The 59,395-nt window shown below is 39.4% G+C and overlaps 1 protein-coding gene across 2 annotated transcripts; it reads right to left on the bottom strand.

Annotated features, from left to right (window-relative positions):
- Positions 1–10,874: 10,874 nt before the first annotated feature.
- Positions 10,875–44,159, bottom strand: SYNDIG1 (synapse differentiation inducing 1). Of its 2 annotated transcripts, none has more exons than XM_014058210.2 (4): positions 44,024–44,159; positions 37,580–38,138; positions 27,349–27,486; positions 10,875–12,135 (listed from the first exon to the last, which is right to left on the bottom strand). In XM_014058210.2, the coding sequence occupies exons 2-4, from the start codon at positions 38,057–38,059 to the stop codon at positions 11,977–11,979; spliced, it is 777 nt and encodes a 258-aa protein (XP_013913685.2). In that variant the 5' UTR covers positions 38,060–38,138; positions 44,024–44,159; the 3' UTR covers positions 10,875–11,976. The 2 variants fall into 2 exon arrangements, with proteins under 2 accessions (XP_013913685.2, XP_013913682.2); XM_014058207.2 differs by having other exon boundaries at positions 43,698–44,067.
- Between the last annotated feature and the right edge of the window lie 15,236 nt (positions 44,160–59,395).

The raw sequence follows: 59,395 nt of genomic DNA, 5'->3' as shown, positions 1-59,395 counted from the left end.
GTAGGCTGTGAAATATGCAAATAGCAACCATGTGTTGAAAGAAATGTCCTTCTGGGTTCGGCTCCAAGTGGGGAAAAAGACACTGGAGACATGGAGGCTGCTTGGAAAGATGGTTTATTGTTGGACAGGGCCACATGGCTTGAGCCCTGAACAGAAAAGGTGATCACATGCTTTAATGTTGGTGGAGAAGAAGAGAGAAGGACTGAGGAAGGGGCTTGCTAGGCTTTTCATACCCTGTTTAGTCCCACCTCTCTGTTTCCTGTTCCTGTTAAGAAATGTATTCTGATTGGTTGTCAGACTCCCATGGGGTCATGCAGGGGGCTACTCTCTAGGCTGTTTTGAATCCAGGTATAGATGAGTTCTCAGATGCCATGTGGAGAGTTGAGTAATATCCCTTCCCCCTGCAGCTGCAGTGGAGAAGTCTTTATTATGTAAAGTGGGCTAGCCTGGCCTTCTCAATGGCCTATTGACAAAGTGTGAATGGGCAGGAAGCTACAGGCAGCTATTCTGTCTTTTAAAGCATGTTTCTTTCTTTTCACATCCAGAGAAATATTCTGCCTTTTCCATATTTCCTAGGATATTTCATTTTTCTGGGAGAGGGCTGGATGATAACTTCCCACACATGTGACCATGGGATGCTGTGTCAGTTGTAGCTGCAAGGACTGGTCATAAAATTTCAGCACCTTTGTAATTTTTAATGGTCACTAAACAGAGCAGTCATTAAGCAAGATTGATAACTGTAAGAAGAAGGAAACAGAAGCAACAGAAAGTCAACTCTGGAATACATCAAGCAAAGTCAAATGGGAGATGTTAGGTGGATAGGGCAGGTATCTCCCACCAGGTGGTAATTCCTAATGTTATGGACAGGCAGCCAATAGGAACAGCTAGCATACATTTTGTTTAAATTACCAATTCCCTATAAATAGAGCTTTGCTTGTCGATAAGGAGTTCTAGGAATTTTGTGAAAAGAAAAAAAAACCTGCCAGGTTTTTTGGTCTGAAAAAGATTGAAAATCCCCACACAGGATTGGCTAAATCTAAATTTCCAGACAAGACTTAATCACCTCTGTGGGATGCCAGCCAGACATGAGGCAATAGCAATAGCAATAGCAGTTAGACTTATATACCGCTTCATAGGGCTTTCAGCCCTCTCTAAATGGTTTACAGAGTCAGCAACTTGCCCCCACAGTCTGGGTCCTCATTTCACCCACCTCGGAAGGATGGAAGGCTGAGTCAACCTTGAGCCGGTGAGATTAGAACCGCTGAACTGCAGATAACAGTCAGCTGAAGTGGCCTGCAGTACTGCACCCTAACCACTGCGCCACCTCAGCTCAAGGCATCCCCTTGACTAAAACAAGAGCTTGTGGCCTAGGAAATACTTCTAATGAAATCTTTACAAAACATGAAACAGAAGGAAGTTATCTAGAAATATGAACCTCAGTTAAATTCCAGACAAGGTATCAACAATAGCAGTAATTATCCAATGGGTATGAAGTCAATTTTTATCTCTTTTTATACAGTCAGTTGGACTGACGGGAATTTCTCCATTATTGAAGGATCTTTGGCTCCTACCTTTTTCCTACAAGTTATATTTTGGATTAGATGGATTTCTAACATTTCAATGTTGTTCCATTCCAAAATGACTCTGAGCAGTAACTTACCATTTTATATAACAATTACAGCATCCTAAAGTAGAGATGAGTAATGCCCCAATTTCAATGTTGAGAAAGTTGCTTCTGTAGGTGGTCCTATAATTAGCATGTACCAGATGAAATTCAAGAAAATTTAATAAAGTTTTGAATCTCTGCCATATAAAAACCAAGTCTCTTTCATGCTCAAGTCCTGCTAAGTCCAATCTCTGCCATATAAAAACCAAGTCTCTTTCATGCTCAAGTCCTGCTAATTATATACAGGTATATAATTTCCTGGGAATAAAAAAAATGACTTGCTATCAAAGTATTCTCCTATTTATCTGAAATATTTCCTAACTGAGCTTGAATTTCCCAGCTTGGAAAGTCAATCACTGTAACAACCTTCATTAGCAGCCAAACAACTACTTTGCACTCACATTGTAGTCTCCTGGCTAAAGTAACAGTGCCATACACTAAATAAATAAACTGTGATAACCTACACAAATGCCAGGCGGAAAAATATCCACTTGTAGTTTATCCTTCTTTTGAAATACTCTTCAGCGGGCAAAGCACAGAATGTTCTGGGAACCTCATTGGAATCTATCAAACTATCACATAGCTCATTTAATTTAATTTCATTTTGTTTCAGACTCACATATGTGGTATGAGTAAATAAATAAATAAATAAAATATTCTTGTGTTGTGTCTTTAACATTACATTCTCCTTAGAAGTTGTGATATTTGTGGGGTATTTGGTTTAGATGCTCCCTGTTGACTTATTCAGGATTCAGATTTGGGGAGGCAAAATATAGGGCTTTTGTGATTGTTAGAAGAGTGGGCTATGTCAATGCTAATTGTCATAACAATGCTATTTTATGTTTTATAGAGATGTTGGATTATTCATCAGCTTAATGTTATTTATCAAGCTACCCTTCATACACAAACCAGGGGTGTCAAACTGCCAGCCCACAAGCCCCATGCATCACATTCAGGCCATGCCCACCGCAGCTCTGTGAAACAGAGGTGGGTTCCTACCAGTTCGCACCTATTCGGTAGAACCGGTTCGTCAAATCTACCGAACCGGTTAGAAGAGGTTCCACCAGTGGACCCGGAAAGCAGGCCACACCTTCAGAAGAGGTTCCAAAGTTTTTTGAAACCCACCACTGGTCCTTGGATATGATTATTCTACACTATCATGCTCATATTTATAAAACTCAGTGCCTCTGTGAAAGGTAAGGATGACTACTGCGTTTGTGGTGCAATCAGAACATTGCATGTGTTGAAGTTGTTTTAATGCAAACCAAAGATGCCTTTTAAAAAACAAGTTTACATCATATTCTTATGCATGCCAGTGCTGTGTGTGAGGTGATTTAAGGTGGTTCTGACAAGTGTCGTCGGCATCTTCATATCCGGTTACATGGGCGGCAAGCCACTCCCACCCGGTCACATGGGTGACAAGCCACTCCCACAAAGGAGGCCACACCCACAGAGTAGGTTCGAACAATTTTTGAAACCCACCACTGCTGCGAAGGGAAAAAACATTGTGCGGTACGTCACATGATGACAATATGATGCCGCAAGTTTGACACCTGTGATATAGACTGATGAATTGTGTGAAGTTGTCAAACTTATAAAAAAAGTTGTTGCCAAAAAATATTCAAGGCGCACTCTGATTGTACTTGAGAGCAGATGGGGGTGATATTGCAATTGAAGCTTCCTGATATGGCTGAGGGTTTTTTCCTCACCTTTTCAAATCTTAAAAATGCTTTCAGCAATTATAGACTTTTCCTAGATGTTTCTTCCCAAGTGTTTCCTGGAATAGCCTGTGAAAGGTATCTTTAACAAAATGTTAAATTTGACCTGCTTTTGGCTTCTTAGGCAAGGCTATTTTTATTCCTTCTATTCTAAGACTGAGAGGGCTTGTCAAGAACACATACAGCATATGTTGAAATGAAGGATATGTTTAAAATAAAAATATCCTGATAAATAGGACTAGTTTCTGAAAAAAGAGTATTTATACAGAAAGCAGTGGAAAAATTAAAAAAAAATCATCAAAAGGTGTTGGAAAGAGACTTTACAGTAGTCCACTTCAGAAGCTGACTCCATTGTGTTTCACAGAAAGTCATTCCAAGTTAAATGGTTAAAGAATTATAGTTGGATAGTATTACAGTATTTAAAATGTAACTTCCAAAAAGTAATTTGAGTTATAGTATAATCCACGTGCACAATTACTCAGAAGTGAGTTTTACTACATCCCAATCAGTTTACACACAGATCACTTATTTATTGTTTTTTTTTAATTATATAGGTGACTCTGGGTGGTTTACAAAATTTTAAAAATCCACCATATAATAAGACCTATTTAAGAAATTCCCCTATCCACATGGCAGCATTAACACAATCAAATCAACCACTTGGAGGCTCTCCCTCTCCATTTGCGGTTCCTAGCCCCATTGATAAAACCATGTTTTTAGGACCTTTCAGAAAAGCAACAGGATGGGGGCCCAACCATACCTCAGAAGGAATAATGTTCCATAAAGAAGGAGCCATCATCAAGAAGGCTCTTTTTATGGTCTCACCAAGTGTCAATCCCTAATTGATACAACTGGGAATATGCCCTGCCTCCCCATCTTGGTGGATTGGATGGATGGATGTAATTGGGAAGAGGCAGTCCTTCAAATAACCTGGCTCCAAGCCATGTAACCAGCACCAGGAATTGTGTCCAGAAGCAAATTGGCAGCCAAGGCAGCTCCCACAGAAGAGGTGACACATACGCAAATCTAGGCTTGCACAAAACTGTTCTGAACTAACTGAAGCTTCTGAATACTCTTCAAGGGCAGCCCCATGTAAAGTGCATTAGAAGAGTTCAGACACCAGGGTGACTGTGAGAATAGCAATAGCAATAGCAATAGCATTTAGACTTATATACCGCTTCATAGGGCTTTCAGCCCTCTCTAAGCGGTTTACAGAGTCAGCATATCGCCCCCACAATCTGGGTCCTCATTTTACCCACCTCGGAAGGATGGTAGAGGATGGTGAGATTTGAACAGCTGAACTGCAGATAACAGTCAGCTGAAGTGGCCTGCAGTACTGCACCACCTCGGCTCTCTAACGTTAGAGAAGTAACTAACATTGTTGCCACTGTTGCCCATGATAAAGGGAAAGGAAGAACAGAAGGAATATAAAGAGGTAGGTATCCAAAAATTTTGGCTAAACAGTCAAGTCCTTTTATTAGTTCTATTATATCTAGTTAATATATGTATTCCAGTGGTGGGATTCAGCCAGTTCGCACCTATTCGGGAGAACCGGTTGGTAACTTTCTAAGCAGTTCGGAGAACCGATTGTTGGAAGAAATCTCCTTTTGTTTTTCCCCACTTTACAGGGCTAATCCTGTAAGGAAGGCAGGAAGGAAACATTCTGGTGTTGTTTCTAGTCTATTCTTTATTGCCCTGCTTACAGAAACTGCCTCTCCAGTTAACCCTTATTACATTGTAACAGCTAAGGTGAAGCGCCCATCAACGTGAGTGATGTTGAGTTGGCCATGCCCACCCAGTAACATAACCACCAAGCCCCACCTACCTTGCTGGTCATTAGGGCAGAGAACCGGTTGTTAAATTATTTGAATCCCACCACTGATGTATTCACAAATGAGGATAAATTAGTGCCAATTTTGCAACAATCATTTTTTGGAGTTCTTTATTCAGTACAGTAGCCACCAATCAGTACAAAATTAATGAATCTGCTGAATTGAAGAGTCGACAGACTTGCGTTATGGCTGTCCAGACAGGTTTGGTTTTTTTTTCTGCTTGAGCGTGGGAGTAATGTGTTTGCAACACAGAGTCTGCATACTCAAGAGCTGCAGCATGTACCTTTAAAAAAAAAACACAATACAGTATTTATTTCATCTTCCCATTTTCTTTGGCCAAGGTGGTTTTGCAGGAAAGACCAAGTAACTTTAAAAAAACGTTTCTTTAAACATGTTCAAGGGGACGAGAAATTGTGACTGTTACTCCATCCTACTAAATGGCTCGGCTTAAAATATTTCCAAAGGTGACTTTTTTTCCCCAAAGGGATAAAATTCCTATGATGCTGCTACAGAATCCGTACATGAAAGTTGAAAGAATGCCTTCTTCAGATCTAAAAGAGAAATACTCTTTTGTGTTTGGTCCTCTTAAAGCATTTCTCCACTGCCACCCCAGCCGCTTAGAGCAAAGATTTTCAAACTTCATTAATTTTATGGACTGGGGTACCTGCCAGTTAAAAATAATTGCCAGAAAAATATATCATTTTTGTTTCTGGTAGAACATTTTAAACCCTTTTTTAAAGACTAGCTCTATGTGAGAGAGCTGGTTTGATGTAGTGGTTAAGGTAGAAACCAGGAGTCCTAGTCCTGCCTTAGGTACAAAAACAGCTGGGTAACCTTGGGCCAGTCATTTTCTTTAAGCCCTAGGAAGGAGGCAATGGTTTCTAAAAAAAAAATCTTGCCAAGAAAAGATTGATTTGAAGACCACCCCCTCCCCAAATAGCTGCATTGAGTGAACCCCCCCAGAACACCTTCAAGTTCTCAGTTTGAAAAACTCTTAGAGCACTCAAACAATATCCACTGATAGAGCCTATTCCTATTACTGTTATATTGTTCCAAAAATGATTGGATGGCTAAAATATTTTGTTTGTTACTTGCAGGGATCCTACTTAGGCACTCAAAACCTGTATGTCCCATTCTCTGCAAACCTGCCTAGGAGCCCATTCTCCTGTTTCCCAAACTGCAGCATAAAGATAGTCACTAACTGTATATAGAGGACCATCAGATCATTTAAAACTGCAGAAGTTGTTTATACTTGTACTTACTTGTTCTGGTTTCAAAATATGTAGCATTTTCCATCTTCTTCCAATACAAGACTTGCTGGGTGAGCGATCTGCTGTGCTTCATTAACTATTTGGGCAATGAAACAGTGAGCGGCTGGGATATATATGCCCAGTTGCCTGGGTAATTTTGATCAAACATTATGCACTCTCCTTGCATACATTGATTTACTGGTATTCTAGACAAGAATTAGCCTTCTTTTTAAACATAATTAACAGTTTTTTGAATGTGTTAAATTGAACTTTTAAACAGGAAAGAGATTTTCATAGTCTAGCCTCCATTTCTCCAGTACAAGTTTTCTGCCGTTTCTGCTGATAAGGATGTTTTCTTGATTATATTTTCTACTGGTTTTATGACACTGGGGAAATATCATGTTGCCTATTACATAAGTCCCTGTGCCCACTTATTGGTTTGAGGATATTCAGAATCTTTGATGAAATTGACAGGCAATGCTGGATGAAATGGGCCACCAGAGGAATCCATCAGTTGGTTTTTTTGCATTAAAACTGTAAAAAGTTACCATGGGGGAACTGGGGCAAAGTAGAACTTGACTGTGGGAACAGCACAAATTGTACCAGGGATGGAAGAAATGCATGATAATGTGGGCATCAGATGTGCCAGGTACAGGTTAAAAATGCAGCTGTAAATCCCCACCAGGCAAGAGAATATTGTAGAGAATACAATTTGATTTTAAATTTAATTACTGAAAGAGGAGGGATTTGTCTGATCTATCCAAACTCATGTATGGTTCCTTTTGCCTGAATTTATAGTGAATCACTGCAGGTCCCATGTATTGTTCTGTACAGAAAGTACCTTTGTACAAGTACCTTGAATTCTTTATGTCATCATTCAAGACTACTTCTGATTTAGGACAACTTCACATCTGATTAATAGTTCTTGTACTCTGCCTAATAGACTTGCAAAGAAGCCTTCTGAATTGTCACAGGACTGGGCCTTAATACCATAAATCAGTGATGCTGGCAGCTGATTAATTCAAGGCTGGAGTTTCTTAGCCTGAAAAAAGTTAGCTTTAAAAGTGAACATTATGGAACACTTGTTTTCTGATAACACATTATATATCTTTTCCAATGTGCTTGTTATTTTATTGGTTCATAGTGCTGGTGCCCATTGTAAAGTCTTTAAAATGTATTTTTGTTTGGTTTCATTTTAAATGGAACCTTTATGTTGACCTTGGAAATTACTTTTCACATTTTGATTATGTGCCACCAAATTGGTATTGACTTTTAAAAACCACATAGGTTTTCCAGGATGATCTATCCCCAATCTGGCCTTTAGATCTTCCAATAAAGCTCCCTTCACTTCTGTACCTGAATCTACCCACCTTGCTGTTAATTGTCCTCTTCTCTTCCCTCCATTTTCCCCAGCTTTTGGGACTTAAGAGAGTTGATTTTTCACATTATGTGTCCAAAATATAACATTTGAGTTTGGTCATTTGTACCTCAAATGAGAATTCTGGATTGATTTGTTGTATGATCCAATTTTTTGTTTTGTTGTAGTGTTCTGAATAGCCTTTTCCAACACCAAATCTCAAAAGCTTCAATACCCTTTTTATCCTGCTTCCTTGAAGTCCATAGAAAGTCATAGGAAAAACAACTGCCTACACAATTACGATTTTTGTAGATATAGATATATCATGGCATCAGAATACATTTTCCAAGGCCTTCGTTGCTATCCTACTAAGTATTAGTCTACTGTTACTTTAATGTTGAAAGTTAATTCTAAAAGACAGAATCAATCCACAACTTATCAATCTTAAGATTGGTTGCTGTAACTGAGGTCTCCCCAATCTTTTTGGCTTGGGGGACTGGCAATAGTGGCTTTAGTGACACGGGTGGAAGGGTTTCACACATGCAACTTAAATCCTATGCAAGTACAAATGAAGCTTCGCACACTGACCCACTACTTCAATGGCCCCTGTGTTGTGGGCCAGTAGTGGGCCATGGCCCCAGGGTTGGGAACTCCTGCTGTAACTTGTCATTAGTTTGTTGTTCATTTTATTTAATGGTAGTCCCTTCTTTTTTACAATGGTTCTTGACTTTCCTTACTAAAGCTTGTATTTACATTTTCCACTATCAGAATAGTGCAATCAACACAGCACAGGTTATTGATGTTTCTTTAGAGAAAGAAAACATGAATTGTTTCTTTTTAAATCCAAGTGCATCTTCTTCAAATCTAGCCACCCTCAATATATATTCAGCATATAGACTAAATAAATAAGAAGAGAATATACAGCCTTTTTCCAATTCTTTGCTATTTCTTTTTCTATACCAGGAGTGTCAAACTGGTGGCACGTGGGCCGGATACATCACACGCAGGCCACCCCACCTCAGTTCAGTGAGGGGGAAAAACGTTGCAAAACATCGTGTGACAGCAATATGACACCTTAAGTTTGACACCCGGGATCTAGACAATAGCTTCCAGTCCTGTATATACAGTAGGTTTTGCTTGAGAATGGTGAGGTGTTCTGGGATTCCCATTTTCCTAAGCTTGACATGGTTGACACATTCAAAGGCCTTTATACTCAATGAAGCACATACTAGATTTTTTGGGGTATTCTAGTTTTAGTGTCTTTTAAAAATTATAATAACGCAAATCAGAAACATTTATTTTTCAAATCCTGGCTATTTTTCACTGCAAATTAATACATGTGTGCATGGATTTAAAACTAGTATATATTTATTTTTAAAGAAATAAGCATGGGTTCAGTGTCTATGAAAATGTTTTCCAGACTACATATATGTATAAGTTTCTATTTAAAATGCTTTCTTGAAAAACATGCCCTATTTCTTGGTAAAGCTGTCATAAAACTGATATATGGTAACAGGGAGAAGGCAATGTTTTTAAGAAACTCTTTGATGTTTGCGTGGAAATCCATCAAGATTCCAATTTATTTGCGGTTACCTTGTCCTCCTCACATGTATAAATGTGAAAGAAAGAAGATATATTTTTTATCATCAAGTATGTTGGATGGAAATCTTTAAACTACTGAGCATTCAGCAAAATACTTCAAGAATAAACGTATACTTTGGCCAATGAGAGGAGTGAAGTTTCTCTTCAGGAGACTTTTGTTTCAAAATTCACCTCTTCTACCTGGGTACCTACGAGACCGTCTCCTGCCACATACCTCCCTTAGACCAATAAGATCACACAGGATGGACTTTCTCCGGGTGCCTTCAGCAGGACAATGCCGGCTGGCGGTGCCTAGGAGTAGGGCCTTCTCTGTTGCCGCTCCGGCCATATGGAATGAGCTGCCCCCAGAGATCCGGGCCATCCCCACTCTCATGGCCTTTCGCAAAGCCATTAAAACCTGGCTTTTCCGGCAGGCCTTCTGATTGGTGTTTGTTGTGTTCTTTTTTAACTTTGTGTGTCCTATTGTTTCTAAGTTCTTTTAATTTCTTTTTATTCTGTAAGCCGCCCGGAGTCCTTCGGGATTGAGCGGCATAGAAACCTAATAAATTCAATTCAATTCAAATTCAATTCTATGGACTTTATATATGGCCCAGGGAAAGTCACTTTCTTTGACATCCCCATGTACAACATGGCATCTTACTTCATGGTGTTGTGGGAATAATATTATTTCATCAACTCAGTATATCCGTGAACAGCATTGTCTCCACAATAGGCTAATGTCAATTTCTAATTATACTCAGCCAACAGCTGTTAGACATTTCAAGCCACCTGTAGTATAGGAGCAACATTACTTTTAAGGTGACTATGGAAGCAATGCAGTTCTTCCTCAAGGACAGATCACTGAAGAAACATAATATAATAGATATCAGTAGCCAGTAGTGTTACTAGCATCAAAAGTTACCATCACCACTCAGAGGTCTACTATCTGCCTTTCCTTCATCTGTTTGGCCTTCCTCGGTAGGATCTGTAACTATATGAACTGACAGATCCATACAAGGTATTTCCATTAGTTGAGTTTAAGAACTGATACCAAACAATTTATGAAAGAATGGGAAAAAGCGATGATTGATTAAACCAAGCTGTTAGTAAAGCCCAGATTTTGAAAAGAATTTATATTGGTGTCTTTTGACTTGATTTGGTGTTTTAACAAGCTTTCCTTGAAACTTTAACCACTCACTTTGCTTTTCCCAATCTAAACTACAATCTAATAGCACTTTTCACTCATAGGCTTAGCTTTTACAGAAAATACATTAATCCCAAAGTAAACAAATCTTAAATATCCTCAAAGGTTAAAAAAAATACCTTGGATTAATAATGTTGATAAAAATCAAGACAGATAATACCTTATCTCATTGCAGTGAATGGTTTTATAAGATTCTGTAAAATGCCACATGAAAAGATTGCTTCGAGAGAGAAAAAGACCATTAGAAGAGATATGTTATAGCATGATTTTTAGACAATTTTTTAATATTAAATACATTCTTTACAATATGACCATTGCTTATTCATGTTTTGTACCAAGAGGCATTTTCCAACATATTCCAGCTTTACTCTGATGCGAGTCTAAAGCGAAGAAAACATTTTTGTGCCAGTAGGCTGGTTTCTCAGTGATAGATACTTCATGCCTTGCCATGACTTTTACGGATGGGCTTCTTATATTTTACTTGCTGAAAGAAAATCCTCTCTGGAAGAGAGATGCTGCCAGAAAGAATAGCATGCTTTGTAAGCGAGTTTTTTTGGCGGGAGGGATAGGAGCAGGGCCAACCAGCACAAGATGCTTTGACTTCAAAGCTGTCCAATGAAATCATTAATGAACCATCCATGTAGAAATATTCCTGTGTAAGCTACACAGAGTCAAAGAACAAGGTCGCACAAGACCCCTGTTATGTGTTGTACAGCTGCTGTGTATTCCACTGCAGTTTATGCAAAGTATGTAACACCTTTATAGTATAACTGGAACCCCCACTTTCCCATTCTCCTGTTCCTTATAACACCAAAATCTGCCACCTCAGCTACTGCATTTCATTTGGCTCAGGGGTGGCCCTTTTCTGATTATGACTGAATAAAAGAACTGACAGTCTCTTGCTATTCCTACATTACATTGATTCTGCAGCTTTGTTTGTATTTTAATCACGGATAAGCACTAAGTCAGTTACTAGTTCTTAGTCATCCAAAATCCAGAATTAGCTTTCTGGGATAGCAAAACCACTTTCAGACCCTCCACCTTTAGTTTTGTAACTTCAGATGACTCTTACTTTTTGACAGGTGATCCCCAAATTTGGAGTTGAGTCTAATTTAGACTAGAAACAAATTACAAACAAGGTCTGAAGCTACCTTTTGATACTTGGAAATGCCCATGGCTTTCTTGCAATAACACTTTTGCCAATACTAAAAATAAATCAGAAAAGTAAAAAAGAACCAGAATTTTTTTTCTTCGGAATTCAGATTGTATAAATTTATGGCAGCCCTTGTCACTCTTGAAACGATTTGTATTTGAAAGGTACGATTTTCATTCCTCTATAGCTTTCTGTAGCAGTCTAATTTGTCAAATTCATATGTGGTTGTTTTTGGATAAATAAGCTATGAGTGCTACAGCAACTCCTACATAGATGCCTGTTCCAATGGTGATGGATAGCACAGCCAAGAAGAGAGCTCTCCGTGAACTGGAGCTTGCTTGGTGGAAATTCCCTTTAGCAATGGCTTTGTTTGTCTGCAAGAATAGATAAAGTTTGCATTAGTGAGTGTGGACATGGCAGTCACTTAACAGGAAATATCATGAAGAAATTTGGGGGGGGGGAAGCATTAAAGATTTGGGGGTTTAGTGGCCATTATTTTGTCTCAAACACCCAAAGTTTTTTCTCATTTTTTTTCTGCAATTCATGGATGAAATTGTCTTTCATGTACTTCATGGAATAAAATAAGTGTTTGCTTTTAAGTCCAACATTTTCAAGGGGCATAATATCTGCGATTTGCATCCCTACCTTGGAGACCATAACAGCTGATCTTTCGTGAGTATGACCAGAAATGTGTTTCTTCCACCATTTGCTCTCCAAGATAACTCTTCATTAACTCTTTTCTTATCTATTACCCCCTCCAACACAATTACTGTTAAAATCAACTTCATTCCACATTTTCAGAATCTAAAGGCTACTATTGTTATCAAATAGCGATAGAAAAGCCCACAGAGACCACAGCATATCGGACATATGTCCACAAAATATTTTACAGTTTATCCCAACAGAATGAAATTGTACATATATTTGGATAGCACTTTATGGCTAAGTTAGAGAATTTTGTGATTAGGTTCTTTCTTTTTCCTCTAGTAGCAACTTGGTTGCAGGACTATAGAACAGAACTAACCTTTTTATCCCATAACATTTGTTCAACCACAATAATTTTTCTGAAATTGGCACTGATTTTTTTTAAAAAGTATGGTTTCAAAAGGAAATGGTCTTAAAATATAAAATATATTATAGTCACTAGAAAAGCCTTAAACTTTTTTGCATAAAAAGAAAAAAGTGAATTTATGATTCTAATTTTGATGATTTGACAGGATAAATTATAGAAAGAAAAGGGTCATGTTAAAAGGTGAATTTATAATTGCCCTTATAACTGCTGTAAAAAAGATTGGAAGCTATTTCTTTGTGTTTTTTTCTTTCTTTTCTACTTTTCTTGTATTTTTCTCCTTTCTTGCACTTTTTAGTCAGTACAACCAAATTAGTCCTTAGAAGCATATACTCAAATGCTGAATTCTTTTTTAAGTACTGGCAAGAGAGATGACCCTTCAGAAAACTCTGTATAATGCTCACCAATTGAAAAAAGCTCCATAAGAGCATGGGGGGGGGGGGAGAAGATTGGTAGAACAAATAAATTATTTGCTTCACCTAATTAGGCAGTGAAATTTGAAGGAAGGAGGGGTGGATTTTGTACAAAAAAGCTGTGAGCAAAGCAATGCTGAAACTGAAAATAAATCTAAGATTAGAATACCTCCAGCTATAAACACAAAATAAAATTAATGACTAATATGAATATTGCTTGAGATTCATGCATTCTTATGATATGGAAACGTATATGTCAATTCAATTTAACAGATAGTTTCATTCATCCTATTCCAATTTTTTTCCCCAAGGCCAAAATAAATTCATTTTTTAAAAACAAGGACAAGTAAAAGGGATTAACTCACATATAGTAGAAATGAAAATAGAGATACAATCAATTTAAAACAGATGCAGGTTACTATTACTTACAAAAATAGTAAGCATGGAACAGGGGTGGGTTTCTCGCCCCGTTCCAACCGGTTCGGTTGGAACAGGGCCGGTGGTGTCCTCGTGCACGCGCGTAGCGCACGCATGCGTACTAGCGTCTGTGCGATGCTCCAGCTGCTCCTGGAGGATCGCGCAGGTGCTGTATGCGTCCTGTGCATGCGTGGAAGCGCAGAACTCGTCAAAACCGGGTAAGGAACGCGGGCGGGCGGGTGCGCCCTTCGCCGTTCCCGGAAGTAAGTTACTTCCAGGTTCTCCGACCAACCGGTTCGCGGGGACCGCCGCGAACCGGTTGAAACCCACCCCTGGCATGGAAAGGTAAAAAGGACTTTTTATTTTGAGCTGCTGATGTCTGACAGTCATATCTTCTATTGGAGGAGCCCTGGGACAACACGTCCCTGCAGGGAACTCTAAGAATTCTTTGGGTCAATTTGTATTCAATAGCTAAGCACCAGAACATTTTAGGATTTATGCGACTGTGAAACAAATGGGTTACTCAAATTAACTAGGGAAATCAATACTGGACCTGGGAAGAGAGTGTAAAGGGCTAGAGTGACATGCCCAATATATAAGGCACTTAGGATAGAATAGAGATTGTACTTCATAGGAATGTTCTTTTGGAGGATTTCATCCATGAAGTAGAGTCAGGCACTTAAGTAAATAGAAAATATTCCAAACAAATCTGCAAAAGAGGAGAAAAAAACCGCAGAATGTATTTAAATTATGTAGTTAAAATGCTATTTGTAGCGTGCAAGCATCTTTGGGAAATAACAGAAATGGCGAATTAAACCAAAAAAAGAACAATTTGTATTTCAATACCAAAATAGGCAGTGCTACAGGATGCTCAAAATAAACAATGATTTGTTTATTTATTTATTAAATTTCTATGCCACCCTCTCTGGGCAGCTTAGTAAAAAGAAACATAATTAAAGTTTAAAAAGTGATATAAAAACTAGAACCAAGCTTGTTGTGGCTCGGTAGGAGCCTTTGAAGCTGCTATCAGTGAGTGGTTTCAGGATGCTCTCGGGATGCAGGATAATGAGCAGCTGTTGCTCCTTAGGGTCTTCTCCTGCAGATAAAAGACTGAGGGTGCCACGCCTTAGTTGCAGAAGTCAACGTTCGTTCATCGTTTGTTTGTTCGTGAGTTCAGTTCCGTTCCTGTTCGAGTTGGTGTTTATGATTCAAAGAGGCACTTGGATAAGTGATTTGCTTTCTGAAAACCTGGTTTGCTGTAAGAGTTTTGTTTTGGCATTTGCTGTGTAACTTTTTGCCAGAGACTTTATCTATGTTTATTTTGGGCTCGCAGCCAGCTTGAGCCGGGACTGATAAAGACATTCTTTTGCAAGCTTCGTGTGGCTGTAGTTTTGGAACGGGCTAAGTGGGGGCCAGAACAAAGCTGATGGACAGCATCAGTCTTCTTACCTTGTCAATCACTTCCAGTGGACAACGCCCCTTTGGGGTTTCAAGCCAAATGGCAAAACCAGATGCCAGAAGGCTAAAAGTACGGGAGCAGTTTTCACTTCCAGGAGCAGAATGTCCCACAGGGCAGTGGCCACAAGAAAAAAGGCTCTTGCCATTGACCCCATCAACTAGAATTCCTTAACAGATGGGGGCTGCAGCAGACCCCTTCCGCTGGAATGAGCGAGGCAAACTAGTCCCATTGGGGCAAGATGGCTCTTCACATACCCTAGACCTATGCCATGAAGGACCTTGCAGGTAATAGCCAATTGCACTTCTCTCACATGCTAGTAAGATAATGTACAAAATTTTGCAATCCAACTTCAACAATACATAGAACAAGAATTGCCAAGCAGGATTCAGAAGAGACCCTCACTGACCTATTCCCCTTTATTGAATATACAAGTGTGTGTACTTTGTAGACCACAGCATATTATGGATAGCCTTTAAATTTCTAATAGCCTTTCAGCTCCAGTGGTCCTTGGAGGAAACCGATTATCTAGATCCCTTCCAGTCGGGATTTAGGCCTGGCTACAGCACGGAAACCGCTTTGGTCGCATTGATCGATGATCTCTGGAGAGCCAGGGATGGAGGTTATGCCTCCGTCCTAGTGCTCCTTGACCTCTCAGCGGCTTTCGATACCATCAACCATGGTATCCTTCTGCGACGACTGCGGGAGGTGGGGGTGGGAGGCACTGTCCTACGGTGGTTCTCCTCTTACCTCTCGGACAGGTCGCAGTCGGTGTTGGTCGGAGGGCAGAGATCGACCCCTAGGCCCCTGTCTTATGGGGTACCGCAGGGTTCGGTCCTGTCCCCCCTCCTGTTTAATATCTACATGAAACCGCTGGGTGAGATCATTCGACGGCACGGGATAAAATACCACCAGTATGCGGATGATACGCAGCTGTATCTGTCCGCCCCGTGCCAACTCAATGAAGCGGTTGACGTGATGTGCCAGGGCCTCGAGGCTGTTAGGGACTGGTTGGGGGTTAACAAGCTTGTACTCAATCCAGATAAGACCGAGTGGCTGCTGTGTTTCCCTCCTACTAATTGGCTGTTCCATCTCTCAGGCTGGGGGGTCAAACAGTACGCCCCTCAGACAGGGTCCGCAATTTGGGAGTCCTCCTGGACCCACAGCTGACTTTCAAACACCACTTGTCAGCTGTGACCAGGGGGGCATTTGCCCAGGTTCGCCTGGTGCACCAGTTGCATCCCTACCTGAACCGGGAGGCCCTCACTCGCGCCCTTGTGACCTCTAGACTGGACTACTGCAACGTGCTCTACATGGGGCAGCCCTTGAAGAGCATTCGGCGACTCCAGCTTGTCCAGAATGCAGCCGCGTGAGCGATCGTGGGTGCACCTCAGTTCACCCACGCGTGACCCGTCAAAACCGCGGAGGACAAAATCCGCTCGATGAAAGCATGCATTTGACGTCATCACAGTGCGACAAAAAAATTAAAAATTGAAATAAAATTAAAATTAAAGCAAGCCGATTCACATAAAGGTAAGGGTTAGGTTTAGGGTTAGGTTAAGGGTTAGGGTTAGGTTTAGAGCGTTAGTGTTACGTTTAGCGTTAGGTTAAGGGTTAGCGTTAGGTTTAGCGTTAGGTTAAGGGTTACGTTTAGGGTTAGATTTAGGGTTAGGTTAAGGGTTAGGTTTAGGGTTAGGTTTGGGGGGGTTAGGGTAAGGTTTTCGCTTTATTTTTACATTTTTCGATCACAGCGCGATGTTTTCATCGCGCTGTGATGACGTCAAATGCGCGCTTTCATCGAGCGCGATTTTGTCCTCCGCGGTTTTGTGGTGGAACCCACCCACGTAACATTTATCCTCTGCGAGCTGCACTGGCTGCCTATTGGTCTCCGGATACGCTTCAAGGCGCTAGTCATCACTTATAAAGCCCTTCATGGTATTGGACCTGGGTACTTGAGAGACCGCCTGCTGCCAATTACCTCCACCAGACCGATTAGATCCCACAGACTAGGCCTCCTCCGAATTCCAGCCGCCGGCCAGTGTCGACTGGCGACTACCCAGAGGAGAGCCTTCTCTGTGGCTGCTCCGACCCTCTGGAACGAACTCCCCGTGGAGATTCGCACCCTCACCACCCTCCAGGCCTTCCGCAAAGCCCTTAAAACCTGGCTGTTCCGACAGGCCTGGGGCTAAAGAACCGTTGCCCCCGTCTCGAATGGTATGATTGTTGTGTGTTTTAAATCATATACTGTTTTTGTGTCGTTTTAATTTGTCTGTATCCCCCCTTCCCTGGTTTGAGTTGTGAGCCGCCCTGAGTCCCCTTCAGGGGAAAAGGGTGGCATATAAATGAAATAAACATTCAAACATTCAACATTCAAACATTAACAATTAGAAAAGAATATGGAACAACTAAACTTTGGTCCAAAAATGGGAAAAAAACTGACTGCATACTATCACCTTGTGTTTATGTTTGAATTTATATGCAGACTATATCATGATAAATTATGGACTAAATGACAGAAAATTGCTGGGAAAAATATCAGCTTCAGATATGCTGATGATACTTCGATAGATGTTTTAGAGACTGCCTTGCTGAAAATAAAGGAATGCAAAATTGATTGCTGCTTAAAAAGATTATTTCAGCAGACAATTGAATGCAAAAACAGACAAAAACAGAAATCGATTTTATCCTGCTAGGCTTAAAATTGTACACGGATTGTTGCTGCAGCCATTAAATAAAGAGGTGTCTACTACTTGGGAGAAAGTCTGCAATAAATTTAGACAAAATATTAAGGGCATCACATTGACAGCAAAGGTATGCACTACTAAGGCTAGTTGTAAGATATGATTGTGTTGTGGCCCAGCAGGAGCCGTTGGAGCTGCAAACAGACTCCGATAGCGAGTGAGTCAGCTCTGGAAGATGTGGAGGACCCTGGACAGGGTTCAGACTCCGAGCAGGGACCAGAGATGCTGGTTGGCCACCAGGGAGTTGGTCCCGGATGCCAGGCAAAGACGGCAACAGATAAGCGCCAACAGCAGATAAGTGCCGACAGCAACTACGGAGATATAGAAGATAATTGGGGCCAGGTGATTGTGATTAGGCTCCTCCAAGAGAGTATATAAGAAGAGACTTTGGGAGGGTGCTTTTTGCAGGACTCAACTATTATACTAAAGCTGGAGAAGCTCTTGTGTGTATTTCTTATCTGTGGAAGTCTGGGTTGCTGACAAAGTCTTGTCGATGTGTTAATTTACTGTGAATAAATTTTGTAGCAGTAATCTTGTGTCGGCGTGACTCACCGTATGGAGGGGGATCAGAACAGGTTGTGAAAGCTGGGCCATTAGAAAGGTTGAACAAAGAAAAATTATGACTTTGAATCACGATACTGGGAAAGTATCCTACACCGCAGAAGAATAAATCATTGAATATTATATGAAGTAAATTAGACTGCTCATTGGAACCTAATAACGAAGCAAACACTTAGATATGTTAGAACCTAATGTGAGGTTGAGAATCATTGGAGAAGACCTTGATGTTTAGAAAAAGCCAGTTGAACAAGACACTGACTAAAAACAAGGTAAATAGATACTATCATTGATGACATAAGGTTAAACCTATGTTTTTTTTGATAATATGAAGAATTCAATCAAATAATATCAATTGGGTCAAAAATAAAGAAGTGACTGAAGAAGAATAATTTTAGGATGTGGACTCCACACCAGGGTGGAGTCACACTGGTGTGGAGCAGAAGAACAGGGCTCTGTTCTTTCTGCCCAATTTTCCATGCCAGGAGGCTTGCAAAGGCAGAGCTGGGTCTTGGAGGAACCAGCTAGAGAGGGGAAGCTCTGAGGATAACAGGGATGTGATCCCCTGTTATTGTAGGAGAAACCTCTCAAATCTGGATTGTGATTAGACTGAGACTAAACATTGTGGGTTGCAGAAAAGGAAAGAACAAATTACAAGAAGCTTCTGCCTGGGAAGAAGACAGTGGAGATTTGATCTGGTAGGGGAAATGAGAGAACTATGATAGTGACTGTGCTAAATAGATAGAAGACAACATCCTGGACATTAAGGGAGGAGAAGCTGATGAAACAGTAAGAACAAGGAAAAATAACTTTTACATTTCCAGAAATCTGTGCAATCTAAGTAACCTGATACAATTATATAAAATTCTGTATAGATATTATTTACTGTATAGCTGTTCGTTTAAAACTAGAATTGGAACTTTATATAGAATACCTTAAAGATCTTTATATTTTATACTTTCGGACATATATATTCTCATAGATACTTATAGATAATACCCAGGGGACATAGGCATATGTGAAAGCAACTTATATAGACTTATATAGTATATATATAGTATATATATATATGTATGTGTGTGTGTGTGTGTGTGTGTGTGTGTTGTATTTGTGCTGACACTAAATACATACATACATACATACATACATACATACATACATACATACATATAGTATATTTATATATCCTAGATATTTTTATAACATAATCAATTTAATAATCAAGTAAAAAAACCACTACATATATTTATTTATATTTATATTTTTATAAGAAGACTTAAGGTATTAAACCTGCGATATAAGTATCATGTTATAAGTATTACTCATAGTAAATGCAATATCTATAATTTTTATATTTCTTATAATTAAATAACATTTAGATTAAGATTAGTAATCTAGTGTTTATGTTAGTAGTCAGAACTGTTAGATCATCATTAGATTATTATTAGATCATTAATTGTATTGATCAATTGTATAAATAGGGTATTGATTGTATTATAATATAGGGTGTTCTATATTGTGGTCACCTATAATAGTTAGTGAAATAGGTAGAAGAATTGTGAAGAAGTGAGGTAGAGACAAAAAAAAAGATAGATAGATAAAGGGGGAAAACAGGGGTATATGGTACTGTGGAAAAACTTTTTTAAAAATATTAAAATGACGAGTACAATCATCACAGTTACCAAAATAGGAGGGGGGAACAACTGCGACAATAGTATCCCCATCAGGACCACATTCAGTGGAAAGCATGTTAGGAGGTGAGAAATCAGGCTCCACTATAAATCTACAGAACATGCAATCAACCCTAACATCAATTCAGGAGACAATGATGAAGATGCAGGAGGTAATGACAAAAAATCATGAAGAACTTAAGAGTGATATGGGGGAGATGAAAGGAGAGATACACAAACTAGATGATAAAATTGGTACAATGCAGGTAAAGATAATACAATATGAGCAAAAAATAAAAATAGTGGAAGCTAGAATGGAACAAATGGAAAAGAAACTAGATAAAACAGAAAGTAAAATGATGGCGGTAAACAGAGAAATGGAAGAGGGCATTATAAATTTAGAGATGGAGAGATCAATGTTTTATCTTAGATTCCAAAATATAGTGGACACTAAGGAGGAATATCTCCAAAGTTAACTACTGAATTCATGGCTGAACTTCTGCAAAAAAGCAAGCAGGAAGTAGAAAATGACTTAGACGAAGTATATAGGGACCACACAAACTATGCACGCAGACATAAACTTCCAAGAGAGATACATGTAAGATTTACAAGAAAAAAGACAAGAGATGAAGTCTCCAGCAAAACAAGAGAAGAGTCTTTGGTTTATAAGGAAAAAGAAATCATAACATTAAAGCAGATACCAAAATGGATAAGGGAACAGAGAAGAAACTACCATTTCCTATTGACCCAATTGCTCAAATACAGAGTGATGTTTAGATGGCTTATCCCTAAGGGGGTGCTAATAACCTGGCAGGAAAAAAAAATCCATATTGGCTCGCTGGAAAAGGCACAGGAATTTTATGATCACTATATAATAGGAGAAGATGAACAAGATAGTAGAGAGGAAGCAGAAAATAAGAGTCAGGAAGAACAGACATCAGAGGAAAAACTTACAGAGCAGGATATAAAGGACCGAAGGGAAACAGAATGACAGGAGAGAGAAGGAGCCAGCACAAGAACACAAACCGAGACAAGAACAAGGAAAGGACCAAAACCAACATACAAATAAGATGGAAGACAAAATAAAGATGATATCCTTGAACATCAATGGTATCAACTCACCGGTCAAGCGAAAACAAACATTAACAAGACTCAAAAGACAGAATATGGATATTGTCTGCCCAGTGGTGGGTTGCTTATCCCGTTCCAACCGGTTCGGTTGGAACGGGGCCGGCAGCGTCCTCGTGCACGCGCACAGTTCACACATGCATCTTAGTGCCTGCGCGATGCTCCAGCTGGTCATGGAGAATCGCGCAGGCACTGTATGTGCCATCCAGCTGCTCGCGGAGAATCGCGCAGGCGCTGTATGTGCCATGCGCCTGCATGGAAGCGCAGAAGCCTTCAAAGACCGGTAAGGAGGGCGGGCGGGCGGGTGGGCCCTTCGCCGTTCCTGGAAGTTACTTACTTCCAGGTTCGCCGACCAACCGGTTCGTGGGGACCGCCGCAAACCAGTTGAAACCCACCCCTGTGTGCCTACAGGAGATCCATATCAAAAAAATATGGTAATATTTTAGAATGCCCCAAATTAGGAAAGCTACATCTGGCGTTAGCACAAAATAAGAAAAGAGGGATTGCGGTACACATAAAAGATTGGTTAAATTCGAAGAAAATATTTAGTGATAGAGAAGGCAGATTTTTAATGATGGAAATAACAACAAATAAAAAAAATTCTGTTGGTGACAATTTATGCTCCAAATATAAACCAAAAAGAATTCTATAATAAATTACACAAGAAAATAATTGAATCAGACTGGGAAAATGTCTGTATAATAGGTGATTTCAGTGAGGTAGCAGACAACAAAATAGATTATAGGAATACAAAGAAGAATAAAAACTACCGAATACCTTCTTTGAAATGGTGCAAGAATTAAATTTAAGGGATGCATAGAGACAGATAAATCCAAAAATAAGACAGTACACTTTCTTTTCCCATCTGCACAATTCATGGTCGCGAATCGATATGGCATGGATGAACCCAGAATTGATCAATAACAGAAGATATGGAGATTTCGCCAAATACATGGGCAGACCACAATCCATTAATGGTAAAATGGAAAGGTCAGAGGAAAAAGTTCAGATGAACGCTAAATCAGAGAATTGTAAAAGAAAATCATACTGTATATACAAATGATGGAGAAGGAATTAGATATTTTCTTTAAGGAAAACAAGAAAGATCAAACAGTACAAAACCTACGCAATACCACAAAAGCCTATATGCGGAGTATAACAATAGCATATACAGCAAGGAGAAATAAGGAAAAAAGGAAATAGCAAACATTATTACAGGAGAAGCTTAAAGAGTTGGAAACCGTATTGCAGAAAGAACCACAAAATACTAAAATCAAAGAAGAGAGAGATTTGGTGAAACATAAAATTAATCTAACACTTCAAGAAGAAATGATACGTAATATAAAAATGGCGAAACAAAACTATTTTGAAACAGCAAATAAACCAGGTAGATGGCTGGCCCACAAATTGAAGAAAGAGAAAACCAAAAAGCTAATAACAGCAATTACAGGACGAACATGGGAATTTGTTCCATAAGACAGAAGAAAAAAAAAGTATAATCAAAAACTTTTTTCAAACTCTATACAGTCAGGAAAACATCTCAGAAAAAGAACTCCGAAATTATTCACAAGAGATAAACTTACCAAGTATTTTAGAGGAAGCAAGAGAAATGCTAAATGAGAAAATAACTCTAACAGAGATAAAGGAGGCAATTAAGAAACAAAAAACAATCAATCACCAGGACTTGATGGGATTCCCGCAGAGATATATAAAAAATTTCAAGAAACTTTTGAGGAAATCATGTTAGAATTGTACAATCAAGTATTAGAACAAGCAAAAATGCCAAGTTCATGGGTTGAAGCATTTATAACATTAATTCCAAAAGAAGAAGCAGACAATCAATTGATCTAAAACTATAGGCCAATCTCGTTGCTAAATGCTGACTATAAAATATTTATGACGATCATTGCAGAAAGACTTTAAAAAATATTAAATAAAATTATTCATTCTGATCAAAATGGATTCCTACCCAAGAGAAAATTAAGAAATAATACAAGAATTATAATGAATGTATTACAATACTACGAAGCACATCCAGAGAAACAATTAGCATTAGTATTGGTAGACAATAATTTAAATTGGCAGTTTCTTATTACACAATTAGCTAGTATGAAATTTGGAGAAAAAGTTATTAGAATGATTAAAGCAGTGTTTCTCAACCTTGGCAACTTGAAGATGTCCGGACTTCAACTCCCAGAATTCCCCAGCCAGTGAACGCTGGCTGGGGAATTCTAGGAGTTGAAGTCCGGACATCTTCAAGTTGCCAAGGTTGAGAAACACTGGATTAAAGCAATATATTCAAACCAGACAGCTAAAATAATGGTAAATGGAGATCTAACAGACAAAGTCACTATAAATAAAGGGGTCAGACAAGGATGGCCACTATCTCTTCTTCTATTTATCTTCTCATTGGAGGTTTTACTAACACGGATTAGGGAAAAAGAGGAAATAAAAGGGGCCCTATGGTAGCCGGCCCACAACCATAGAGCGCACTCCTAGAGCGGCTGTTGCTGGAAGAATTGGAAGTCGAGTTCTGGAGTTTGGAAGCTGGAGAAGTTATGCTCAGAGCACGGCAGTGGCGGCGGAAGCAACGGCGGTGCCCTGGCCCTGCAAGGAGAGCTGGTGGTGAGGCTGGGAAGCATGCGAGCTGGGGGCGGAACAGGCACTCGCGCAACCACCCTCTCCAGCTGGGCAGAGCTCCATGCACTGACCTAGGGGGTATCCTGAATGTGCCAAGCTGCAGGAGCTGGGGAGCGGATAGAGATGTGGCTTGGCGCCTTAGGGATATCCCCTAGGCAAGTGAATGGCGCTCTGCCCGGCTGGAGTGAGGGCTTGCCAGGTGGCTGCTCGCCAGCGTGGTCACCTCATGGCTGCTTCAACCCTGAGGCTGTGCCTAGCTCTTCGGGAGCTTGCTCGCAAGGGAGCAGCCGCCCGGCAACTCCCCCCTCTGGCCAGGCAGAACACTACTCCCCAACCTTGCAGTATTCCGAAGGCAGCAAGCAATGGGAGCACCTTTCCCCCCGCCTCCCGCAACTTGGCACCTTTGGGATACCGCTAGGTCGGAGTAGTGCTCTGCCTGGCTGGAAGGGGGGGTTGTCCAGGGGGCTTATTTTCAGTGGGGGCTTATATTTTTGCCCACGTGAAAAATATGGCAAGGCCTTAGTTTCAGGACAGGTTGTATTTTTGGGAAAACATGTTACCTACCTACACGAGCCAAGGTGGCGCAGTGGTTAAATGCAGCACTGCAGGCTACTGCTAGATCAGCAGTTCAGCGGTTCAAATCCCACCGGCTCAGGGTTGACTCAGCCTTCCATCCTTCCGAGGTGGGTAAAATGAGGACCCAGATTGTTGGGGGCAATATGCTGACTCTCTGTAAACCGCTTAGAGAGGGCTGAAAGCCCTATGAAGCGGTATATAAGTCTACTGCTATTGCTATTGCTATTGCTACACACACTCACTCTCTCCCTATCTACCTTCTGTTTTTCTCTCTCCCTCTCTATCCCTCTATCTACTTACCTACCCTCTCTCTCTCTCCCTACCTATCTACTGTATTTCTCTCTCTTATTTCTCTCTCTCTATCCCTCTACCTACTTACCTACCTACACACACTCCCTACCTACCTACCTACTGTATCTATCTATCTATCTATCTATCTATCTATCTATCTATCTATCTATCTATCATCTATCTATCTATCTATCTATCTATCTATCTATCTATCTCTATTTCTCTCTCTCTATCCCTTTATCTACCTACCTACCTACCTACCTACCTACCTACCTACCTATTTCTCTTTGTTTCTCTCCCTCTCTATCCCTCTATGTACCTACCTACTTTTTTTAAATTTGCCTCTTCAAAACCTTGGTGCGTCTTATACACCAAAAACACAGTAAATAAAATAATTTTAAAATTTATTTGGCTGGTGGAAAAAGCTAGAATAAAATTAAAATTACTACAGGACTCTAGAATCAAAGGAGGATTTCGCCTCCCAGATTGGGAGCTTTACTACCAGGCAGCATGGCTCAACATGGCTCAAAGAATGAATAGTACTTCAAAATAAATGAATATTGACGAAAGAGGGTCATGATTTACAGTTGGGCTGGCATGCTTTTACCTGGGAGGGAAAGAGTAAAGTCCATAAATATTTCCAGAGGCATCAGGTAAGAGGGGCCTTACTAGAAGCATGGATGAAAATCAAAAGAAACTTCTACACAAAAATTCCCAGATGGATATCAACCATGGAAGCAATTATCTACCCCAATGTAATAGATTTAAATAGGATATTGACATATAAAGAGTTATTGGATGGGCAAGGAAAACTTAAAACAAATCAGGAGTTAAAATTACAGGGAATTAAATTAGGCTGGTGGCCTTACCTACAAATTCAAACAAGACACAAAAAGGATTTAGAACAGTACGGATTTCAAAACGAACAACAGGAATTGGACAAAATAGTAACACAAACAGAAGAAAAAATGATTACAAAAACATACAATTGTCCCTTAAAATTCAAAGGCGGAGGAAACCGTGAAAGAAACAATGATAATTTGGGCTAAAAACTTTGGGTACAATATTGAATTGGAGCACTGGGAAAAATTATGGGGGGGGGGATTATAAATTGACAATGTCAACATCTTATAAGGAAAACATCTACAAAATGTTTTATAGGTGGCATTTACCCCTGGCGACATTGGCCAAAATGTTCTCAAACAGATCTCCAAACTGTTGGAAATGTAACCACCAACAGAGGACCTTCTATCATATGTGGTATATACTCTGGTTTCTCTTCAGATCATATAAATCTTTTGCCTTTTACTATCATATGTGGTGGACGTGTCCGAAAGCCAAAGAATTCTGGACAAAAATTCAAAAATGGTTAGAAGAAATAATAGAACAAATAATTGACACGAACCCTGAGCTGTTTCTTTTAGGAATAATAAAAAAAATATTAGTAAGGATATCCAATATATGATGCTTCATATAATCACTGTTGCTAGAATTTCATTTGCCCAAAGTTGGAAACTAAAAACCATTCCCTCAAATGCAGAAATCATAAAAAAGGTCCTAGAATGCTCAGAAATGGACAAACTAACAATGGAACTAAGAGATAGAGAGGAAACAGAGTACTCCAAGATATGGAACAGGCGGTATAACTGGCTCGAAAAGAGATGGAAAATCAGTGCATAAGGAACACATAGCAAACACAATGAAAAGAGATGGCATATACTTAGAAAGCAATAGAGATGGAAATATTGTATATAGATGTTTATATTATAAAAATGAGAAAGGATGAAACAAAGAATAATATGTACAATAGAATGGAAAATGGAAAACCCGAAATCAGAAAAAAGAAATACCGATAATGGAAAGCTGTAAAAGTGTAATTGTGATTTTAATGTTTGGAAAATACATTTTTTTAAAAATAATAATAATTTTAGGATGCAAAAAACTTCAGTGTAAGAGAAAAGATAAGTCAATTACAAATTCACTCATATAACAACAAGGATGGAAAATACATTATCAAAATATGCATGTATGTGATGCATGTGTTATTAAATCATGACTACAGCTATTCTTCCCTGTTTCATATCCCCCAAATGAGTTAAGACCAATTCTCAGAATTACCTGGAAACTGCTAGAGTTTTGTTCCCAATATATCAGAACAGATCATATTGGGAAGGCTATTTTTCGATCTTGTATATCACAGGTTAGTCCCTAGCCAGCCTAGCTGGTGGGAGGATTCTGGGAGTTGAAGTCCACCCATCTTCAAGGTGCCGAGGTTGAGAAGCACTGCCCTAAAGGGTTCACAATGTAAATCAATATTTGTGAAAGTTTTGTGAGCTGCCCATATTTGTGGCATATAAGATGGGTGGCCATGCAGGTATTTTAAATTCATGCCATACATAAAAACATACACATTTCTTGCATATTTGTGAACATGTGGCATTTTGATTAGTAATAAAAGGATTGTTCAACTGTGAGTTTTTTTCTCACGGACCAGCACTTTTAAATAACTTGCGGTATTATAAAATAATTTTGTCTATCCATTTTTAATCATATCATAATCTCTATACTAATGGGACATTGCCTATCTGCCATACAAAGCTAATTGGAATAATAAAATTGTACAAATACCTCATGTGACAAATAGAAAGCAGCTATTCCCAATGGCCAAAAACAACACAGCATGGAGAACACACTGAGTCCAAGATGATCCCTGGGTGGCATCATAAGGAAATGGTCTTCACTTTCAGTGTCACTTGAATAATCACTCTGAAACAGCAAGAGAAAGGGATCATGAAGTAAATAGGTTACTGGCAAGACTAGCCCTTCCTCTCTGCATCAGGCATACCTATGATCCATTTTCTTCAAGGCAACATAGACTTTTCTGGCTGAAATTATGGGTAAGAGATAATTGTACTCTCCTGCAATGAAAGAACATTTTAGAAGCATCACATTTTTTTAAAAAAAAATTCTGATAGGATGGCATTATTAGAAATTACTACAGAAAAGGTAACTTTTCATTTCTTAAAATTATGATGAAGGAGGATCATCCTATTCTGCAACACAGTGACCACAGGGAGAATACAACATCTTGCAGCAACAGCTTTTAAAAAGAGGGAAATCGCCACGAGGGTCACAATGTTAAAACGTCATCCCTACACTATTTAAGAACACTGAAACATATCCCCACTATCGGTACTATGGGTTGGTTTGTGATGGCTGTGACATTTTTGCTTATCGGAATCAGCATGAGACCGTGGCTACATGGGTTCGTGACCCGTCAAAACCGCGGTCCACAAAAGCACGATCGACGAAAGCGCGCATTTGACGTCATCACAGCGCGACGAAAAAAATTAAAAATTGAAATAACAATAAAATTAAAGCAAGCCGATTCACATAAAGGTAAGGGTTAGGGTTAGGGTTAGGGTTAGGTTAAGGTTAGGTTTAGAGCGTTAGGGTTACGTTAAATTTTACGTTAAAGGTTAGCGTTAGGTTTAGCGTTAGGTTAAGGGTTAGGTTTAGGGTTAGATTTAGGCTTAGGTTAAGGGTTAGGTTTAGGGTTAGGTTTGGGGGGGTTAGGGTAAGGTTTTCGCTTTATTTTTACATTTTTCCATCACAGCGCGATGTTTTCGTCGCGCTGTGATGATGTCAAATGCGCGCTTTCATCGACCGCGATTTTGTCATCCGCGGTTTTGTGGTGGAACCACATGGGTTCACATCAAGGAACACCTCTACTTGAATAAATGCCTTGGCACACACTCTTGTATGTGTGAAGCCTTTCATCTTGCAAGCATTCTCTGTATGTGCAAAAGCAATAAATTGGGCCAAAACAACACATATGACTTTGCCATTAGAATTACTTACTTGGCTCTGCTCACATTTTTAAGTCTCAATGGATCTTCTGAACATGGTTAAAGTACAACTCATAACAAAAGGCCAAATGCCAAACAACATTTAATTTGTTAGGGGGAAGTTTAAAATACCAGATGCCACTCATCAACCAAATAAAATTCTTTCCCAGCTTTGTCAGCTAGCAACTACAGAAAAAAGAATCTATTAAAAATCAAATAGGCTAAATGAGTAAAACATAAAATATATGCTGGCCAACAGCCCAAACACTTGAAATTCTAAACTTATGTGAGGTTCAGATAATAATACATCTGTATAACATGGAATACTCTTACATTCAAGACAACGCTTTAATGAAATCCTTGTACTGTGGCTATAGCAGTGTTTGATCAGCTATTGAGGTAGATGAGATTGGAAGCAGATGACAGGGAGACACTCAGATATTTGAATTCATTTCAACCTGACTGATGATCAGTAGCTAAAGAGACACTAGCAAAACAAATAAGGCTAGGGGAAAATTCAGAGAAACTAGCTCTAAAGTGGAAATACAGCAGTTTTCCCTTGTTTAAGGGAAAAGCAGTAATATAAAATTGTTGTGGCCCAGCAGGAGCCATTAGAGCTGCTGATGGACTTAGATAGCGAGGGACCTTATGAGTCGGCTAAGGAAGATGTGGAGGACCCTGGGCAGGGTTCCAACTCTGAGCAGGGACCAGAGAGGCTGGTTGGCCACCAGGAGGCGCCTGAGGCATGGAGCAGTGGGGAAGATCAAAGGGAGTTTGTCCTTGATGCCAGGCAACGAAGGGCGGAGAAACAGAGGCAGCAATTACGGAGACAGACTCGTAAGAGATAATCAAGCCCAGGTGGTTGTGGCTTGGCTCCTCCCAAGAGAGTATATAAGAAGAGACTTTGGGAGGAGCCATTTTGCAGGACACAACCATTCATAACAAGCTGGGGAAGCTCTTGTGTGTATTGTATCTCTTGTCTGTTGGAGTATGGGTTGCCGCCAACGCCTTGCCAGTGAGTCGTGTTGGGCTTTCAGCCAACAGGATTGTAATTACTGTAAATAAAGCGTGGCTAACAGTAAGTCTGTGTTGGTGTTAATCACCGGACGGAGGGGAGTCAGAACATAAAATATTGATGATACAAACCCAACCACCATCTAGACCAGCTGTCACCAAATGGTGGTCCATGGACCACTGGTGATCTGCAAGAAAATTTTGGTGGTCCACAGAAAAATTATTTGCATTTTTTATAGTGCACTAAATCAGGGGGCCTCAAACTACGGCCTTGTATTGCTGCAGAGAGTCTCCCCCTTCAGGGTCTTTTTGTCCAGGTCGGAGGGGGGCAGAAATTCTGACTTGGGGTCTGCTTCAGCCTCCTGATGCAGGGCTTTGGGCAAAGGCTGGAGGGAAGCACCGTTGGTGGCAAAGAGGGCCTTGTTCCAGTGGGACTGTATCATGGCCTGGAACTGGGTGATCATCTTAGCCCACTGAGCCTCCAGGTGCCGGTACCTGGCCTTGCACTCCTGCAGGTCTTCACTCTGCTTGGAAAGCCTATGCTCGTAGTGCTCAGTGAGGTGCTTCTGCTGAGCCTCCTTCTCAGTCAGATCCAATTTGAACTAAGCTCTTTTGCCAACTCTTTCTCATGGTGGTTGCTTAGCTCCAACAACTCCTTCCTGTTGGGGCCCTAAGGAGCCTGGGCGGGCAGGCAAAGAATGGCTGGGAGGGGAGGGGCAAGTATAGACCGCCCCTCGACATGAATGACATTAAGTTGGTCACGCCCACCCAGTCACATGACCACCTAGCCACGCCCACCCAGCCAGTCATTAGGCAGATCATATTGGTGGTCCGTGGGATTTAAAATTATGAATTTAGTGGTCCCTGAGGTCCAAAAGTTTGGAGACCCCTGATCTAGACCATATTCCCTCTTATCTCTATTCCTACTTCTATTGGCCAACATCACAATTTCACTCAGTGTATTTACTTTCATTTCACCCCAAGGAGCATCCAGGAGGAATACCTTGAGTTTAATATTCTTACAACTCCACAAAACTGTGAGACTCTAGACACCTTATAGTAATAAATATACAATAATACTAATATAATTAAAATATAAGTTAATTTCAATGTTGGTGACTTTGTAATCAACTCAAAGGTCCTTCAGAAGGGCCATATCTTTACCAATTGCTGGAATGCAGTAAGAATGGAAACCAGAGGGCAGAGGGCCTAGAGGGCAAGTTGCTACATAAAAGGGGAACCTTCAAAAAAAGTGATCCGACAAAAGCGCGCCCGACAACAGCGCGCTGACAAAACCACGTTGATAAAACCGCGACGTCAATACCGCACCCACAAAGGCGCACCCACAAAGGCGCACCGACAAAAGAGCGCCGACAGAAGCGCCATTATGGTTAAGGTAAGGATTAGGGTAAGAGTTAGGGTTAGGTTCAGGGTTAGGTTCAGGGTTAGGTTCAGGGCTAGGTTTAAGGTTAGGTTAGTGTTACGTTTAGGGTTACGTTTAGGGTTAGGTTAAGAGCGCGCTTCTGTCGGCGCGCTGTTGTCGCCGCGCTTCTGTCCTCATTCTTCAGCGCGATTTCAAACTCGCACTTTTGTCCCCGCAGTTTTGACAGTGTGCTTTTGTCAAGCGCGCATTTGTTGGTGAACCCAAAAAAAGTGTCCATCATCATCACACACACTCTTTTCTATAATGCCTTCTATTAGGTGGTAACCATTGCATATGAATTCTGGCCATTCTAGCCAAGAAAGGTCCTTTTATTTCTGAAGATCCAAGCCATATAATTTTAAAGGAGGTAGTCGGTAGATTTTATACTGAACTTGGACAGGAACCCAGTTCCTATCCCCAATCTAGGATCAACAATATCTAGTACTTTTGCTTATTCCTTATTGTGTTTATGCCGTATAAATCTTAATAAAATGCTTTGGAATGCATGGAACTGCTTTGCTTTCAAATGCGTTTGTCCTATATCTCCTATAATTCCAAGATTTAAAGTTAATTGATTTGATTAGTATTATGGGTATTGGGGATACCAAATTGGGGAAGGCTAATGAAGAACAATCTCTAAGATTTTGGTTTGGATTAATAAATCATGGGAATATCTAATGGACTTGCCAAGAGGGAATCATAGATGATATCTGAGTGTCATTAAGAAAAAAAACCTCCCTTTACGGCCCTGTAATCCCTTATTTTGAGATAGGGCGACTGAATGGAGCATTTACTGGCTGGATGCCTTTCCTGATGCCACGTGGAGTTTGCAGCAGATATTTTCTCTTTGTGCCCTGAGAGAGAAATATTTGCCACTGCCTCGGACTGAACTCTCAACCTCACAAGTGGAAGGTTAAGTGTCTTCACCACAAGGACACCACGCCAATAGGAGAAAAAAAATACAAAATGGATGTATCAAATAAATCCCAATAAAAAGGACATTTGGAGTACAAGTTAAGAGTTCTGATCAATATTTCAAAGTGATACAGCCCCTGGGACACACTACTGACAATGACAATGTCAAACCCAGCATCTTTCTTTAAAAGAAGTGACTTGGAGCTATATATTAGCTGCCAACAGACAGAAAAAAAATATTTAAAAGATGTCTTTAGACTCCAGAGTGAAATTAATGGTAGTATTGCCAAATACCGTATTTTTAGGAGTATAAGAAGCACCGGAGTATAAGATGCACCAAGGTTTTGAAGAGGCAATTTAAAAAAAAAAAAAGATTTTGCACTCTGCAAACCTCCCAAAAACAGCCCGTTTTTCCCCAAAAAAGGGCATGAATAGCCCTTAGGCTTGTAGAGTGTTCCTGGGGGGGGGGCAAAAATCAGCCTGTTTTTCACGAAAATGGCCCTGTTTTTTGTCCAAACAAAGGCATTAGGAAGCTTATAATGCCCCACTTTTTGCTCATTTCTGCCCTCCCCAGCCTCCAGGAGCTCTCTGAAAGCTTCCTACAAGCTCTGCACAGCCATGTCGGTGAAGGGGTGGGCTTTCAGGACGCAAAAAAAATGCTGTATTCAGTGTATAAGACACCCCCAGATTTTCAGCCTCTTTTTTGAGGGAAAAAGGTGCGTCTTATACTCCAAAAAATACAGTAGGCAGTTGAGAGGCAGCCAAATGAAGGGGAAAACTTGAATATTTTCTTAATTTGAAATGATTTGAAAATGAGCCACAAGGAACGTTTTTTTTAAAGTGAAATTACAGACAGGGACAATGAAAAAGGAAAGCAATTTCATTAATAGACACCTTGATTACTTCAGTTCAAATGAGCGAACAGTAACTGCATCCAGTTTGAATGTAGTACTTCATTCTAGCACTTCAGCAATACCCGTGTCCCTTCAGAATATATTCAACAATTGGCTTATCACAAACTAACCACCTTTCCCACAGACATCCAATACAATCAATCAATTTTTATTACAGTCATAGTTTAGCATTACAAATAAAAGCATTATAAACAACAACGACAATAATAAAAAAATCAATGAAAGACAAAGCACTATATTACAATCAATGATGGATTATCAGTGGCAATTGGAGTCTGCCTAATTTTGCACACAGCGTAACAGAATTTGGCCACATGCAGAGAAATTACTTCGTACTGATCTAATAACAGTCGTACATAGAAGAGATCAGTATTTCCTGGATATTTTATTCAGTGGGGTATTATAAATTGAGCCTGTAAGTCCTTATAAAGCCAATACAAGCCACAATGAGCCATACCTTTATTGCGGCAATCAACACTGCAGCACAAAACCCAGCCTTTTATACTTGTGGAAACATACAATGCAAATATGTAAGTCATATGGTTTCCATCAAGACGTTGTCACCCTTTTGTGAACACTTATCCTTTTCAGGGGTGGGTTCCAGCAGAGAGTATTGACGGTTTGCTCAGGGACACAGCATGCGGGCATGCTTGATGCGTGCTGAACGCACATGCGCAGTACAGCTAAAACTGCTATGCGCAGAAGCAGAAAAACAAGATGGCGCCACCGGTTCAGGGGTGTGGCAGGCCTGGGTAGCTGCCAGTTCCAGTGACCCAGGCTTCCAAGCTACTACCCGTTCGGCAAAACTGGTTCGAACCGGTAGAAACCTACCACTGATCCTTTTATTAAACAGCTATCAGGAAGCATCAATGTATCTTATTTCTGAATGTTTATTTTCATTTACATTTTTTAAATATTATTTGATTGTATTTTATTTGATTGTATGTCTCACATAGAGAGGCAAAGCTGGCTTCCACTCCAGGTGCCTCCCTGCGACATTTTAACCTCTTCAAAGACAAGAGCTTAAGTGATAGCTATGTCCTTGTATGCCTGAATGCAAATTTCCTAATCAATGAAGAACTGGAACAGAATATTTTTCAGTTTCATGTGAACTTCATTTTTTTTCCTTTTAATTATAATATCAGCAGGATTGCATCTACAGAATGCATATTACCTTTGTATTAGTAAAAGAAAAGTCGTTTGGGGTTTTATTTTACTGCAAAAATATTAAAATTGAAATCCAGAAAGCACACAGACCTACAGTACTTATTTTTGTTTTGTAACATGCTGTAATTTGCTCCTTTTTTGGTACTGAATTTTTTATTGGTTGGGCACTAAATATATTGCTGCAACAGAAAAAAGATCCTTGGTGCAGCTGTATAACAAAATGATTGATCAAGAAGCTTGCATCTGAATAATATTCTGGAAATAAATTGGTATTTAGGTAAGAATATCAAGTCTCAAATGGAGATTCAGATATTGTTGAATAACATCAGGCCTCCCCAGTACACTTAATGGTAAGGGACCAATGCATCAATACAGCTGTCGGATTACAAATAAAAATGCCACAAAATTAAATACTCAGATGGTAAGCAAGCATTTAGATTTTCCTTTTAGCCTATTACAAGAAAAATAATATTCTTATCAATCCAACAAATATATTACAGCATATCTTTCATAAGCATCACAACAAACATGCAGGCATATATCACAATAAATACTTTGGGAACAATACATCAATTTATTTACTAAATGCCCTCAATTGAAATCAATTTATTTCCATGGCATTAACTTGACTTGGATTGTTCTTTAAGAGCAGAAGAGGACCAAAAAAAAAATCAGGACAAAATGATAAATGATTTTTTCAGATCACATTTACTATCTGCAATCTTGTCAAGATGGTATAAATCTATTGGGACAAAGCTGAACAACTGGTTTGGAAAGCCACAATCCTTCAGAATATGTTGGCAATGGTAGAGCCAAACTCAACAATGGCCATGGCCAGAATATAAAGCAAGAAAGCCACTTATTTTTTTATTTTATCCTAACCCATCAGACTGCCAGGGTTGAGATTAAAAAAAGAAAAAAAGAGCCGAGGTGGCGCAGTGGTTAGGGTGCAGTACTGCAGGCCACTTCAGCTGACTGTGATCTGCAGTTCAGCGGTTCAAATCTCACCGGCTCAAGGTCGACTCAACCTTCCATCCTTCCAAGGTGGGTGAAATGAGGACCCAGACTGTGGAGGCAAGTTGCTGACTCAATTTGCTAAAAAAAATTGTAAACCGCTTAGAGAGGGCTGCTGCCCTATTAAGCGGCATAGAAGTCTAATTAATTAATTAATTAATTACTCCTGCTAGACTTTTTGACATAAGGTCAACAAGCATGCTTAACACTTGAATTGTTTTCCACTAATTTAGGTGTTTCCACATATATTTCAAAACCCAAGTAAAGGATTTAGATTTTAAAAACAGCTGTTAGAGAAACATCTAATAATATTTTACTTTACAGTATACTGTACACAATCCTAGTAACTCACATTCTATAGATGGATCCTTAACTTAAATTATCCTTCACTTATGTTCACAACTGAGCCCCAAATTTCCATTGCTTAACATTTGTTAAGTGAGTTTTGCCCCATTTTACATCCTTTCTTCCCAAAGTTGTTAAGTGAATTAATGCAGTTGCTAAATTAGTAACACAGTTGTTAAGTGAATCTGGCTTCCCCTTTGACTTTGCTTGTCGTAAGGTCACAAAATGGGATAACATCACCCTGGGGCACTGCAGCCATCATAAATATGAATCCGTTGCCAAGCATCTTGGAAGAGCCGAGGTGGCGCAGTGGTTAGGGTGCAGTGCTGCAGCCACTTCAAATCTCACCGGCTCAGGGTTGACTCAGCCTTCCATCCTTCCGAGGTGGGTAAAATGAGGACCCAGACTGTGGGGGCAATATGCTGACTCTGTAAACCGCTTAGAGAGGGCTGAAAGCCCCATGAAGCGGTATATAAGTCTAACTGCTATTACTATAAGAGTATCTGTTGCCCTTCTCTCCCTCTCTCTTGCCTGTCCACACCATGTTTGTCCCGCCCATCCACTTCCTTTGCCAGACTCTGCTGTTGGAAGAAGCCCACGCTTCCTTCTCTTTGACAAGCACCTTGCAAAACCGGGACTTTGCAAACCGCTTCTCAAAGAGAAGGAAGGGAGGGAGGGGAGTGGACTTCTTCAGATGAGCCCAGAAAGGCTGCTTTGCCTCCGCTGCTCTCCTTCCTGCACTGCAGGTGCGGCCTCAAGGGGAAGATGGCCTACCAAGGCAACAACATCCCTCAGATCACAGTGGGGTGAAGCACCCTCAGGCATATTCTACTGACCTTGGGTGGCTGAGGCAGGTGGGTGGGAAGCTCCAAAAGTTTCAGCCTCCGAAGCCACACTCAGCCCGCTCAGCTCCGGGGATGCTTTCCCAGCCTGACCCAGCGCCTGGCCACTCCCACCCAGTCACATGACTGCCAAACCATGCCCACAAAATAGGCCGCATCTACAGAATAGGTTCTAAAAAAAATTGAAACCCCCCACTGGTTCTAAGTATCTGTATATCTCAGAATTATTTCAGAGAATTAGATTTCGCCCTTCTATACTGATTTTATGCATTTCCATGAGAACACAAACACAACCAAATAAACATAAACATACAAGAAACCTATCCAGATACAGTTTTTAAAGGTTGAAAGTTGTAGCTTGTAGCTCATCATGCAAACCATACCTGCTGCATTTTTTATCGTGGCACGACAAAACCGCGCTCGACTAAAGCGCGCCGGATTAAATCGCGCCGCTGACGTCATCAACAGGGCGACAACAGCGAGCGCGGAGAAAGAATGGCGCTTTAAATAGCGCTTTAAAAGCAAGCCGATTCAAGTTAAGGTAAGGGTTAGGTTTAGGGTTAGGTTTAGGGTTAGGTTAAGGGTTAGGATTAGGTTTAGGGTTAGGTAAAGAGTTAGGGTTAGGGTTAGGGTTTGGTTTAGGATTAGGTTTAGGGGGGTTAGGTTTAGGTTTAGGGGTTAATTTTAGGTTTAGCGTTTACAGCGTGCTTCTGTCTCCGTGCTGTTGTCACCCTGTGATGACATCAGCTATGCGGTTTCGTCGAGCGCGCTTTAGTCGAACGCGGTTTTGTGGTGGAACCATTTTTTATATATACAATCAAAGTTACAGGAGCTTTGCACTTTTCACATTGGTCTCTGTATGTGTTAAAAACAACTTTCCCACTTTTATTTCCGCTCTAACCATCAGCCCAGCAAATAGGGCAATATTTCCTGAACTTCAACAATCAGAAGAACTCTTTCTTTCTGAATTAACACTGTCTACACAATGGATTCTTGCATCCTCAAAGGTTCCGCCTGGACAAAAACACCTTGTTAATTAGGGTTTCCTGCCCACGCCTCCCAATTCTGAATTGGCTTCTGGTGGAAATGAAGCCAATCGGGGAAAGTGGGAATCATCTTTGTACATGGATCCTCTCTTTCTTTCTGCTTTGGGGCTACTTGAATGATGCTGTTACATCTATTGCAGCAAAGGAAATGAAAAGGAAGGAAGTAACAGTGATTTATCTAATTTAACAAGTTGTTTCTGTGGGTGGGCATTATTTCATTATTTAAATAAGGATAACATGGCTAGCATGTTATAAAACAGAATTTACCCTACCACAATTTATCCTATCATATTATTTGCAATTGACAATATACCAAGAAAACTTCCCTGACCTCTAGTTCTTGGAAGTCATCGTCATCGTCATCATCTTCTTCGTCTTCCACATCATAGGAGAGGGTCTGGATCTTAATCTCATCTGTGGATAGACTGACAAATTTGCCTTCAGGATAATCCAGGCAGCCTTTGATGGGCGACTTGTCCTCAATAAAGGTTGTTTCACAGCATTCTGTACTCAGGCTTTCTCCCCAGGATCGAAGCATGCTTTCTGAATAGAGGATGATGTTTGGATGATAGCGGGATTCTACTGTCTGTGGCAGAGTACTGGGGTCAAGAAGCTGTTGTATTGGGTCATTTGGGGGATAGAGAGTCCCAACTGGCCGACCCTGATACTGAGCAGTTGGATACACAGATACCAACCCCTCCCTGTTTTCAGCCATTAAGTTCCTTGTGTTAATCAACCCATTCTTCTTCTTGGTGTCAATTGCCTTATTATGCTTTTTAAATACACCTTTCTGTTTAACTAAGCCATCCATCCTGGATTCCTTTTCCTCTGTTGTCTCAATGAATTGCCATTCGTCTGACAAAAATCAGACAAAAAATTATTCCATTTTCCTGAGGCAGAGAGAGAAAAAGAGAGAGAGAAAAAGAAGGCTCATTATAGAAGGGAAATAAGCATCCTCCTTTATGCTGATCTAATGCCAGCTCTTAAAGAGTTGAAAATAAATTTAGCCCTTGCAGATGCAAATCATATTTCTAAAGCATTTGGTACAAATGTTCATTGTTAATGAACTGAAGATAGTGCTGAGAATTATTTTACAACAGAGAAGTTTTTTACATCATTTGACAGTTAATGCAGCGTATTGTCCAAAAGCCAGAGAGGTGATCCATGAAGCATCTGGCTCAAATCACCTCTCTGAACCTCAGATAACCTCAGATAAGCTAATATTGTTCAGACATTTTTATATATACAAAATAATACTCATATTTAGAGACATTATATAAGATAAATTGGAAAGGAATATATTTGCAAAAGATAGAAGACAAGCATTCCATCAAACACTGTCCTCCTTTTTTAAAAAATGTATTATTTCAACTCACTAATTCATTTTACAGATTTAACACTATTAATAATTTGCACAAAGCAGGTTAAACACATGAAAGTTATTTTATGAATAACTGCAATCAAAGAGTTCAAGTGCAATGATGGGGCCAATATTCTCCAACATTATTACAACCAATCCCTTTGAGGTTTTCTAATTGTAGTGTTTCAGAAGTGATTACTTAAATGCTTGAGTCCTTGTCTTCAAGAAAAAAAAAACAATTTTAATTTAATTGGTTAAAAACTCATTCCACTTAAAAGAGCGAGCATTAATTGTACCTCCGATGATATCACTGCAGGAAGAATCAGTGTGCTAGGATTTGGTCTGGAGCATCTAATAAATGCAGAAGCCAAAGACAGCATCCTGTAAATCCTACACAGTATTACAGCCAACACATCATTTAATATAAAAAAAATTGTTCACATTTATATAAAAAGGGAATCGTGCAAATATGGTAAAGAAGTAGTGCTTATATTGAATTAAGATCATATTTCATGGGCACAGATTTGATACTATAACTATGTAATCTATCCAGAATTTAAAAGTACATTTTAGGCTTAGGAGCTGTCTAAGTCCCAATTTGGAGTACCTTTCCTTTCCTCCATTTTTCAGAGAAACCAACTTAGCTCTGTTTGCAATCAACCCAAATAATTTTACTCCTCGATAGAACTGGAGAGCTGCCCTTTGCTTTGCTTTTTCAGAATGGGGCTTTTTTTTCTGTTGACTTCCAGGATGTTCCTGAGGTCATGTCCCCCCATTTCCAGGTACATCTTCCAGTGATTTCCTCCCTCCCTCCGTCCAATCTCTCTTACATGTCTCAAGATAAGGCCTTTTGAATAGGAACAGTATTCTGAAATAGGATTCTGAAATGATTAAACTTTTATTCTCCTAGCCATAAAAGAGAGTGTTTTGCTTTATGTGCTATGGGCATGTCCTACTCAGGAAGCAAAGGTTATTTTTGGGGGTTCACCGACAAATATGCGCACGACAAAACCGCGGTGAGAAAACCGTGACATCGAAATCGCGCCCACAACAGCGCGCCAACAACAGCGTGCCAACAAAACGGTGCCTTCAACAAACAATGCGAAAACAACGTAATAACCCTAACCCTAACCCTGAACCTAACCTTAACCCTAATCGCGCTGTTGTGGGTGCGATTTCAACATCGCAGTTTTTTCACCGCGGTTTTGTCGGCGCGCTTTTGTCATGAGCGCATTTGTCGGGTCACGATTTTTTTGGCCATCTGGGATGAGTGCATCAGGATCTACTGGCAGATCATGGAGTGCCTCTTTAATACAAAGACAGATTGCGGTTAATTGTTAAGAAAAAATTCTAACAGTAATCAACCAGGGAGCCAATAAATCAAAGAGTGATGGGCTGCCCTTAGCAAATGTGGTCAAATAGGAGCCATCATCACTGATGCTTTTGTATGAATTCCAGTACTACATTGGAGGGAGTTGGGGTTGAATTATAGCCACCCTCCTAAACTAACTCAGAAATATTGTCTTTTTGTTCAGTATTCCCTGTCAACTAACTTATGTATCACAGAAAATTATTTTCTTAGCCCAGGAATAAGCAGCCGTTTATGAGATGCAGGAAATAATCAGACCTACAGTATATGGCGTTCAGAAAAGAAATGTAACTTTCAAAAGCAGATGGAGCTAAAAGTAAAGCGTGGATTGTAATATATTAAGCAAATGAATAACTAAATAAATTGGCTGTCTCTGGAAGCTGCCAGATAGAAGTTCCAAGAGATTAGGTAGAAGAGCTTTTTAAGTTTTAAGAAATAAATATATATAAGCAAATATAATATGTTATTTCCTCTGTATAACTAAATTAACATTTACAAACTATTTTAATTGCTTTACATGTACACATGGGAAGAAAAAATTATATTATAATATGTAAATGACAATGGATTTCATAATCAGTGTTAGTCATTATTCAATGAACACATGGAAACATTGTTAATTTTAGAAGACTATGTTGAAATTGACTGCCAAGATTTATTTGTAGCATCCATGGCCAATATTACTGTGTTACACATACCTTAAAAGGCAATTCAGTTATATGATGTTACATTTATGCAACTTTAAAACTCTGCTGCATCAGAGCAAAGAGTCTTGCCAGATGTCTCGAAAACACAACACACCATTGTTACTATCCCCACTGTATGGGATTCACAGGCATTCTGCTTTAGAAGTCCCAGTCTCAGGTATTGGCTATTGATAAGTTTACTCTTCATGATTTTTTTTCAATCCCCATTTCCATCATAACCTTGCAGTAATATGTAATCTACCACAGTAGATTATGAAGGATAGAAATACTAGTATAGTTCTCTTACACAGAAGGCAAATAAAGAACAAATTGAAGATTATACTTAGATACCGGGGAAGCTATTTCCAATTTAAAAATATAAATAAATACAATATTTTCAAAATGTTCATTTTGAACATTTTAGAATTGCCGAAGCCGGTATTGAGATCAAGGAAAAACAGAAGCCAAAGAATTTTATTAGGCTACATCCTAAACAACCTGTTTTTCATTTTTGTTCATGCTAGAATAAAAACTTTTAAAAAATAATAATCAAAGAATAGAAAGAAATACACATTGAAATAGTGCAGCCATTAGTGCCATTAAAAAGTTCCATTTTATTTTTATATTTCATAAAGTAGATGTTGCAAGGTAGTTCTAAAATGTACCATCCATACATCACCCAGCATTAATAACATTTCATATTTTTGGTGAACTAACACTGCAAATTTAGATACATCTACACTAATTTACTTCAAATAATAAGGATTCTTTGTTAAATAATTGGTCAACCACAAATTATCAATTTCTGTTCTATTTATGCAAGAAATAAAATTTAACATGCTAAGCTGTTAATTCTGCACAGAACTGTGTGTACATGACTGTTAGGTTAATCATTCAGGAGCTGCTGAATATTTACATCTCACTCTTTTTATGTACCCAAGATACATTTATGCAGAATATATTATGTTGGTTTCAAATAAAGATATTAAATTCTCAGTATATTTGCAACAGAATCTTAACTATTCCTTTATTTGTACATGATATGGTGCCTGGTTACTTAAGGGACATCCTGTCTCCCATAACATTTACCTTGTGGGTTTGATCCTGCTGAGTTTGTTTCATTTACAGCCAATAAAAGCAGAAGCCTCTGACTAGCCTACCCCACACATCTTTTTTTAAAAAGAACCTATCCTTTTAAGGCATTTTCCTTTTATTTACTGCACCAACACTGCCATCACAGACAGTTTATGCCAAAAATCCTCTTCTAAGAGAGAGGACTTTTTGGAAAGGCCTAAGTCTGCAAAAATTCACTATTGGACTTCCACATTTGTAGAACTCGTTTAGACGATTGCAATATAGAATTTCCTTTACGCAAATATCCTTGTTTACACCACATCCCAATAACACTTTTATTACGTTATAGAAAAGGAACAAGTGAGGAAAGGACAACTACTTTTCCAGATCATAGCAGAGACAAGATCTGAATGTACTATCTCTCATTCAGTTTAATTGTTTTGTCACTATGTTATGCTGATTCCCATGTACTAAAAAAGGAAAGTCAGATTTTCCTTATTAATCAACTACTATAACCCAGTAGATTAAAGGGGAAGAAAGATATTGATACTGACATCAGAGTCAATAGACAAGTTGGCACTTTGAATAATTTAAGAATAAAGATGAATAAAGTAGGTATTAAAATTGATGTACTAAAATTAAAATATTCTTACAATTTAATCAATTTGGGTGTCTAATATTAAAATACTGTAATATTAAACCCAACATTGTTGCCTTCATTAATTCCCTAATCAACTATATCAGAAGTATTATCTCAAACCTGATCCCCCACACTTGAAAACAAACCAGTCAATCAATCAATCAATCTAGATATGCAGTAAACACTGTAAAATATGAATTAAAAATCTCCAATTTGGAAGCTAGTTCCTGAATGTTAACAATTCAATTCTAATAATCTAGCTATCTTTATAGAAATTCAGAAACGACAGACAGAGAGGTCTATCATTTAAATCTACATCAAAATATCTATTTGTGAACATTTGTTTATTTTAAAACATACACATTGCCACACTCTTGGCATATATCACAATAAATACTCTCTGTGGCCCAGCAACGCAATGAACCTCCAAGGGGACAGTCCTTAAAGCCTATCCAAAAGTTGCTAGTGAGGCAAATTTCCAATTTGAGAGAAATTGTTTAAATTTATGAGATTAAACAATATTAAGTACATTGAATTTTTAATTCAATTCAATCGGTTGTTTCTGGAATGGTCCCCCAGCCAAAAGTTAAGTGTGTTTTCTTCAGCCAGCCCTCAAGCCATTCCACATTTCTTTCTTATATTGCGTCATCTATGTACAGCTTCCGAAATGTAGACTGCATGAGTTATTTGGATAAACTGGTAGGACATACCGAGGACCAAGAGGAAGGAAAGAACGTGCGTCTCCTGTATTATTTCTTTAAGCATGTCCTTTACATGCTAAATGCAATGCAGAACTGGCGCATCTCGGCAACGAAGTCTGCGCGTACGAAAGACCACAAGCGCAAGCAACTTTATCTCACTGGGCGAGCGCTGAGGTCTAGACGCACCTACTCGCTCTTACGCCAGGAGAAGCAAGATGGGGCTGAGAGTCCGGAACTCCACGGGCGCGCACGTGCCTGGCATGCAGAGTCCCCGATCCCGAAAGATCGAGGGCGAAGCCCAATCGGGACAGCCTCTTCCTCCGAAAATCTGGCCACGGGCTACCAATCGGAAGGTTTGGCAGCTCCCTAACCCTGTAGGGGAAAGGCAGGCGAGCCCGCGCCTTCTCTCCACCGCATTTCCGACGACGTCCAAGTCCCAGGGCTAAGGTCCACCCCGGGAACGACCTCTCGACCACGCCCCCGTCCTTGCTTACGGTCCTGCGCCACTTATAAATCGCTCCAAGGCGGGATAAAATAAGCTCCTTCCCCGCGTTTGGCGGACTGTGCCTCGTTGCTTTTTCTTACCCTCCCTCCGCCACTATTCTGCGCTGAGACTCACCTCCGGACGACGCAGCGGTATAGGGAGGAGGAAGGTGACCTCCGGTGTCTCCGTCGAATTTGGGACGGCGGCAAGACCTCCGGGAAGCGGCTGTTTTCCCAAGTCCGCCTGCCTGCCTGCCTTCCTCCCTCCTCGCTGGCCTCTTACCTAAAACGCCCTGGATGCAAATCAAAGCAGCGAGTTTGGGGCGCGGAGGGAAAAGGGGCAGCAGCAACAGACGGCGATTCCACGGAGGGGTTGGCTGTAGCCGGCGAGGTCTCGCCTCGTGGTGTGGCGGGAAAAAGACACGGAAGATGGGGAAAAGCGGCGGAGAGTAGGAATCGTACCATGCGCGGTTGCTGCTGCCGCCGCTGCCGGCCCACCATGGTGCGGACCGAGACTGAGAGCCGGTGCCAGGCGCTACAGCCCCGGGCGATCGAACAACAGCGGGTCTCCCAAGCTTCTGCGGCCACTGCAATCGCGACTGGGCTGCTTTGACAGAAGGAATTTACAACCCTGCACAGAGAACGGGGGACACGAACACAAAGCTCCCCCCGGGTCCTAAAGAGAGCTGAGACACGCTACTGCGTACTGCGGAAGAGAAGCCGACAGCCTTTTTCGCGCTCAGTAAGAGCCAGCCCTCCTCCTTCTCAGACCGAGACGGGGACGAGTGGACTCTTATGAATTAGGACCAAGTAGCAGCGACACTCGACATACTTGTCGTCTTCAGTGTTTACGGCTACGCCTACTTTTTTTCTTTATTTACTGCCTCATAAAGCAATATATAGCAGTAGACTTATATACCGCTTCATAGGGCTTTCAGCCCTCTCTAAGCCGTTTACAGAGAGTCAGCATATTGCCCCCAACAATCCGGGTCCTCATTTTACCCACCTCGGAAGGATGGAAGACTGAGTCAACCCTGAGCCGGTGGGATTTGAACCACTGAACTGCTGATCTAGCAGTAGCCTGCAGTGCTGCATTTAACCACTGCGCCACCTCGGCTCTTAAAGACTCGAAACAAACAAACGTGATTAAGTGATTCCAGGGTCATTATCATCATCATTATTAAAAGGGTTGTTTGTATTAAATTCACGGAATTTTCAAAACAAATGAATCTAGCAAGCCAAGTCAAAACCAGGAAACGGACAATCCACAGGTGAAACTCGAAAAATTAGAATATCGTGCAAAAGTTCATTTATTTCAGTAATGCAACTTAAAAGGTGAAACTAATACATGAGATAGATTCATTTACATGCAAAGCAAGATAGTTCAAGCCGTGATTTGCCAAAATTGTGATGATTATGGCATACAGCTCATGGAAACCCCAAATCCAGCATCTCAGAAAATTATGCAATCAATAAAACAAGGATTGTACATAGAACAATATCGGACCTCTGAAAAGTATAAGTATTGGCGTTCTTCAAAGAAAATAAAAAAGAGGACACATCAGTGCAGAATCTCTGGGACACAGTGAAGGCCTATGCCAGGGGCTTTATAATAGACAATACAAGAAAAAGAAATATTAGGAAACGGCAAGCTTTTAAAATACTGGATGATGACTACAAGAGACTTGAAAAAGAGCTACAGAAGGCCCCACAAAAAAGGATATTAAAATAAAAATGGATGCAACCAAGCATAAAATGGGGCTAATGGAAAAGGAGGAATTAGCACAAAAAATTAGAAGTGCTAAACAGAATTATTTTGAAAATGCAAATAAACCAGGGAGATGGCTAGTGTATAACAGAGAGAGAGAGTCAAGAAAAATAATGCAACTAATAGATGACCAATGGCAAATTTGTTATGGAAACAGAGAGAAGAAAAAAAATATACAAGAATACTATGGGAAATTATATGAACAAGAGAAGATGGAGGAGGAAAAAGTTAAAACAGTATGTGCAAAAAGCAAATTTACCCCAGATAACTAAAGAAACTGAAATGATGCTAGAAGGTAATATAACGATGATGGAATTAGTTGAAGTCTTTAAAAAACAAAACAATGGAAAAGCTCCAGGTCCAAAGTGGCGCAGTGATTAGAGTGCAGTACTGCAGGCCACTTCAGCTGACTGCTATCTGCAGTTCGGCGGTTCAAATCTCACTGGCTCAGGGTTGACTCAGCCTTCCATCCTTCCAAGGTGGGTGAAATGAGGACCCAGACTGTGGGGGCAATATGCTGACTCTGTAAACTGCTTAGAGAGGGCTGAAAGCCCTATGAAGCGGTATATAAGTCTAACTGCTATTGCTATTGCTATCAGTGGAATTTTATAAGACTTTACAGGAATCATTGTATCTCCCATTGTTAGAAGTTATGAACGAAGCCATGTTAAAGATGAAGATACCCAAATCTTGGTCAGAAGCTTATATAACACTGGTGCCAAAGGAGGACACCGACCCACAGCAAATTAAGAATTATAGACCAATTTCTCTGCTAAATTCAGATTATAAAATATTTGCTTCAGTACTGGCAGAAAGACTCAAAAGATACTTAAATAACTTTATTCATCCTGATCAAAATGGATTTCTGCCAAAGAGACAAATTAAAGAAAATATGAGAATAATCCTGGACACTTTGGAATATTATGAGACACATCCTGAAAAACAAACGGCATTGATATTCTTAGATGCTCAGAAGACCTTTGATAATATGAATTGGTGATTTGTGTTCCTACAGTTGGAACAGTTGGGCTTTGGCAAGAAATTTATTCAAACCATACAAACTATATATCACAAACAAACAGCAAAGATAATGATAAATGGAGAATTGACAGATTCCATTGATATTGGGAAGGGGGCAACATTGGAAGTCTTGAATAGAAACATTAGAGAAGATAAAGACGTAAAAGGAATGGAAATTAAAAAAGAAGAATATAAATTGCAAGCGTGCGCAGATGACCTAGTCTTCATTTTAGAGGATCCATTGGAAACCGCACCTAAATTGATAGAAAAAATAGAGGAGTATGGAAAAGTAGCAGGTCTGAAAATAAATAAAGACAAAATGAAGATTTTGACAAAGAACATGCTAGCAAGACAAAAGGAAGTATTGGCGGAAGCTCTGAAGATTCAGGTCACGAACAAGGTTAAATATTTGGGGATATATTTGACAGCAAGATGTAGTACACTTAAAGAGAACAATTATTATAAACTTAAACAACACATTATGACAGACCTGGCCAAATGGGATAACTTACAACTATTGCTAATAGGGAGAATATCAACAATCAAGATGAATGTACTACCCAGGATTTTATATTTGTTCCAGACAATTCCAATTAGATTAGGGAAAGATTTATTTGAAGACCTTAATAAAATAGTATTGAAGTACATTTGGCAGGGAAAGAAAGCGAGAATAAAACTTAAACTGTTACAAGATGTTAGAATAAGAGGAGGATTTGGCCTACCTAACTGGGAGTTATAGTACCAGGCAACAAGCTTGATGTGGGTTAAGGAATGGATATGTTAAGAAACTCTAGATTATTGACCTTAGAAGGTCATGACATTGGGTTGGCACGCTTTCTTATGGTATAAGGGAACTAAAACGCAGAGGTATTTTAGAAGGCATTACATACGGGAGGCCTTGTTATTAAACTGGGAGAAGATTAAAAGGCAACATTATTTAAAAATGCCAGTCTGGTTATCAACTATTGAAGCATTTTTATATTCAATAATATACAAAAAGGAACAAACAGTTAGATATGATGAAATATTGAATGCTAAGGGTGAACTTAAATCTATGCAAAAATTAGAAGAACAAGATATAAGAATGAACTGGTTTTCATACATGCAAATACATTCTAGATATGATAAAGATTTTTAAAAAAATATGATAAAATGACTGACTTAGATAAAATTCTGACAGGTACTGATGAAAAGGTGATTTAAAATTATATGGATATTTATTAGAGGTTAAACTAGAAGAAGAACAAGTTAAAGAATCTATAATTGCTTGGGGGGGAAATTTTGGTCATGGAATTGATTTAGAGAAATGGCAAAAATTATGGTCACAAAATTATAAAATGACAATGTCAACAGCATATAAAGAAAACTTGTACAAGATGTTTTACAGGTGGCGCTTACCCACAAGGACAAATCAGAAAAATGTTGGAAATGTCATCAGATACCAGGTTCATATTACCATATGTGGTGGACATGTGTAGAAGCTAAAAGATATTGGACTAAAATCCACACTTGGTTGGAAAAAATGACTCAGAAACATATAGACTTTAAACCTGAGATTATTTTTTATTGGGAATATTACCGGAAATATACAACAGAGCTTTGAAATATTTGATTGTAAACATGTTAACGGCAGCTAGAATTGAATTTGCAAAAAATTGGAAAAATGAGAAAATACCAACGCAGGAGGGAGTTATTCAGAAAATAATGGAAGGTGCTGAAATGAGTAAATTGACATTTGAAATTAGAGAACAAGAAGATGAACAATTTTATAAGGTATGGGATTTATTCTACCAGTGGAAATGAAAAACATTGGAGAATTTTTATAATATAAGAATAATAGAATAATACAGATAACAGTACAAAGGTATATGATCATTGAATAGATTTAGGATGATGTAATGAATTGTTATAATATAAATGAATCCAATACCTAGAATATTTCATTCAAAATGAAGGAGTAATAATTATAGTCAAATAAACGATGTACAGTGATTATAATGTATACATATATACTAGATAGATAATTTGTGATTTTATATACAATTGAAAGTGAGGACTATGGAAATGATGCACAAAAACTTTGCAACCAAACAACATGCTGTATGTGATTGAAGAAGGTTTTATGTGTTATGTGTTGTCTATCTTTGTCCCAAAAAGAAAAATATTCTTTTTTTAAAAAAAGAGAGAGAAGGAAAAGGAACAAGAAATGATATTCAATGATTTTTGGGTTTATGGAAATACCACCCCAAGAAAATATTAATTAAGAGCTGGAAGAGACACCTGCAACAATAAAAAAAGAAAGGAAGAGAGGAAATGAGAGGAAAAGGAGGGAAGAGTGAGGTGAGGAGAGGAAGATGGAAGGGAGAAGAAGAGAGGGTAGGAAGAGGAAGAGAGAAGTAGGGGAGAGGCAAGGGAAGAAGGAAGGGAAAGGAGAGGAGGAAAGAAGAAAATAGAGAAGGGAGGGAGGGAGAGAAAGGAAGAGAGGAGAGGAGAGGGAGGGAAGGAAGATAGAGAGGAGGAGAGGAAAATGGAAGGGAGAAGGAGAGAAAGAGAGGAGAGAGGGTAGGAAGAGGAGGAGAGGAGGAGGGAAGAGGTAAGGGAAGAAGGAAGGGAAAGGAGGAAGGAAATAGAGAAGGGAGGGAGGGAGAAAAGAAAGGGAGAAGAAGACGGTGTCAAAACAGGCGAGGGATGGTAAACAAAGCAACCCAAATGGAATATTATAATTCTATAAATGGAATGACAAATGTATAAGAACCATGAATGTAAAAAAAGAATAACTATGTGAATGTATACCTATAATTGTATATAGAGAACAAAAAATAAAAAAACTATATTTACATATATATACAAATATATATACATTAACTATGTTATATATTTTATATGTAACCCGAAACAATTCCTCTTAACTCCTTGCAGCCCTTGGCAAGCTAAAAGCCTGATCTAAAGCAGTGTTTTTCAACCTTTTTTGTGCAAAGGCACACTTTTTTCATGAAAAAAATCACGAGGCACACCACCATTAGAAAATGTTAAATTTTTTTAACTCTGTGCCTATATTGACTATAGGCACGTGTTTTCCCCACGGCATACCTTACACTATGTCACGGCACACTAGTCTGCCGCGGCACAGTGGTTGAAAAACACTGATCTAAAGCCACCCTTCACCTCTTTTCCATATTATGTGAGAGGTAGTGAATGGAGAAAGTTAGTATGTAAGGATCTTGCTGTTGCTGTGCTCTGCCTTCCAATCATCATAGCAGTGTCAAACTGGAATGAGCCAGGTTGGAGCATTCAGTTTTAAAATGCAAACAGATGCTAGGAAGACCGAAATGGTTGAGATGGAGAGCTATAACCCTCTACTATATCAATAGTTCTCAATTTATGGTCTGATGATCGGGGGGGGGGGGGCATAATGTCATCACGGGTGGCCTGCAAAAGCTTGAAGATACAGTATAATGATTTAAATTTGAGTTAAGTTTTGGGAGTCCACAAAAGATATTTAAAGGGGATCTGTGATGAGAACCACTTCTCTAAATAGTATGTATGGTATCTCTAAATCATAGAACAAGGCAGAAATGCCCACCCAATATTTTCTATTTCCCAGTCTGCCAAGCATTCGAAATTATCAGTCATGTAGGCTTAGGAAGCTTGAAAAACTTCCACCATTGTTACCTTCTGCCACTAATTCAATAATAAATGTCACGTATAAATGTAGTCTCCATGTACATAAAATTGTCACCTTGCAACTGCAGAAGCAAACTATATCAAAATATTATAACATTTGCACAATGTATACTTGTAGCCATTCTTTAACAATGTGTATTCTGACAACATTTTTACTTTTTATTATTTTATTTATATGCAGTACAGAATTGCTATCATCACAATTTGTAATTTTGCTAATATTACTAATATTAGAGCATTTATTTTAGTTATCTAAACCACTCTAGTGTATTTTTAATTCCATTACTCTACTGGTAGCTTTTTGGTTAGCCCTCTTCCCTCACTTCTAAAACAATGTTTATTTCCATCAAAAACACTATGTAGATGAGAGTTAAATATGACTAATTATATTTACTGGATTCATCGATCATACCAGGTTAAACAATCTTGATGAGATAAAACTGAAACATTCTACAGAAATCTTATTTGGCTGTTCATTTCAGGGAAAATTCTACTTTCGGAATTTGGCCAATATGTTACCGGCCAGCAAATCAGACCAACTTCTCTTGTCAAGTCAGATTGGAAGGACTTGATTAAATAACATTGACGCCCTTCATGACTATCATACTCTATTAGTCATTGCAGGCAGAAATCAGTTTAATGGATGCCTCTATTAATGTAAGCTCCAACAATGGCTCTTGGATCAGATATGCATTTGGCCTGTAGATTACCGGTAGTCCTCTCTGTCTTGCCCAAGAAGACTCTCCCCGCCCTTGAGGTGAGTGGAGTAATGAGGGAAGGGTCTGTTGGATATTTTTCCTTTTCTTTTTTCCCCTTGAATTCCTGGAAAGCTGGTTTCAACTCGGTGGGTTTCAAAAATTGTTTGAACCTACTCTGTGGGTGTGGCCTCCTTTGTGGGAGTGGCTTGCTGCCCATGTGACCGGATGGGAACGGCTTGCCGCCCATGTGACCGGATATGAAGATGCCGATGACACTTGTCAGAACCACCTTAAATTACCTCACACACAGCACTGGCATGCATAAGAATATGATGTAAACTTGTTTTTTAAAAGGCATCTTTGGTTTGCGTTAAAACAACTTCAACACACGAAATGTTCTGATTGCACCACAAACACAGTAGTCATCCTTATCTTTCACAGAGGCACTGAGTTTTATAAATATGAGCATGATAGTGTAGAATAATCATATCCAAGGACCAGTGGTGGGTTTCCAACATTTTTTGGAACCTCTTCTGTAGGTGTGGCCTGCTTTCCGGGTCCACTGGTGGAACCTCTTCTAACCGGTTCGGTAGATTTGACGAACCGGTTCTACCGAATAGGTGCGAACTGGTAGGAACCAACCTCTGTTTCAACTCAAAAAAAATATGCACATACCAGGTTATGAGGTGTAATCTTGCAGGACTAAAGAAGGATTTCAATATATCCAAATCTCTAGATATAGTAAGAAACACATATAGTGCAATTGAATGTTCATTTATGCTCATTTTGATCAAAGCTTTGTCTAATCTCTTTTAAAGCTATGTTTCAATGAGGCCATCCCTATTTTAGATGAGCAGCATACTCATTGTTCCTTCTATATTTTTGTTATTTTTTTTAAAAGTAAATCCTAATTCTTTTTTCTCAGCCTAGCACTCACCCATTCCTTTGCTGCTATGTGTTTCTAATTATAACAGACATTTTAGTGAGGCTTATATCTTGGCTATTAATTTGATAACATACCTTAGAACTTACCTAGGCCTCTACAAATTGACTACCAACACTGACCTAAGGAATTTTCAATTAACAGAAAGGGGAAAGTATTTTCCTCCTTTTAGTCCTGCTCTAATAAGCTTGGTTGAGGGGAAGGCAGTAGAAAGGAATAACAGCTGCAGTTGAGTTGTTCTGCTTGGTGGCAGAAGATATTTATGAATTTTTGAAACTGTGCCAAACTTTCACATCTTTCTCAACAGCCAAGCAAACCAAACTCCTGAATCAATCTTAACTAGAGAAAAAAACTCACACAAAATTAATGCACACACAAATCTTTAGAAAGGGGACAAAAGCTATTTTTTTGTATTTGACTCTGATGAATTTCAGTATACAAATGCTCACAGAATGCACTTTATTTTTTTAAACAAAATCGCATTTACAATACACTTTTTCATGTCTGACAATACGCTTTTTCATGTCTGACAAATTACATATTTTAGCTGTGTATGAATAATTTACTGTATCATGATATAATGACTATAAGGTAAAGGTTAAGGTTCCACTCACACACATGTGCTAGTCTTTCCTGACTCTAGAGGGCGGTGCTCATCTCTGTTTCAAAACCAAAGAGCCAGCACTGTCCGAAGACGTCTCCGTGGTCATGTGGCCGGCATGACTAAATGCTGAAGGTGCACGGAGCGCTGTTACCATCCCACCAAAGGTGGTCCCTTTTTTTCTACTTGCATCTTTACATGCTTTCAAGCTGCTAAGTTGGCAGAAGCTGGGACAAGTAACAGGAGCTCACTCCGTTAAGCGGTGCTAGGGATTCGAACCGCCGAACTTCTGACCTTTTTTTTTTTGCATATTAAGTTTTTTATTTTTCCATTTTCATAGCATATAATCACATGTATACTATTACATAACCAACATCATATTGTATTATTAAATGTTACATCAATTCACTTTACCATCAACTCCCAAAAACAATTATTGGCTTGTCTGCTCTCCATACACCATATTTGTATCTTTTCCATCACTTTCTTCTCCCTCTCTCCTCCTTCCTACCTCCTTTCTTCCCTCTGTCATCCTCCTCTTTTCTACTTCCCCTTCCCCTCTCCTTCTCCTCTCTCCCCTTTCCACTCCTTCTTTCTCTCCTCCTCTCTCCCCCACCCTCTCTCCTATCCTTTTTTTCTTCCCTTACCTCTCTCCTCTACTCCACACTCTTCATCTTATTTACTTGGTGTATTTCAGCTTCTGAGCGAGCTCCATTTTATGTTGATGGTATTTATAATTCCTTTTCAGTACATATATTTAATTTGACATATATCTTCCTCCTCTTTTTTTTAAAAGGAGAAAAAAAAAGTATACATATAGTCATTGTGCTTTTAAACCACCACCACCCACCTATTTTTCACCAAGATGGAGACCTGGTTACAATTCCCAGCTATTCTCATCATTATATTTATATAATTATACATCCTTACATGTCCCCAATTTGTGATTCTGTCTTTTAAATCTCAATAGTTTTCCATTGTAAGTATATTTCATGTTCCCTCTCTACTTTTCCATATCTTGGATTAGATTACCCTTAATTGTCTATAAATAGCAATGCTTGCTGTTCAATGTTCATTACAATTCCCTTAGTCTATTATATAGAAAAACAAATGGTACACATCTCACTTTATTCATCATCTTAAAGGTTCTATATATATATATCCATGTTTCATATATTTTAACCCATGCTTAGTTGTCCTTCTATTGTTTTATTCAATCGATTAGCAACTCAGTTTAATTATCATGTAAAAAAATGAATCACAAATCTCTGCTTTACAATCTCCCCATATCAGTTTCATATTTATCCATATTCCATGTCTTTTGACCTTTATTTAATTTTCTTTCCATTATCATATTCAATCAGTTAACAACTCAATTTTATTGTCATATTTATGAATAAACCCCTTATCTTACCTTTATATTTTCCCATATAACAATTTCTAGTTGTCTGATTTTTTCCTAGTAAGTCTTTTGTCCCACTTCTCTGTTCCTGCCTTCTCCTTTTCTTTATTTTGACACATCCACCCTCTTCAATTTTCCCCACACCACCGTCTTTTATATTTCTCTTTGTTGTGGCATAATCTAATTCAATTTTCCTAATGCCACTGTCAACTTTTTTCTGCTTTTTATTCCCTTTTGTTGGGACACATCCCCCTTTACCATTTTCCTTATACCACTGTCAAGTCCAATGGAGTTTTTTGTCTACTTTTTATTTCCCACCATTTCTACCCATTCATTATCTTTCCCCCATTCTTCTTTCCCCTCTTTAAATCCCTGCTTCTCTGGGTTCAGAATTCTATTTAGGCTTAATTTTAATCATTTTAATGGTTTATGCATATTTCTTACAATTTCACATAGTTCTTCAAATTCCCAGCTTTCCATGATGTCCAGTTCCAAAGTTACAGTTAGTTATACAGTTCTTCTTTCAGAGTTCTGGTCCACCTTAAATTTATCTACTTTAGATGCTATGGGGAAGAGCGATGGGAGCCATCTTGGTCTTTTGTTCTTCCTTAAATGTCCAGTTCCAAAATTGCAGTTAGTTATGCAGATCTTATTTTGAGGTTCTGGTCCACCTTAAATTTAGCTAATTCAATTTTTGTAAAAAACGGAAGAGAAGCTGCAGCCATCTTGATCTCTTTGCCTTTTGCTTTTCCAACTTCTGATTGACGGCAGTTGGTTAATTAAAACTTCCTACACAGTCAAGATTAGGTTATCAGTGAGAAGGTAGTGCTTTTTTCTTCATTTTTCTCCCTAATTGGAGTTGCTTAAGATATATTAGTTGGAAGAAGATCAGATGAAATCCCTCGGAATGTTTGGTTTCTATTTCTGATCCAAAACCAAATTTAGAGTTTATATTTGAGTGGGTTTGTCACTTCTCTGCTTTCACCTTTTCTGTCCAAATTATTTCAAAGAAATAGCTTTTTTGGGGGGGGGGGCTGGTGTTTCAACCCTCCATTTTCCCTTTCTTTCTTTCCTTTTGCCAGAATCCAGATCTGTCTATTAATATTATTTGTACTCTCAAGATTCTTTGCCTTTTCCAAGTTTTGATTTATGACTATGGGTTAAATAAATCTTCTTACCGGTCTTTCATCTCGCCTCCTGTATGCTCCTATTCAGTGCTTTGGCTGGAAGCCAGCTTCTGTGCAGCCAAGCTGCCGTCCCTGCTCCAATTCAGAGGACAAATCTCCAACCTGCAAGATGTTGCCTCCCTCTGGGTCTGATGAGACACTGTCCCTTCTTCGTCCCCCTCCAGGGGGGTTCTGATACAAAAAGGATCTTGGAACAGATTTGTCAGACAGGGTTCATGTGAAGCTCTTGAGAGCTCACAATCACCACGTCTGTTCAGCTGGAGAACTTCCGGTCGACTCCAACTGCTGACCTTTCTGATTGACAAGCTCAGTGTCTAGTCATCCCATATAGTACTCTGAAATACATTTAAACGAATTAAAGTATCTAAATACAAATATTGTATATTCATCTTCTCTAGAATTATTTGTCCCCAAACTGGCCCTTCGGATTTCCCAATAGAGCATCTATTTTCCTACAACTGAGTCCATGTATTTTGTTACTATCATCCTGTTTTCAAGGGAGGTAGGACTTGATTTAATATGATAGTTTGAGTCTAATTATGTGTGCTTCAAATGAGAACTCTGGATTGATGAGAACTCTTGGCTACCCTATGCTAATCTTGGGAGCCCTTTCCATTATCAAAGTTCAAAAGCATCTGTACTTTTCTATCTTAACTCTTTAAAATCCAATTTTTGTTTCCATGGCATGTCAAAGGGCAAAACTATTGCATGCACAATTCAAATTTTTGCACATATAGATAAAGAACAAACTCTGAATATCTTTTCAGAGACCATTATTGCTACCCTAACCGTCTTCTTTATTGCTTTACAAGCTTCTCTTACAGCTAATAGTTCATCAACAGCTACCAGTTCATCAGTATTGGTTGCTGTATATCTTGTCATTAGTTTGACCTTAATCATATCCAATTATTTCACTGTGCTCTTGACTTTCATTACTAGAGCTTGCAGATTCTTTGCCTCTTCAGCTATCAGAGTAATGTCATCAGCATAGTGCAGAATATTTATAGTTTTTCCTCCAGCTTTAAAATTATATTCATATTCCAATCTAGCATCGCTCTGTGTAAATTCAGCATAAAGGTTAAATAAAAAGAAGCGATTACACATAATCATCGACTTATGACCACAATTGAGCCCAAAATTTCTGCTGTTAAGGGAGACATTTGTTAAGGTATTTTTGTCCCATTTTACAACTTTTCTTACCACAAGTAACCAAAGGTTGTTAAGTGAATTGCTGCAGTTAAGTTAGTAACATGGTTGTTAAGTGAATCTGGCTTCCCCGTTGACTTTGCTTGTCAGAAGGTCACAAAACGGGATCATGCGACCTCAGCACACTGCATCCGTCATAAATATGAGTGCAGTTGCCAAGCGCCTGATACTTTGATCACGTGACGTTGGGGATGCTACAAGGGTTATAAGTGTGAAAAACAGCAGAAGTCACTTTTTTCAGTGCCATTGTAACTTCAAGCAATCACTAAATGAATTGTTGTAAGTCGAGGACTACCTATACACAGCCGTGTTTCACTCCCTTGCTGACCTGGAGCAGATGTGTTTCATTGTAGCTTTCTTGGACTCCCTGAGGACAATGAGATAGTCTAGGATTTCCATTTACGCACAGCTTGAGATGGCTGACACAACAAAAAAAATTTCTGTACTTAATAAACCATGTATTCATTTTTTCTAATCTATCAGCATGCCGCAACAATAATGTCTCTTGTTTGGAAACCTTTCCAAAACCAGCTTGAATATTTAGCATTTCCCTTTTTCAGTAGAATCCAAATCTGTATTGAATGGTTTTCAGCATTATTTTGCTCACATGTGAAATTAAAAATATTGTATGCTATTTTGCACACACAATTAAGTTTCTTTTCTTTGGTATTAATATGTAGACCAGGGATGGCTAGGGAATTCTAAGTTCACCCATTTTTAAAGTTGCCAGGTTTGAAAAACGGTGGTGTGAACTGATTTCTTCCAATCTGTTGGTCATTACGTTAGTCTCCATATTTGTTAGCATAATTTGGTTAGAATCTTTTACTGATTCTTCTGCTGCTTGCCACACATCTGAAGAGGGTCTTTGCTGCCCCTTGTTTTCCCCCAGAGTTCTGCCCCCAGGCATTGACCCCTACCATTTCGCCTCCACTGAAAGGAACCTAGCTGTTTGCCCTGAGCAATGGAACCCAGCCTCTTTAGTCCCAGAACCTTCATCACGGGCCATTCGGAGAAAATACTGCTCACCCCAGCTTTTTGGGCTCAAGAGACAGTTGGCCACCAGCCAATCAGAGGAAGGGAAGGGAGAAAGAGAGAGAGAGGGAGAGAGATAGTGTTCCATGTCGAGTTTCATCTCTGGGGTTTGTTTCTCTGCCCAGTTGCCTTGGTCCAAGCTAGAAAAATGTGACAGGACAATACAACGTTGAAAAGACAGAAGGTTTATTGCAGTGGTGGGATTCAGCCAGTTCATACCTATTCGGGAGAACCGGTTGGTAACTTTCTAAGCAGTTGGGAGAACCGGTTGTTGGAAGAAACCTCCTTTTGTTTTTTCCCCACTTTACAGGGCTAACCCTGTAAGGAAGGCAGGAAGGAAACATTCTGGTGTTGTTTCTAGCCTAATCTTTATTGCCCTGTTTACAGAAGCCCTCACTGCATTGTAACAGCGAAGCACCCACAAAGTGAGTGGCGTTGAGTTGGCCATGCCCACCCAGTAACATGACCACTGAGCCCCACCCACCCAGCTGGTCATTAGGGCTGAGAACCGGTTGCTAAATTATTTGAATCCCACCACTGGTTTATTGGCTCCATTACTTTGATTCAATCAATTATTATTATCTTCTCCAATATGTCTGCACCTCCACACGCCAACCTGGTTGTTTTGAACTTTACTGTGGCCCTTGTGTTGTCCTGTCACATTTCGGGGGTGGTGGTGGAATCCAAAGGCTTTTCCAGCAAGTGGAGGGGAGGGGTGGAATCCAAAGGCTTTTCAAGAAAGTGTTTCCAGTGGGGGGGGGGGATGTAATGCAACCTCCACACCCCAACCCAGTTTTGTTTAACTTTCTTGTGGCCCTTGTGTTGCCTGGTCACATTTCGGGGGTGGGGGTGGGAGATGCAAACGGTTTTCTAGCTTGGACCGAGGCGACTGGGAGGAGAAACAAACCCCAGAGAGAAAACTCGACATGGAACCTTTCTCCCTCCATCTCTCTCTTTCTCCCTTTCCTTTCTCCGATTGGCTGGTGGCCAACTGTCTCTTGAGCCCCAAAAGCCAGGGAGAGCAGTATTTCTCCGAATGGCTCGTGACGAAGATTCTGGGACTAAAGAGGCTGGGTCCCATTGCTCAGGGCGAACAGCTAGGAGGCGAAATGGTAGTGGTCATTGCCTGGGGGGCGGAACCCTGGGGGCAAACAGGGGGTGGCAAAGGGTATGAGAACAGTCCCATTCCGTCTGAGGACATTCAGTCAATTTCTGTAGCCTTCGACCAGAAAGCTTCCTCTTCAAATACTAGATGTTCTTGTAAATAGAGAAAATCCTGGTGGTTGACATCTTTACTGTACAGAATTTCAATGTATTCCTTCCATCTCTATTTGATCTTTTTGAATCAGTTACTATTTGCCCGTCAAGTAAATGCCTTTATGGAAGCTGCTATAATACTGTTTCTTACATCGTCTAACAATTCTCAGACTTTGTTAAGATTCATGTTTGAATCTTTGTCTTACTTCTTGACAATTGTCACATTTTGTTTTGACATCCAGCATGGCTTTTTTTTCCCTTCTGTTTTTTGGTCTTTGATAGTCTCCCTTCAAATTAATTCTTAAGAACATTTTTAATATCATCACACTATTCCTCTGGTTCCCTGTGAATAAGGTTCAGGACTCAAAAGCAATTCATAATTTTCTCCTTAACTTTTTTCCATTTACTATCTTCAAAGTGATTGTTTTACATTACACAAGACCACATAATCATATTGATCACTTTATCAAAATCTTTTTTTTTTGTTTCTTGTTTTTAATAATGAAATATTCTGGTCTGTCACAAATTCTTCATTTCTTTGACAATTTGAATATGTCACATGGAAATGTATTTAGTGCAAGGCAGGATAATTTAGTCTTAACATAACAGTGACCCAGCTTCGCTATGTCCTTGTTGATTTTTCTTTACATATAACCTATTAAGCACAAAGCCAAGATGAAATGCATTGTGTAGTTTTGTATAACAGAGAATAATCTTTCTGGAGCTTTTCTGGAAACTAGACTACTGAATTTTTTAATGACTTTATGATGTATTTTTCTGAATGTTATCCATGAGTTCAATTTGGTTATGATAAGATAAAGTCTGAGAACTCCTGTAATGTATAAATTAAATTTTAATTATTAAAAGAAAGTGATATATGTATTGCTTGCTCAACCCTCAGCCAAATTACATCATTCATTTTATTCAGGGCAAGGACAATTCAAATTCATTTATCATTTCAGCAGATTGAAGTACCACTAATTTGAGAACCTCTGAGATGTAGCATAATAAATCAGACCTAGGCATATTGACAGAA

The sequence above is a fragment of the Thamnophis sirtalis genome, unplaced genomic scaffold (assembly GCF_051295495.1).
Source record: "Thamnophis sirtalis isolate CommonGarterSnake01/CBP01778 unplaced genomic scaffold, rThaSir2_p1.2 scaffold_8, whole genome shotgun sequence".
Lineage (NCBI taxonomy): Eukaryota > Metazoa > Chordata > Lepidosauria > Squamata > Natricidae > Thamnophis > Thamnophis sirtalis.
The sequence above is the reverse complement of the archived record's forward strand: the minus strand, read 5'-3'. Positions and strand labels throughout refer to the sequence as shown.

Excerpts from the sequence above, each read along its gene's own strand:
- SYNDIG1 (XM_014058210.2), bottom strand. The coding sequence starts at position 38,059 with ATGGATGGCTTAGTTAAACAGAAAGGTGTATTTAAAAAGCATAATAAG. Across the intron at positions 27,487-37,579 it reads ATGACTTCCAAGAACTAGAG|AGTGATTATTCAAGTGACAC; the intron begins GTCAGGGAAGTT and ends TTGCTGTTTCAG. Across the intron at positions 12,136-27,348 it reads CTTTCTATTTGTCACATGAG|ACAAACAAAGCCATTGCTAA; the intron begins GTATTTGTACAA and ends CTATTCTTGCAG.